Below are 72,089 nucleotides of genomic sequence, written 5' to 3'. Positions count from 1 at the left end.
AATGGATACCAGACAGTTGATAATTTATATCGTCTTTCAACTAGTGGTGATCCTTTTGCTTTTTATATCTTGAATGATATGTAGGTAAAACTCTGGTAGCGACCCTACCATCTCTGTACCTTTCAACGTTGTTTTTTTATTTTGTTATTGTTTTGTTGTAAATGACACTTATGTTTTTTGTGATGAATTGAGCCAACATCATGCCGCTGAGTTTTATTTTAGCGGCAATTTAGAGCAACCAACTTGTGTCTTTGTGAAGTATGTGGTCATCCGCAAGTAAAAAGTCTAAGCAAAAAGTACCAAGTATCGCAAAAAGTAAAATCACAAAAATACTGAACTCAGAGGAAACTCAATTTTGAAAGTCCATAATCACATGTCAAAATCAAAAAACAAAACGCATCAAAAACGAATGGACAAGAACTGTCATAAAATTGACACCGACAAAACTCAAGTAAGGCAAACAACAACCAACGACAAAGGTCAACTATTAACCAATGGAATCATACCGATTTGTCCATTCGAAAATCAGACTCTATAGCAAAGTTTAATATCCAATTAAAAAGGCTAAATACCACAAATAAAGATGTACCTAAGCACTATCTATATGGACCGTGGAAACAAAATACGATTCTAACACAATTCAGATTCTACTCATCTTTTTTGAACTATGACTTGTTTAGAGTCAATATAATTGCTGATCCATCTTGATTTTGTGGATGTAACATTGAGACTGTACACCATTTCCTTTTCGACTGCTCTTTACATACTAGAGAGAAATTCTGATGAACAATTTAAGATGACTTCATGATGACCTTATACTGAATGTTAAGTTACTTACATCTGGTAATCTTAATCTTTCATGAACAAAACGTGAATATATTTAAACACGTATTCGAATTTATCAAAAGGTCTGAGAGATTTCTTGTTATGTAGAAAAATGTGTTAACGGTACATTCACGTCATCATTATCATCATCATCATCGTTTTCAATGTTACCATTTATTTCTGTTTAATTTTTCTCTCAATTGACAGACTCGTAAAATATTGATATTTATTTTGACATTGCATGCTCATATTAATATTGTATTGTAAATTGTTGTCATTCGAAGCGAACTTTATAAGTGTGGATTACTTGTGGTCAATCCAGTTAACTTTGAGTAAATAAAATATGTTTAAACTAAAAAAAGGTCGAATTACTGGCTAATAAATAGGGATAAAAAAAGTACCGCGGTGCTTTTTATAATTCAATCGTGAGCGCTCAGACAAATGATGTGAAAGTGCTATATTCATAAATCAATGATATTTTAATATTCTACTTTAATGAGATTTGTGTAATCAACCGTTTCTTTGGATAGAAAGATGACGAAATATGTCATAGGGACATTCCAACTCATGAAAAAATTTACAAAGCCATGGCTAAAAAAGAAAAAGACAAACAGACAAACATTGGTACACAACCCGCATCATAGAAAACAAAGACTTAGAAAAACGAACCTCACAAACAACTAAGGTGATCTGAGATGCTCTGGAAGGGAAATAGTTTAAAGATACATTACAGCGGGTATTTTTCGGGGGGGTGTACATTTTCGCTTATTTCTGAATAGAACCAAAATCGCCAAATTAGTTTCCGCCAATGTTAATTTGTACATACAAAGGAATTGTTAAACTAATTACACTACTTTGTTTTTTATATGAAACAAAATGATGTTTTGGGTATTATTCATTTATTTCGCATTTGAAACTTGGCTTATGACGAAAGTATGTCTAAATTGTTCGCTATATCTTCAGGAATTTTTGGCTGATTTAACAAAAAATATTGTAGGAAGACCTCCAAGTGTTCTCTTTTTTATTTGATATGTACTTTGTATTGTTTAATGACATCAAATGGAAACAAAGGTTGTTATTTGTGATGAAAGAATAGACAAATCATCAGATTTCATTTGCTGTCCAAGGCACTATCAAGCTTTAACCAATTCAGTAATTGCAAGTCCTTGAACATAACATTTCTAGTTAAAATACTGCTTTTTACTGAGTTTAACTTATGTTTTTCTTCACTTTTGATTTTGCGTTTAGAAATAAATAAATGACACACATATAAGAAGATGTAGTATGATTGCCAATTAAAAAACTATCCACCAGATGAATGATTGAAACATATTTCATAATGACTGGCTGTATCCATAATTGACCATTTAAAAGACAAGTCAGTTGAGAAATAATATTGATTTGAATAGTAACCTGTGATAATTTCAAAAAATGATCATGTCTCTTTCGATTCATCTACATAGAGATCAAGAAATCCTGCAATTAGAAATGATAATTAAACATGTTAATAGCATTTAAGATTTTATGTTTAGGTTTACTCGAGTTGTAAAATTGTGTTGAATTTTTTGAGAGTTTCATTTCAAATTTAATCTGTTGAAGATCATTAGTTACCTCTCTTACAAAGCATCAATCATCAACCAAGCTAATTGAATTATATCAACATACAATTACCCATTTTTGTCGGTAACGTCTTTATTTTGCTATGATATTAACAACATAGTAAAGGTACCAGGCTTATACTTTCGGTTGCAAGACATGCGTCTGCATTTTTGTCTGCAAAATACTCAATATTGCTTTTTGAATTTGAACCAAAACCAAATTGAAATTAAGGTAGTCAGGCTCCGTGTTGAAGGCCGTGTTGAAGGCCTATGATGGTTTACTTTTTTATCTTGCTTATGTGCTTTGACTTAATGCCTTATTATGCTTCTTTGTTTCAGATTTGTTTGTGTTTATAGTTATTAAGATGATAACACAATGTTGACTTCTGTACTCCTATTATATTTGACACTGTCACTTGTTTTTTCTGTTTGTTTTGTTCACACATCGTTGTCAATATCGTAAATTTTGATGCGAATATCATTCATACATTTGGGAACAGAAATCATACCTTCTGTCTTCTTTATAAAATATATAAACTACTTCTTTATGTTTTATTTGTAAGTAGCCAGGAATATACTATCGAAATGTCAGTAACATAGAAGAATTAATAGACAATAATATATTTATGTCTTGGTGTAAAAAGGCATATTATATTCTTAAATCTAAAATCTTTTAAAAATGAAGAACTATTAAATGGAAAACTAGATTTCTCTTTAAAATGGTTATTGATTTCATTTACATCCACTTTACTAAGCTGCGAAAATATGACAGTCAGGGACACTCTTGTTTATTAAAAGCGGACGCATATGTTGTTTTTACATACCTGAATCTGCCCGTCGTTGACTTGTTGTATCTCCTGCAAAGGCAAAACATACATATTTTACATCTTATTTTCAGAATAAAAAGGCAACATTCATTATACTCCCAAGGTAACTAAATAATAGGCTTAGAATATAATAATCGCAATCGATTGATTGTCAATTCAAACATGACGTACTTCAAACGCTTTGAGTACACACCCGTGGTAAAAGCTGAATATATTGTTTGGGCTGTTCCGATCGTACTCCCACGTGACTTTTTTTTTTACGAATGAGCTACCCAACGTCATAGAACGTTGACGTAAGAATATATGCATTTTACGGGAAAATACATGCTTGAGAAATCAAAAATCATTACAACAAGGAAACGTAAGCAAACGGTGCTAACATGCGTTACATAAGCAATTTGAGTATACACATAATACATTTAAGTACAATTATCATTTAGATCCATCCTAACCAATCTAAAAATGTTTTCGAGAATAGTTTAAGCATGTCACAGTTTGCTCCGTTCATTTACGTCAATTTAATCGTGCGTTTATTTTTTGGAACGCCCAAGGTAAAATATAAGTCATTAAGGGCCAACCCGTGGTAAAATCACGATATATTGAAGCCCCATGAATTATTTCTTAATTATGTTGCAAAAAGTTAACCGATCTGTAAATAGACTACATATGTGGGATTGAGTGTTACAAGCAAATTTCATATTTAATTTAGTTATTTGTTGGTTCTGAGATGTCTTTTCAAACTGCATTATCCATGTAAATAAACACATCATAGATACCAGGACTAAATTAAGTATATACGCCAAACACGCGTAACAATGTGGAAAAATGGAACTGAGATATTTTCTTATACTGTTCAAATAAAAAAAATCGCAGTTCTTCAGTAAAAGGTAAGTACACACCTTCCAATTGATCTACATGGGTAATTCTGATAAATTAAATGATTACATGAGCATTGTCAAATATTATTTTAGATATAATTTTTACTTACCATGTAAATGACTAACTCCCTCTCTATTAGTTTTCCCTTTTCTAATGATATCAGTCCTAATGTTGATATCATTTTCATTGCTTTTGTCTTCATTAGATGCCAAAGCAAAATCTTTTTGTGTTTCAATTTGTTCTGTATGAAAATTGGCATTTAAAAAAAAATCATAACAATAGTATTATACATGACAAAAGCAATACTCTATATGCATGCCCTATCATTGAAAACACTAGTATCCAACGATTTAGGGGAGTTATTCCAAGAGATATTACAAAATATAAATAACCTTTGCCGAAACATGGAAAAAAACGACTATCAGACAAACCAAATCAAAGAAACAAACATTAATTCATCACATTATAAAAAATGAAACTGAATATTGAGCAACACCAACCTCACTATGAAACTAGGAATAATCTTTAGTGATCCGAAAAGATTACGTATAAATCGTCTATAAAGTATACGTTAACACTCTGGATGTCTAATCTTACAAATACATATTGTCTAATTAATATTATATATTTCAGAATACATTAAATATGCTGAATCCAAGATGTTAATGCTTGTTTGAGTCTTTTGGTTATCATTTCATTGATGCATACCCGAAATAATTCCTCAAATTCTTCATGACCTGTGTACTTTTTTAGAAATTATATTGACTAAGTATTTCTTCGATACATTTGTTCAAGGCAAATATCTTTTGTCCGGATTTATATCTTATATGTTTATTCATAGACATAAATGCATTCATTTCGAGTGTTATATTTCCTTTACAAAAACAAATCCATTTATAGTAGTTTACCAATGCTGATTTGTTGTAAATTCTATATTAGTTCCTCACAGGAGTTTATGGTTAAGAAACGTTTTTTGTTTCCAATATTTACCTGAGCATTGTACTGCTGATGCCTCATACATGTTTTCCTGAATAGATGTGGTTGATTCACTTGTTGTCACACTTGTGTCAAGACTAAATTTTCGTCCACGGAAAGTTTGGTTTCGTTGTTTGAATATCAGCTTATCTCTTGTAGCCGTCGAATGAACTAATTACAATGTAAGACAAGTATGAGAAAATACATTACAAACAATCCTTTCAATAAGGAACTTTCTATTCTTCTGCTCTGAATTTTACTCAAACATTTGTATAAGAGGGGCGAAAGATGACAGAGGGACAGACAAACAAGCGAGCACATAGAAACCTAAAAACTAAGCGACACGAAAACCATCAAAAACTGAGGTTGATATTTTGTCATCCGGAAGGGTAGGCAGATTCTGAATCCAACTTCATCATTTATCCTTCACTTTTTCAAACTCAAAAGTTTCTCCAACAATAAAACAAATCTCTTATTCTTACATTGATTGGTCTTATCTGACAAATTACTATATGTGGACTTCACAGTAAATTGACCATTTATTAATTTTGTAATTATGTAAAAACTTAGGTTTCAACTTTCTCAGACAAAGTTTGCCACCGATGGATTTTGCTATTATTTTAGGTGCTTTTTAGTTGATATATATATAACTCTTCAATGTTATCTTTCCTTGTACGTAAATGCGTTTCACATATTCGGCTTTGGTTGTTCCTGATGAAGGAGTATACTGCTGTTAAATAGTATTAAAACGAGTAAGCAAAAACCAATCCTGGTTACAAACTATAACCGAGGCAAACACATCAATTATAAGAGGACTAAAGTATGAAACGAAAACAACTCATTTTGACCTCTTGAAATCAAAAGTGAAATAAATTTATGCTAATCATTTATGAATTGAATGCGCCATCTTTCTGTAACTTCATTTGGGTGTAAAAGCGTTGACCAAGGAACATTTTGTTTCTGCGCTTCATTCTGAAAACGTGCGCATGGTCAACGCTTTTAAAACCTTTTGAAGTTACAACAAGAAGCATTCCATACTTATAACTACATGTTTTAGCTAGGCTCATGAAAACAAGATTTTAATCAAGTATTATTATTTAATTCACCTGTGCACTTTATTGTGGAACCTCATGTTATCAGGAATAATAAGTTTTATTGTGTAATGCAATTGCCTAAGGAATAACACGTGATGTGCAGTTAGCCAATCAGAATAAGGTATTATAATGAAATATATAATATAATTATTACCTGTTGCTGGGGTTAATCGATTTAACCAAAACTTCCTTTTTTCTTCAAACGATTTTTCTCGAGGGTCATCATCTGTATGAAAAGACGTTTAGTTTTACAAGCAAAATATAAGCATAACACTTTCAAAATTACATTAGACATTTAGGTGCTAAACGATCGCTTATTCTTGAACACTGTTTGGTAAACTTTCATTCCCGTTTGAATGGTTTTACATTTGTAATTAGTGTGTTGAAGGCTGTATCTTGATATATTATGGTTTAATTTTATAAATTGTTATTTGGATGGAGAGTTGTCTGTTTGACATTTATACTACATCTCCTTATCTCTATCAGTATTAATTTGTTTTAAAAAAATACATAAAAAATCCGAGCTCCGAAATCATGAATTATGAAATATAGAAGGTAAAAACACCACATATACCACACGCTGTGTTACTGATGTTGACGTCTCATTTGGTGATGATACTTTCAAGGACAAAGGTTCAGGATTATGACTAAGATAAATTAAACTTTATTGTGGCTATTATTTTGGAAACAGGCGCTATCATGTATGGCTATGTAACGTTCGTGTCAATTTGTTTCAAACAATCGTCGACATGCATTATAATTTATTCTGAACACCTTGCTGCTGGGATTGAATATCGATGACTCATTTTAGTCATTTTCATCATGCGTTATCATTTAAGAATTAATGGTCACCGATCGTGCAAGTCTTGTCTAAAGCACACATCTTGTTTTAGTACGAGTTGTAAAGGAACATATGCTCTCGAGATGATTCTGACAGGTATACCAACTAGTAGAAAAGGGACAAATTAATGAATTATTGAACAGGGAGATGTAGTATTAAATTACAGAAGCTTCTACTAGGAGATCGCTGAGAATCTAAATCCGTTAAATTGATTAAAACCTCTGCAGTTTGGTTCTATATATCTGAATGTTTCATCATGATATTCTTTCGCAATACATAAATCAAGCTTCATTATAACACGAAATGAGAATATACACTTCATTAAAAAATATTTCTTAAACAAAACTAGAGGCATTATTAGACAGATATCATAAAAGCTTACCATTCGATGAAATACCTTCTTCTCTTTTGTTTATACGTTGGGTATTCAGATCAGACACGCTGATGGTTTCACTGCCAGGATCAATGTCGTTACCATGAATCATGTCAGAATCATCTGCATGTTCAGTTACTGCTGCATTTTCTTAAACAAACGATACAAATCGTAGACCAAATACGATCAACACAACAAGCAGAAAATTTAACCATATATATTGACACTTTTAGAATGATGTGTGTAACAATGAAATAGCATTTTTGAAGATACATGACCACATTGTTTTAGGGTCTTCAATTTAGGCAACAGTAGTTTACCGGTGTTTAAATCTCAAAAATCGATAACAGAGATATCAATAATTAAAAAAAACCAAAAGGTTTTTCAAAGTGAACATTTTCTCAATATGATCCTCTGCTCCGATCGGCTTAAAATTCAGAATCCGACCCCGTAAAATGACAGTACTTGTCGACGAGCAAGTCTATGGGGATGACCATAAGTCTTTATTTTATATAGTTTCGATGAATGTCAGGGTTAGGTTTCACAGTTTTCAAAGTCAATCTTTTTTTTTAAATTTCAACATACTAATTTGCTCCAAATCGGATTGAAATTTCAGTCATGTCATAATCCTCTAAGTCACCTTTTACTAACGAAAATATTTCTATAAGATCTTGTATATAGATCTAGCCAAAACAAGTCTTGTCGAGTTTTTTTCTTTATTTGTCTGATTTCATACAAGGACACTTCATAGAAAGAAATATATAAAGTTAACTATATCCTTTAAGTTTACTTTCCGCTAAATGATGTTCTCTCACTAAATAATTCAACATTTGGTGACTATGTTGAACTCATCTAGGCCATCGAAATAGAGGTAAAGGGTACACCATATACAATTAAGTCTACTTCATTTCTTGACATACATCTAGAAATTGACAATGAGGGTCGGTTGTAAACAAAACTGTCCGACAAAAGGGATGATTTCATAATTGTAAACTTTCAATGTTTAAGTAGCAACATTCCAGCAGCGCCTGCTTACGGAGTAAATATATCCAAATTGAAACGATATTTCCGGTCTCGTATTTCCAATCATGATTTCCTCGAAAGAGGGTTGCTGCTTTCAAGGGAGCAACTTTACCAGGAGTTACGAAAAGTAAAGTTGAAATCATCCCTTTGTCAATTTTTTTTTATAGAATAACCGTTTCACAGATGATATCGGATATGTTCCTTAAGTCGTCACTACAATCCCCTCACCCTTTTCACGAATTTGACCTACCGATTTAAACTATTTACAAGGTTTGTGAAACCATGAGCAACACATGAGGAGCAGGATCTGCTTATTATACCGGAGAACATGAGATCACCCCTATTTTTTGGTCAGGTTTCTGTTGCTTAATCTTCAGTTTTCTATGTTGTGTCTTGTTTACTATTATTTGTCAGTTATTCTTTTTCTTTTTTAGTCATCGCGTTGTCATTTCAGTATGGGTCCATGCGTTTGACTATACCTGTACCACTGGTATATTTCTCCCCTCTCTTATACAGCTATATTGTAAACATGAATTATATAAACCCATTTTATCAAGTCGTTAGTGGTTTTGTTTAATTGTATGATATACTACCTTGTATATTGAATGGGCAAACTATTTCTTTTTTAACACTTTGAATGAATATTTTGTCGACTGTCAGCTCCTCCAAAACTTTCCATGATTTGATTGAGAGACAAATTAGAATGTCTGTACACCAGTCTGGTATCATGAACGTTATCCACAAACTGTTACTTTGTTCTATTCCTCTTATAATTACATATCTTTCTGGGCAACAAAGAATTTTAGATACAGCTCCTCTCAGTTTATATAAATCAGTCCTGCATTTATAACCCATTACATGGAATTTCACATGTTCTTGTTCGTCTTCTGAAACGATTCATAGTGACACATATATACTTTGGTTTGCCATTCTTAAAAAAAAAAGAATTATCAAACTAAAACAAAGTTGTGGTAGATCGGCGTTGACTCTTCAATCATCAAACATACAAATATAACAGATACATTTGATGTACTTAGTTAATAACATCAAACGTTAAAGAGCGCTTAAACGGAAAGGTTAAATTAAGCCCAGTGTAGTTGTTAATATTAACAATGAATCGTATTATTTTAAGTTTTAAAACTTGTCAACATATGTTTTAGGAGTTCTAACACGACAGTGGTCGAAAGCACGTTGAGAAGGATCTCCTTACCCTTACGGAGCACCTGCGACTACAGGTTTTTGGACAGATTCTTTTACTTAAACTTTCGTTTTCTATGTTGTGTTTTTGTATAGTGGTCTGCTGTTTGTCTTTTCATCATAAATGTTTTTCTCATGGCATTATCAGCTTTTTTGTCGGCGTCTATAAAGTTTGAATGTAACTTTCATCTCTGCTTATATCCCTTTAACAAATAGAAGAAGTATGCTTTATATAAAAGGGTTTTAAAAGAGTGTCATTCGTTTCCGTATTCTCTAATTGCTGATCTCTATGGTCTATATTGTTTACCAATGCCTAAGCCATTATTCTGTATATTGTCCCCAACAATTAACATCCAATTACGTCTAGTCTATTTTTCTATACTCTTTTTTTGTCAGCTAATTTGTCTGTTGTATAAAATTATCTTTCTATATTTTATGAACCTAATCAATCCCCGCGTGCGTGTTTATGTTAATTATGTGTTGTTCTCTTTTATTGTAATGTTATGTATAACTTATTGCAGTAATTTACCTGCTTTTTCTGGAGCCTCAAAAAAGTAAAGAGTATTATCTGATTGTTCACAAAAACGAACAAATCCTTTGTACAAATCTTTTCGTCCAATATGCCATATCATAGCTTGCAGTGTGAGCAAATTTTCAGTTGTTATTATTTCTCTCTCACGAAGAATGGTAAAGAGATCCAGAGAGGTCTTTAACTGTGACATATCTCCTTTTCTTATACCGCCTTTACCTGCAAAATAGAATCAGTTTATTTTAGATATATGAGTTTGACTGTCATTATGGTATCTTTCGACCCTCTTTTACATGAATGGTAACTGTAGATTTAAGACTTTGTAGATTATTCAGAAGATTTTAGTATCTATAGATATTTTTTTTTAAATATGTTGTAAAATATTGAGATACGTTTTCCAGAAGTGCCAAAAAGATCTCATTTAAAGATTCTTTTATGTAGTACGGCTTTATAATTGGTTAATAGAAGAGTAATAATCGTATCGTATGGAAGATCTCTTTTATAGAGCCAGCATCCCATGTTTGTTGACATCTCTTCATAATTGATGTACACAACAGTCAACTTTATGTGTTGATTTCTGTACCTCTATTAACATGTTGTTACATTTTAGCCTCCATTTCAAACTGGATTTGGTGAATCAGTCTATATTAGTTTTCTCGTTTGAATTGTTTTACATTGTCTTATCAGGGCTTTTTATAGCTGACTATGCGGTATGGGCTTTGCTCATTGTTGAAGGCCGTACAGTTACCTATAGTGGTTAATGTTTGTGTCATTTTGGTCTTTTTGTGGGTAGTTGTCTCATTGGCAATCATACCACATCTTTGTATGTTTAAACTTATAATTAAGAAAGTAACGGAACATTAAAGATCTTCTTTTATTAATGTATAGTGCAAACCTTTAAAAATGAAAGTAGAAACCAAATCATTTCAGTAGAAAGAGAAGGAAAAGCCCAGCAGTTAACAAAGGAAGTAATACACAAATTGAATACTGCCCAACAATATTTTGCCTTTAATTGTTTTTGCTCTTTTCCAACACGATCTGGTTTACAATCTCCTTTGCGTTTAAAATGTTGTCTGCATTTACTTGTTGTTAATGTTTATGTCATAGATAAACACTAATACTTACAAGAAGTAAACACAATTAAATTTAACCGTTTGAAAAAGGTTATTTGCTATTGTAACCGAGTTCATCATTAAAAAGATACGTTTTTTCAAGTTTGCTTGAGCTTAACATTTCTTCTATAAATAACATGGGGATATGAAGTAAGTAAGTAGCATAATTATGATGATAAGAGCTTTTAATTGGCATATGAAACTCAAACTGGAATTAAATGGTTTCAGTCTTCCAAATGTATGCCTATGATATTTAAAATAACCGGAATATTGCATGTTATCTGGACAAATTTGACATCAACTTGAACTTTTATTTAGCACACTGTCTCTGATAAATAACGTTTTTTTATATACATTTTCATCTGAGTAAAACACATCTTAAAGCAGTTTATCTTTGTTATATATTGATATAGTCTTGACATATGTTTAAATGTTGATGAAAATATCTCAAAATGACTATATTTTGCAGATTTTACAGTTTTATACTAAATTCAAAAACTTTCAACCTCTATTGCAAATATTTGAAAATTCATTTATTTAATATTGAACAAATATTTATTTTCGAAAGTAAAATAACTATCTAGTACTCAAGAAACATGGTGATAGAAATATTTAATTATATTGAATTCTTCAACAATTCTTTTATTGTTTGAATTATGATGACAAGTTTGATTTTATTACGTACTGTGGTCACAGTTTTGTTAAACCCTTGGAAGAATTATTTGCAACTTTTTTTTAATCTTTTGTGAATGTATAAAATGATTTAAACGAGTATTTGAAATATTAAGTAAACGATTTTATCTCTGAATTATTCGTTTTGATATTTTATAATAGATCAACTTTTTTTTTTATCCATTTTGAAAAAGGATGAAAGTGTTTCATGTTTAAATGCTTTAAAGGTGTTTACGATAGCTTCATTTTCATGTATATTTGCTTGTGTATAATTCCGAGTTCAGTATGACGTCCATCATCACTGAACTAGTATACATATTTGTTCAGAGGCAAAGTCAAGATGACGGACGCCTCCGAGTGCGGGAGTTTCTCGCTACATTAAAGACCCATTTGTTGCATTCGGCTGATTTCTGCTCTATGATCTGGTTGTTGTCGCTTTGACAAATTCCCCATATCCATTAACAATTTAATAGTCTTTTAACTTAGTATATAATTACTGAAATGACATGCGAAATGCATTATTTCAATCAGAATATTATGTGAAAGTACAAAATATTTCAGGAGGACAATTCGTATACGGAATGGCTCTAGAAACCTCAAGTACTATTTATTCCTTATTTTCATAGCAATACAAACATAAAATTTCAATGCAGGCCCAACAACATGTTTCTTCAACAGCAAGTTTGGTCTGGCATCGACTCTTTGTCCATAAATGACAGAGGCGGATTTACAGGGGGGCAGGGACCGGGCCCCCCTTTTTGGGAAAAAAATGGTTGCTTACATAGGAAATCGCTGAAGCGTGACTGGAGCGGGTCCCATCTTAGGTCAGTCAGTGTGCACCCACTTATGAAAATTTCTGGATCCGCCACTGAATGCACTTACTTGCTATGTTTTAAAAAGGGTCAAACTCGGAATAACCTCGGACCGGCAGATATACCCTCGTAATACCTAGACTATCGTTTATCTGTGCATAATGTATAAATTTGCAACAATGCGATGTATCGTGTATATGTAACAGTAAATTTGTATAATCAGGAATTATGTAGAATCACTAAAATAATAGTAATGATATATTATCCCTATATTATCCCTGAAATGCCCAGTGATTTTACAATTCAAATTAATGTTTTATTTAAGTCTCATCTCTCAACAAGTACAATCAATCTTAATACATGATTGTAAAATAACACTAAATAAAATGAGAGTCATTCTATACAGAATTATAAGAGACTATCAAAATGCATAGATATAATACACAATATGAAATAAAATACTATTTACAATATATAAAATTTCTACGTCTTTTTAAAATCAAATGACACGTTTTGGCACACACACGAATCATATTTACATCTGAGAATAAAAACACTAACTTTTGATTATCATCTAAAGTATTGAAATTATCATTAAAAGTTTCAGCAAAATATATTTGATTTCTAAAATCGTCATTAAGAGGATATCTTAATAAAACATGCGCTTCGAGTTACATTTTCAATGAACATTCTAATAGTTATTCTACAAATTCCTTAATACGATTTCAGGGATAATAAAAAATTCAAGGATTATTTGTTTGATAAAAATATATAGACATATAATCATGTCTTTTTTCATACTCATTGTCAAATGAAAAAAAATTGCTTTTAATTACAGAAAATGATCTTAAGGTTGTTCTCCTCTTATATTTAATGCGTTTCCCTCGGTTTTAGTTTGTTACCCCGATTTTGTTTTTTGTCCATGGATTTATGAGTTTTGAACAGCGGTATACTACTGTTGCCTTTATTTAAAGACATAATCTACACAGGGTTTCGAGGTAAAGTTAAAGACTTCAAAATTAATACGATCAACACTCCCTTTCTAGCGATATTTTTACATGTATTTTTTGTTTATGAAAAATCTGGCAATGTAAGATGGATATTCATGTTCTACATGTTTATGTAAATCCACAGAGCATGTTATTCGTGGTACATGTAATACAAATGTTGTGAAAGATTATGACCCGCCACATCGTTGTTTTTGGTTTTCCTGTGTAGCTAATTATGTACATTGAACAGACTATTATTTGAACTTGGAATTATTTTTGATTGTGGAATTAGCTTGATTCTTGTTATTGAAATTTTTAATAAAAATCATGTTTATTCTGTACTGAAATGTTCTGTGCTACGCACAACACTTTCTATTACAAAGAAAATAGTATATTTACAATATAATGTACTGAGTCGCACACAACCCTATCTAACCAAATTACATTGTATTGATTTGAAAGTGTTATTAATCGCTCAAAAGATAATAAAACCAAATAAACATGGAATTTATTAAAAAATTTAAACACAAGAACTTATGCAAATTCCATGATTAAAAATAATTCCAAGTTCAAATAATAACCTGATATTTGTTATATTAGATGTGGTTCACGTTTATTGGCCATGGGGACAATAAAGTATTTCACGAAAACCCAGTCAGTAAGTGTGTTATTATACCGAGGTCCAATAGTTGGAAACTATTGACTGTTCCAATAGTTCAACGCTTGCAATTTAAAACTTGTTTAATATAGAAAATGATAACTGAGGTATAATAAATAATTCTAGATGACGATTAAGTAAAATTCTACAGATGCCAAATTATATATGATACTTATACCTTGGCAAAGAAATTTCAGATCTTCAAATTCCTCTTCTGTAAGCTGTTTAGACAGTTTCTGAAGAAACACATTAAGAGGAAATTCTTGTGAAGGAAGTTGCGGAATAATAGTTCCATTAGTTCCCGACATTATAAGCATGTTCAAATTCATTTAATTTCTGCAAATAAGCAGGAACATATATATTAATGTTAGATATACTGTTGATACAAATAAGTAAGAACAATATGCAATTAAACAAACAATCAAAATGTGTACAAATCCATAAATTATTCATTCATAATTATTTTAGTCTCGGAGTGACAAGATTAGAAGCTGTGATTCTATGTGTGTCGTTTTCCTTTTCGGAAGAACGTACGGAAACCGTTTTCCTGTGTCGTTTATTATGTATATTTGTTATCTTATATGTGTTTTTTTCTACGCTTTATTTACTTTGTTCATGATTTATTAGATACTTTATTGATTTTTGATTTTTGTTTTTTGAAAATTTCTCAATCAATAAATTCCAGAAATCATGAATGTACTGTAATTGTTATACATTTATTTAAAGTTACAAAAAAATGAAAAACTACAAAAATGAAAATTTTTATCATTATCAACAAAATATGTTTCTTTTTAATTTACTACAAATATACACTTACCTCATTCATAGATTAATATGCACTTCCCTATCATACCTGTGGTAAATGTCTTCATTGTGACGTAAACCCGATAAAGTACAAAATGTATTCACTTCCCGGTAATGGTGTTATATTACGATTTTTTTTTCTTTAATATCTTTTTTCCTTAACCTAAATGTATTAAGAAAATATGCATAGTGCACCCGAACATCATACTAATAGAGTTGAATTACTGCATTTTGTCCATAAATGATGATGCATATTAGACTAAACAGTATGAACCGTAATGCGTACTAGTTATATATCTTCAATAATCAAACGTAATACTCAGAAATAAAGTGAATAGGTGATTCTGAGTAGCAATATATAGTGCGAAGACGGAATTGTAAAAAGCCGATTATTAACAGAGTTTAATTTCACTCTAGGGTAAACGGCTAAAAGTTGGTATACATCTAAAGAAATGATTTTACTTTAATTTTAGATTGGTGGTCAATAAATCGTATGGTGCAATTTTGTTTTTGACTTTTGACCATTTTGTTAGCAAAAATGCAATAAAATGTGGAATCTACGAGGCATTTAATTTCGGCCTTTTTTTTAAAAAATCATACGTATTTTATATAGGATTTAAATAGCGCACATTATTAGTTTCACATATGTGGATTCGACGGTAAATATGGGGTCAGTAAATTCCATATGGGGTGAGAGTGAAGCTCGAATCCCCATATGGAATTAACTGACCACATATATTCCGTATTAGGTCACTAGCACACCATGTAACGAATTTATCTTACCGACTACATGTGTATCTGTATATGTTTTTGATATGCTCGAACTACCAGCAGGGATCGAATCAGGAGAGTTTTCTATCAGACAACAGCAATGCACACTCAATGGTGTTTGGAGTGATATGGGTACTGAAAAAAAATCATAAAAGATTCAAAGGGCCAGCGGTATCGTTGGTATAACAAATCAGAAATCTGCTCTGATAAGGTGGACTCTTACTCGTCATGTATTAGCGCCCTTTAGTAATGCAATGAATAACAGAGCAGGTATTACATGCAAACGTTACAATTCGCACAAGGACATCAAGTCCGCTGAAAGAGAGCGTCGTACCAAACTCACTGCTCATGCAAAAGTGTTTCAAGTAATTGAAGTAAAAAATGTCCCGGACTGGAAGAAATTTCTTTCTGTTAAAGAAAACAAGCAGGGTCTCATCAAATGTGTTGGTGACTTCCTGGTCAAGTTCATTAAAAGCAATCCTCTATTAGTGCTCCCTGGGCATACTTATTATATGGCAGGTTCTGAAATTGCTTAAGTTATTTCTGACCAGGTAGTCGTTGCATGTCCTCAATTGTTCAGTACTCAGGTAGAAGGAGACACCCGCATGATCCTTCAGGCTTTACATGCAGACAAAAGATTAAAAGAGATAGGAAAGAAAAGCAGGATCCTTACAAAATCATCTGATACAGACGTCATTTTTCTCTGCATTCATTTTTTTTCAAGCAGATGACCAACACGAGTGAGTTTTTGATTCAAATGGGAAATATAGGTAGTATAATAGATAATTGAAGGTTTTTGTCAATTCACCAACTGAGTTCTTCTCTCCCTGAAATCATTTGTAGAGTTCGTCCTGTCGTACATGCTCTCTGTGTGTCTGACACTACATCTTCCTTATTTGAAATTGGTAAAATGTCAGTGTATAAAGTATTGAAAGATGCAGTACTGGATTTCAGTGATTTGTACAATTTAGGAGATTCCGACACAGAGACTGTCCGAAATCATGTTCTAGACTGTTTGTGTCAAGACTTTACGAACAATAGTAGAAATATGCATCCTGTCATCAGGACATTAATGAACTGCTAGTTAAGCTTGCTACAAGCAAGAATTCAAGTTTGGTCAGATGGCCACCATCTGAAGCTGTGCTTCGAAAGCACATCCTTCGAGTCTCATTTCACACCAAAATTTGGTATGCTTTTTGTTTTGCAAAACCACACCTGCCTCCATCATTGGAATACGGATGGAAATCATTCAAAGATTTATTGCATCCTGTTTACTTTGAAGGAAACATATCAGCAGATTTTCCTCATGATCTCGTGTGTTCGTGTAAGAGAAAATCACAATGTAAAAAGTCGTGTTTCGTGTCGACCAAAACCTTGCATGCACCGACTTATGTGCCTGCCAAAGCGGATCAGAATCATGCAAGAACGTTCATATGCATTTCCTGACAGAAGAGGGTTGAGAACTAAATTATATTTGTCAGTAAGGTATGTTGTGCGATTTGCAAATTGAATGTGCATTTCTGATATTGTAGCACGAAGACCTTTATCAAAAATCTAAAGTTTTCACACAGTTAATTGCAGTTTTAGTAATCCAAAATACTTTTTAAAATTGTTTATATGTTCGCGCTGACTTGTGTTCCTTGTAATGCAAGATATAACATATAAAAAGTTTTTTTAAAGCCACATATCAGACTGTGTTTAGACAGTTTATTGTCATTTCGACGTGTACCAACCCTACATTAGTGTACATGACTTAATTATTTAACTTATATTGGTCAATAAAAGATATTAATCTTAAAGCAGTCATATTTTTTCGTTTTGTCGTATTCATTTATTATAGTTTGGATGCATGTAATAATGATTGTTTCTAAAAAGTACTTCTTTTTGAGATAAAATCACTCCCCTTTTTTAAGAAAATGTTTCACTTTATCGATACAGTTTATTTTGGGATGATTTCTTATTTTGTGGATGAAAAATTGAATGAAAAAGCAGAGTCCATGCTGTTTTGCTAAAATAAATATGCGATAAGGTACAATGTATTTTAGTTGTTATCTTATATCCATTGCAATTGTGTTTGGAAACTGGTGGTTCACCTTTAATCTCGATTTCCGAAAAACTATATATTAAGGTTTGACGACCAAATTTATTTTATAAAGAACATATATTTTCGAATCGAATGATATATGATACAGCCGTTTACCATTTTTGACGATTAAATTTTCAAAATGTTCACTCTGGTTACCCTGCTAATATGTATAAACAATTAACTGATTAGTGTCTTGCAATACCAGCTGTATATTTTACAGGCTAGGAAACAAGGTGTATGCGAGCTTTACGCACAACGGTTCATAGCGTTCGAAGAGATTCGGTAAGAACAATCAATATACACTTAAAAGGATATAAAAACATCACATAATATAATATAGTGTGTTCATTTATCATATTTGTTTGCCTATAACTCACGCTACCAATTAGTTAGGTAAAAACTATTGACAGTAAGGGAAATAAGATGATGTTTTATAAGATTTTAATACTTTTTTGTGTCCAGGTGTCAATAACCTAAAATATGGTTATGTGTTGTAATAAAGGCCATGACAAACTAATATGATAATTACTGTTCTTTTCGTGACTTATTTTTCGGAAAACTTTTTGTAAACTTAAAATTGCTAAAAATGTCTGATACCTAAGTTGAGATAAACTAAAAACGAAATGATTTAAAAAAAAAAACCAACAACACGAAAGGTCATTTGAGTTCAAAAAGTATAACACAGAAAGCTTAAGATTTAATTTCAAATTAGTTTAAACAGAATATTTTATTCAAATATAAATTTGAATTGAATTGGGTAACAGTCATAGTCTATGTAAGCCCTCTCCAAAAAACAAGGTAGAATATATTAAATTCAAATAAAGCAACACAGTGACAACACATAAACAATTTTCCAAAAATACCTCTTAGGCTGAATAGCTGACTGGAATGTTGCTTAAAATAGTCAACTCAGGTCAGAAGTATGGATATTCAAAGAATGTTAAAAAATATAAATGTTTGGTCTTATGAATTACCTTCAACATACACTAAGAAAACGCATTACGACAATTAAGATTGAACTCCGATAAAGCAGTCAATCTACCTTTTATCAAAGGTCATCTGCGCGTTTACAAATACACTGTTTCTCCTTGTGGTCGTGTAAGTGTCGTACATTGGTCCGTCGACTTCATAGAGGCAACCGAATAGCAGGTCGTGGTGTATAGAGACATGTACTTACAGACATGCACTCTACCGTCAGGTTTCAATGGGATAATGAATATCTATGATTGACAAACACTCATTGGTCAGATGGGAGTCCGTTTTATTTACTGCCAGTAGACGCTATAAAACGAATTTCGCAGGGACACAAAACGGCACATAACTAAAACAATGTTTGTACAAGGACTTCAAACAGTGCTGATTGTGTTTCAGTACGGAACTGCTTCGTATACCATTACAAGCTGGGTATGCATATTCTGCAGGATAATATAAACGGACAGACATACAGAGATTTGGTGCCTTAAAACATTTCAGTCCCTCATTTTAATAATCCCCCACTTGCGTCAATATGTCAAGACCTTTGTACATGGACGACAACACTAGACCACACAGGGTAGGGATTTTAACCTAGTCCAAATAGCAACAAGCCATTTACACTTTTTTTGGCCTTGTATGTCTCCATAGTACATAAACCCTATCAAACATGTCTGAGATGCCATTGGCGGAAATCTCAATTGCATAGATCCACTTTCACAATATTTTGTCGATTTAAAAGTGGCATTTGTTGTTTAATGCAATAGAGTTCCTCAACTAAAGTTTTGAAGGTTTGTACTAAGAATCATAAGTCGTTATATGAAACTGTACCGGAAGAGAGGTTGTTACACATGCTATTGACTCAAATATTGACATTAAATTTGCCGAGCATACCAAATATTATGTGAAGATAATTTTAATGATATTTGATGATCAATGGTTGTAAAAACAAATCACAGTGAAACTTAAATTACATTTCTGAATTATGTAATTTACACTATTTCTATGAACGAAAAACCTACATGCATAGATCCTTCATAAGTGACATAGATTATATTTGTGGTTTGTTTATGGTATACATAAGCAAAATTGCTATATGATCATGATGCTTGTTAACTTTTTTTCGAGGAATAATTATTTTTTTAAATTTGAAAACAATTCGATGCAATAAAAATAGGTGGTGCTTAACTTTTAGCAGACTGTATATATACCGATCAATTAAGCAATCATTTATTTTGTCCGGCCTGACTATTATCTATAAAACATTGAACACATTTGGATATATTCACAGAATAGGTCATTGTCATATAAGTTTGCGGGGGTCTGCCATGGTGGAGTTAATTCAAATGCATGTGTTCATCTTCTTGATTTTACTCAGTTTCAATTCGTTTCGTGTGTCAGGAAACGTAGGTAAGTCATTTAATAAAATAAATAATAAAACAAACAATATTAAAACAATGTTTGTCCTTTCTTCATGGGTAGTACGGTGTAATTTTTCACCCAGGCAAACTTAATTTCATCGTACTTTATATACCTTTTATAATATAATATTAAATATATGATGGGAATGCTTACCACAGTTATAATATTTTGTAAGTTATAATGTTTTGACCGGTTCGCCCTTCAGTCCGTTCGTCATTCCTGGATTTGTTTTGACATCTGAACTCCTTTAGAACCACAATACGAATATGTGTAGATAAGAGGGATATGTTATGTAGATGTGCATATTGACAGAAAAAAAAGATTTTTTTTTCGTCTAGGAGTTATGCATTTTTGAATTTAGAATTGTGGCCTAAATACAATGTATATATCTACTGTATCAGTTTGACTTGGCAACTCCTCTGAAGTCGAACCGCAGAACTTCATGAAAACTTTGTAGATTACCTGGACATACTTTGTAAATGTGCAAATCGACAGTATATCTGGTTACATTTCTATCAAGTAGAATATTCCTGTGAATTATATGAGATTTATTCGCCCAATGACAATGAGAGGGACATGGCGTATGTCAGCGTGCTTACAAATGTTCTTGAATGTTTTGGGATTTACCATTCACGATTGTTCAGTAACTCAATAATATGGGAAATTTCTTTATTAGCAGAGAGTGTCTTGCGATAGCTTGCTCGTCTCGAGTATGGGAAGTTGTTGGTTCGAACTCCAGCTGAATGGAGACAAAAAACTTGAAAATTGGTTTAAGCTGCTTCTACGCTTAGCATGTGAAATGTTTATGTTCCGTTTTGTGTATATTGGTGTTCCTCCAAAGACCGTGTATATAATTTGCTGTAATTATATGATAGTAGTTAGTCTTTAAAAAAACAAGCAATAAAGCGAATCTTTCAGCCCTTCATAACGACTTGACATGTTACTTGAAAACGGATATCAGTCAGCGACAGCAGCTTCGATAATGGCAGAATTAAAATGATTCATTCAAAATATATTATCGATGTATAATTGAAATCGTTTTAGGAAATATTTGAACTATTTTGTCGTCTTTTCTTAAAAGTGCATTAAATCATTTGAGTTTCATTTTTGTAAAATGAAATGTAATCAGACATATATATGCTGATATGTTAAATTTTCTTTCCTCGACGATTGTCGGTTGAAAGTCAATGGAAAAAAATGCTAAATTAAAAGACTGGTGTGTTGTTCTTTGCACGTTTCATTACTTTTTACTGTTATCAGTGTCGGATATACAAAATAGGGAAATATAAATAATTTTATTTTGTCTAACATCAGAAATAGAGAGATTTGATTTATGTATTGTGATGTATACTGTCTTACATCATATAAAACTTTTATTATTTACGATTGTAGGAAACATTTGGGGATATCAAGATGGCGTACGTACGTAAAATATACATACTAGTTAATAAGTAATAATTAGAATTAACGGGTTTGTATGCCATATAAACATTAAAATACACAATATTAGAATGACGATAAACACAAATCGGGATAAAGATGCACACAGAAGTGAAGATATGACAAGAAAATATATTAGTTTCAAACAAACTTGAAAGAGTAGGTTGTTTTTTTAATTTAATTTCATTTTTAAAACATTTATATTCATATGAAACACTTTTTTCTGTTCTATTGTAAATTAGAAAAATAGAAAAAGCACATTGTATACTAATAGTCTAAGAATTTTAATATTGTAAAAAAAATAGTCTAAACAACTTCACTCGTATGAACATAAAATTAAAATGACTTCAATCTTTATATTTCAGCCCCGCAAAGTTGGCCAAGATTGTACCCAGAATGTTCCGGGAGAAAACAATCACCTATAAACATTGATACAAGACAAGTTGTTCTCGATACCAAACTCGAACCGTTTGATTTCAGTAACATCAACACTATACACGACTCAAGAATGACAATTGTGAATCATGGAAAAACAGGTAAATATCAATAGATTCTGCAACAAAACAATGCTGTTATCATGATTTTTATTCTTTCGAGACATGATACATGTCACAGATTTGTTCCACCTTCAAAAAGTCTTGTAGATCTTGTTAACATTCTGTAAATAAACCATTATGAAACTATAATGCACGTCCATAGTTATATGATCAAGTGGTAGAGTCCCGGCATGCACGTGCAAAGTTATATGATCAAGTGGTAGAGTTTGGACGTGCACGTGCATAGTTTTATGATCAAGTGGTAGAGTTTTGGGCGTGCACGTGTATAGTTTTATGATCAAGAGGTAGAGTTTGTGCGTGCACGTGTATAGTTTTATGATCAAGTGGTAGAGTTTTGGCGTGTACCTGCATAGTTATCTGATCGAGAGGTAGAGTTTGTGCATGCACGTGTATAGTTTTATGATCAAGTGGCAGAGTCTGGGCATGCACGTGCATACTTATTTGGGATCGATACAAAAGTAGAGTATGATGAGTGCATAAATATCTGTACTTGCTTGTTGCAAAACACCTCAAATTAACAATTACAATTATTGCCACATAGCAGGCACATAGGCGTTTAATGTCCATCATGAAATTGGATCCCATTCAGATAAGTACTAAAAGAAATACCAAATTGAATTCAACGCATCATATTGTATAAGAATATAGATCATTGTTATTGACAATATATGTCAGTTTTATTTGTAGATAGGTGTACTATTTTTGTGCTTTGTTTACAATAAAAAAGTTTATTTTCGGTTAACCTTTGGCTAGTGCTATGTTTACTTCACAGGGGAGACATTAATTATTGTATTACATACTTTTATCGTCATATATGATTAATAATATTAGGCTCTGAACTTTTCTTTTTTAGTTTGTGTATGTGCGCGAGGTTCTTTTTCTGATTAGATTCATGATCGACGGGAAATTTCCTTTTTTTCAAAACCAATGATTGTTTTTTTATTGCTTTTCCCATCATAAATTACTTGAAGGAATATATTAAAACTCATTACAAAAACACTAAATATCGATTCTATTAATTATTTTCCCCTCTTAATTCAACCTTGAAGATTTCGAAAAAGAGCAGGCTAATGCCGCTACAAGGCAGCACTCGCACCTGCAAAGTGGAAAGGGATTAATATAAGTTGCAAAACTTTTTTCCTAGTAATCCACTATAAATAAATATATTTAAACTAATTCAAAAGTAATATAAAATAAAAATAAAAATAAAAATAAATTGATAACAGACAATGACCAACTTCTTGATAATTACACTGTTGATGTGTTTTGCTTGTTACTTTCAGAACTCCCCCCCCCCCTTTCATGACATTAAAAAAATGTTTTTCCATCGTATTAATATATTAAGAACTTCACCAAAATTTTATTAGAAAAAAATACAAAAATCAAAACATCAAAATCTTTCAATAATGTATACGTGTGTTTACCTATTTGTTTTAGTTGAGGTAGAAGTTTTGGATGACAATTGTTTTATCACTGGAGGAGGGTTACACGGGAGACACATAGTAAAACAGTTCCACTTCCACTGGGGAAATGCTGATCACAGGGGCAGTGAACATGACGTTAATGGCAAGCAGTTTCCAATGGAGGTATACAAAATAAATACAAAGATAGTCTATAGATATAGGAAGATGTGGTACGAGTGCCAATGAGACAACTCTCCATCCAAATAACAATTTAAAAAAAGTAAACCATTATAGGTCAATGAACGTAGATCATTTTTAATTTTATCTACACTGTGCACCTTTAAAACAAAATTCGTGTAACTTCTGCACAATTGCATATCAAATATTGGGGAGGGATTCGGGTGAGGGTGGGAGATATTTAAGAGTCAAGAACAACATTTTTTTTCAAATTTCTAGCAAAACCGATATTTAATATACACAATTCAGAATCAAAACCTTTCATAGTGAAAACTACATGAAAATATAAAAACGTACGAATCGTAATAAACCGTTTTAATAAGAAAAAGAAATAGAGGGAGGTGTTAGGTATCTTAAAAACACTATAGCATTTTAATATATAATAAGATTAAAGCACTGTTATTTGAAAAAAGCATGGTAATATGGAATAAGACTAAGCATTGTTATTTGGAAAAAGACCAAAGCATTGTCATATGGAATAAGACTAAAGCATTGTAATAAGAAACCAAGCATGGTAATTTGGAATAAGACTAAAGCACTGTTATATGGAATAAGACTAAAGCATTGTTTATATGGAATAACACTTAAGCATTGTAATATGGAATAAGACATACGCATTGTCATATGGAATAAGACTTAACATTGTAATATGGCATAAGACTGTAGCACTGTAATATGTTATGAGACTGAAGCATTGTAATGTGGAATAAGACAAAAAAACTGTTATTGTTTTTATTAATGTGAGATTCTTTATTAGACACGGTGAACAAATTCAATATATGGGCAACTTATGAATTACGAAATATATATTGTTGTTTGATTAAAGAAATTAAAACACCTCTAGGGTTGTTTGCCTTACTCTAAAAACGGCTAAGATATCAAATATCAATACATTCTGTTGAATAGAAACGGTAACATTATAATTTTGTATCAATTTCTATTGATATTTCAACCTTTTTTGCAGAATTATCTTCCTTTGAATGTAAATATGTAATATGGAATAAGACTAAAGCAATGTAATATGGAATAAGACTAAAGCAATGTAATATAGAATAAGACTAAAGCAATGTAATATGGAATAAGACTAAAGCAATGTAATGTGGAATAAAACTTAAGCAAAGTAATATGGAATAAGACGAAAGCAATGTAATATGGAATAAGACTAAAGCATTGTAATATGGAATAAGACTAAAGCATTGCAATATGGAATAAGACTAAAGCAATGTAATAAAGGTGAATACAGGAAGTACCCCGACCATATATAGGCAGTGAATAAATGTTTAAAACTATTGGAATAATCCCCGCTCATCAATCTTATACACGTTTGAAATATATTAACACGCGGTTGCTTTTCATTTTCACCAATCATATTTCTAGAATAATAAATTACACAGTATATTGATATAAATATTAGGAGACGCAATGTTGTATGTAGCTATGATGCATTGAATCGAAATCAAGTAATATCATCTAATAGGTTAGAATGCAGTTTTGATATCAGAGTTACAGTACTGTTCATCATTGTCATTATATGTTTTTTTGCAGATGCATATAGTGTCCTACAGTTCCAGGTTTCGACAGTATAAAGATGCTTTGAACTCGACAGGAGCTTTAGCGGTCATTTCTTTCTTAATTGACGTAAGTATGGTAACTGTTTCAGTTTAAACATTTTAAAGTTTAAACAAAGTTTAATCATTTTAAACTATTAAAATAGTGAAATGTAACAATAATCTCATCATAAATTCCATGCAGGATTGACATTTTGTATTTTCGCCAGATGCGCGTTTCGCCTACAAAAGACTCTATCAGTTAAGCTCGAACAAAAAACTAGAGGATCTTGATAGCCTGTGTCGTTCACCTTGGTCTATGTGCATATTTAACAAAGGACAAAGATAGATTCATAAAACAATTGTGTTTTGGTGATGGTGATGTGTAGATCTTACTATACTGAACATTCTTGCTATTTAGGAGATAACTGTATTGTATTTTAAGCTTGGCCTTCGTAAAACGTCGATTTTACTGTCGCAAATTGAGTTTACCTAGCGACGCGGAGCGGAGATAGGTAAACGGATATTTGCGACTGTAAAATCAAGTTTTACGAAGGCCAAGCTTAAAATACAATACAGTTATCTCCATTCTAATGCCACATATTAACATAAATTTCATTTAATAAATATTTTGGCTTGAAAATGCCATAACTGAAAAAGTCCGCGAAACTGTTGCATCGTCTTTATCATTTAAACAATGTGGTGTCATATGTATGCTCTGGTTGTCAAACATTAATACTAAACGTATTTCTACCTTTCGTACGCTTCAGAATGGTTTCAATATAGACAAAAAGAAGATTTTGAGGCTCGGAATGTGACTATCTTGTTTATTTTTTGAGAAATTACGAGGAAATTACATATCCAAAAAATATCAGAATTTAAAATGGTGGCTTTCTTAGTTACGGACGGGTAGAACGTGGAATCTAACCCCTCAAAATATTTGTCAACGCCCAATGAAAATTGTCGTTACAAACTTATTGCATTAGAATTACAATTGTCTCTATCTATAATAAACTTAGCCCATTAGTTACAGAGGAAAATATTTTGAAAAAAATAACTAAAATGTACCAAATTAATGAAAATTGTGAGAAAATTGACTATAAAGAGCAATAACTCCTTAAAGGGTCAACCATTTCGGTCATGTCGACTTATTTGTAGATCTTATTTTGCTGAGCATTATTGCTGTTTACAATTTATCTCTATCAATAATAATATTCAAGATAAAAATTTGACAAATTGATTGCATCCAAAATTACTAGCGTATTGGCAGCGTGATTTTTTAACACTCCCGGTGTACGTCGGAGCTATACCCTGATGTGTGACGCCGGTGTTATATAGTCATTCTTCCCCCATGCCAGTTTTTCCCCCGGGGGAAAGACTAGCATGAGCCAATCTTTCCCCCGGGGAAATTTTGGATCATTGTCATTCTTCCCCTGCGGAAAGTTGACAATACGTATACATATAGTCACTTTTCCCCCATGCCAATCTTTCCCCCATCATAGATTTCACTATGCTTATATAGAGTCTTGAAATTAAACCGAACAGTGTTAGAATTAGATTTATTTATAAATATACAAATTTGTTGTTCATTTACATTTACACAAACCTGTCCACAGGTTTATCAGTCTGTCTATGAGTCAACAAGTCTATCTTTCTGTTCAACAGTCTTTCTATGTGTCCCCTAGTCTTTTAACATTTTAAAATGACTGTCTATATGTCCGCATGCAAGGAAAAAACTACTGACTGACCAGAAGTGGTTAAAGTAATAGTATTTATTTGAATGATACCAAGGGTCCACGAAAGAGAACGGATGTGATCAGAATGTGCTTCGTGTGAATAAATATATAACATGTATATAGATATAGGAAGATGTGATATGAGTGACAATGAGACAACTCTCCATCCAAATAACAATTTATAAAAGTAAACCATAAAAGGCCTTCAACACGGAGTCTTGGCTCACACCGAACAACAAGCTATAAAGGGCCCCAAAAATCACTAGTGTAAAACCATTCAAACGGGAAAACCAAATGTCTAAGTTATATAAAAAAAGCGAGAAACGAGAAACACGTATAAATTACATAAACAAACGACAACTACTGTTCATAAGATTTCCGACTTCGGACAGGTGCAAACATTTGCAGCGGGGTTAAACGTTTTAATGGTACAAAACCTTCTCCCCTTTTCTGAAACAATAGTTTAACATCACAACATAGAAAAACACATATAAATACATATCAAATGTATATTCACACGATGAAGCTTTGGTAACTATAAGCTGAAAAAAGTAACTATCATTTAAAAAATCTTATCGTGACGTCGCCGACGTTATATTACAAGGCGGAAAATTTAGCTTATCGGTCGTCCCACTGTCTATATCACTCAGTTCAGCTCTTAATATTATTCCGTATCATGTCTTTGTGACGTCAAATACGTTGACCCGGCCTTAATAACTTTGACCCGGACTTATCAGCGACGTCATAATGTTTGAACCGACGTTAATAACTTTGACCCGAACTTATCAAGTCATCTTTTGAGTGCTGGTGAAACAAAGAAAACACTTCCGAAACACACAAATATAGCCCGATAAATCGATTATCAGATTATCTGCATATTGATATTGTAAAATATCAGCTGCTTGACATAATATGAAGGCTTTTTGATCTCGTTCGCTACGCTCACTCGACAAAAAGCTTCATATTATGCCTCGCAGCTGATATTTTACGATATCATCATGCAGATAACCTGATAATCGGTACTTATCATGCTACTTACGGGGGAAAAATTGGCCTGATCCTAGTTTTCCCCTTACAACGCTGAGGGGGAAAAGTGGGATCATGCCAATTTTTCCGGGGGGAAATATTGGATCGATCCAGTATTTCCCCCCGGAAATTTTAGCATGGGGGAAGAATGGCTATAGGACACCGGTACAACACCTATTGGTTTATTCGTTACAGATTGGCAGTTCTACTCTTGACATGAGTTATCTCCCTTGTAACACTCTTTTGGTCATTGATTTTTTCGTTACAGATTGGAGGTGCTACACTCGACATGAGTTATCTCCCGTCTAACGCTCTTGTGATCATTGCTTTTATCGTTACAGTTAAACGGTGCTAACACCTCGACATACGTTATCTCCCTTCCATCGCTCTTGTGCTCATTGATTTTGTCGTTAATGCCCGCGTCACACTGTCCCGATTTTTATATACGATGGACACCGAATGCGAAAATTGTAAGTTCGTACGAAGTTGGTTCCGATCGCATTAAAATACCAAAAAGTGACCGAAGCAAGTACGATAAATAACGAAGTCTATACGATGGTGCCGAAATTATATACGATAGCAAAAGATGGACATACGAAGGTGAACCGAAGACGGGTATTTAAGCTTCATATCTCAGCAGAAGCCTACACGATGGATCACGAAGGCTACACGATGGATTACGAATGCTACACGATGGATTACGATGATGTCGCGATGGCCATACGATGTTTAATTTTTAAAAAACTTAGTTTATTACCCCCCTCGCCTACTACATGTAAGTTGCGTGAAGTAAAAATTGTTATGGACTCTCTGGAACCAAAATGCTCAAAACTTGGTATGGTGTTACTCGTTAAAAATTTCTTAAGCGCTATTGACTTAAAAGTTCAAAGGTCAAGGTCACAGTGGCAGTTATAATACAAGGCAATATCACCCTTTAGGACACTCTAAAACTAATAGGCTTCAAAAGATTTTAACCACATTTGGTATATTGTTCCTCCTTGTAATGATCTGACATTTTTACGTTCAAGGCCAAAGGTCAAGGTCATGCAGATGGACTTGTTTTTTCTCCTTGAAATAGCATAATACACAGGAAATTGGTTGCTATTTTTTTAACTGCTGATTCTTAAGACAATATCAAAGGTATTTCCAGTTACTGAGTGATTTGGTTGATTTCTGAAAAAATAGTTTATGTATCAAATATGCATATTCAGTTTACCATTTTCTGTATGTGTCATGTACAAACATAGTGTCCATATTTGTCCCCAATATGTAACATACGAGGGGATGCCACGCTCGGCATTGCCTTGTTTGAACTGTAAAATGTGTAAACTAGTCTGAATAATCACCCGTATTATGCCCATGTTGAATGATCTATCTTAAAGATAAGGTAATGGGTTCGTTGATCCTTTTTATTCAAAAAGAGCTCTTTACAGGAGAATATGAAAATAATATAGACAAAAGGAAGGATGTGGGGAAAGCAACAAATGCGGCAAAATACGACATATAGAAAACAAAATGGTTATGGAGTAAACATTCGTGTGACAACGACTCAGACGATACATAAAAAATCAGAATAATGCAGAAAAAGTTGTTTCCCTATATAAGTGTACCTGCAGTGTTGGTGGACGAGTCGCGTTTATGATTTTCATTATGTTAATTGATATGAAAAATTTACAAAAAATATTATTTTACTTGTAAAAGTAAATCCTGAGCCTGTAATAGTTGCTTTTCTTGCTCCATTTGAATTAATAGAAACAACGCTGTCGTCTTTCTTGTTCTCATTGAATTATATGATATGAGCTCCATGTTTTGTGAACGTCTTTCTTAATTGTCGTATTTAACTGACCAGTGCATATCGCGCATGGCACTTTAAATGTATTTTAGCGCGGAAATTAACTTACATTTAGCTGGATTTATTGCCGTCGTAGTTCAATCTTGTCGCCTTCGTACTTTCATTCGATGGCAACACGACGGGATTACGAGGTCTTCACGAAGTCCTGTTGCTATCGTAAGACCTTCGGGTAGCTTCGTGATTCATTAGTGTAGACATTACAATGTCAAAACTGCCCGATAGAAACGATGGAAACACGAATTCAATACGATGTTCAAAGATGCATTCCCGGTGACATTACGATCGTGAGGATTGTGATACGAACTCAATACGAACCCTCAACATCGGACGCACCTTCGGGGATTTTTTAACATGTTAAAAAATTTAGAACCTTCCCGAAGTTGTCCCCGAAGGCTAGAAAAAGTGGCCGATGGTTAAAGATGGCACTTCGATTAGCCCGATCTGGATACGATCAGTCCCGATTTTGAAAATTTCCATTATCGTGTTGCCATCGGCGTAAATATCGAGACAGTGTGACGCGGGCATAAAGATTTGCGAGATATGAGTTATCTCCGTTGTAACACTCTATTGATCATTGCTTTTGTCATAACAGATTGGCGGTGCTACACTCGACATGAGTTATTTCCCTTCTTACACATTTCTGCTCATTGATTTTATCGTTACAGATTGGCGGTGCTAACACCATGTTTGATGAGATATGTGATTGTTTTGCTCAAATAATCCGCGAAGGTAAATACTATATACTAGTATATTATCAGGCCTGAGACAAACCATCAACAAACCGGTGATTTCAAATTTCACAAGAAAAAAAAGTATTTTTTAGGATATTCAGCATTGTTTGGCTTTGTGAGTCTCTGACTTCCCTCGACTATTTTGTTAACCATCTCTTATTCGTTTGTGTGTGAGCATAACTCTTTACCTCACAAACGGTCAATAATCTTTAGATCAATAACCTGTTATCAATGAAAAACACAAATCATTAGTCATGTTTTTATATTTGTAAATACATATTCAGTATTTTTGTGATTTACTTTTTATGTGCTAGAACTAATGCTCTCTCTTAAAATACACAAGTCAGCCATTTACCATCGCCCACGTCCGACGTACTATCATCGTTTCTCAAGACCATACTCGCTTATGGTGAAAATTTCTCGACAGAAAGGGTATCGAGCCAGGAACTGATTTATTTGCAGTCCGATGCGCTAACAACAACACCACGTCTCTTTATATGTATGTAATACTAAATATTATCCAATGATTTTTTCCCGACAAATGTAATAGAATTACTATTGTAAGCAAACTATGAGATTTATATTTATTCTTCTTGCTTTGAATGATTTTAAAATTTATTTTTAGATGATAATGTAACAATGCCAATATTTTCTATGACGTCACTGTTTCCGTCACCACATGATGTGTACTACAGGTATTACGGTAGTTTGACGACGCCACCATGCCTCGAAAGTGTTATATGGACTGTATTTAAATCACCTATTTCTATTTCAAAACAACAGGTAGTACATCGCATTAATCACCATAAATCTAACATCATCTTACAACAAAAAGAGAATTACAACGAAATATGTATCCTCCGTCCTTGAGTTACCGTTAATGCCTTTCTAATTATAATGTATTACATGTGCACTTTCATATTATCATTATTTATGTACAAATACTTATCAGAAAAACATCAAACAAAATCACAGACCGGATGTTGCATGTATTCCCTCATTTAAGAAAAGCTGAACTTTATTTTTGATTTCATATACTTTTGAAACGCTTGATTTGAGAAAACTATTTTAAAAACTTTACAATATTATTCAAAACGAATATCAAAAAGTAATAGTGTATTTGCCAATTACCGATTTAATTATTTTATCACACTATTTTTGAACAAATTACTTCCCTTCAGCAATCGTAGACTGGTTCAAAACAGGACAAAATTTGTTTTTGCCAACGCAAGTCATGATGTATTGAAAGTGATATATCGGTTGGTTAACTCATTTTTCATTCAAAACAATTGCTGATGTCAAAAGTATTTAACTTAAAAACAAAATTAATTAATGGAATTAAAAGATTTTAAAACCTTTGAGATTACTAACATTACGCTCAGGAAAATTTCATCTGTCTGATAGCTCTCCAATGTATAATAAAAATTAATGTCCTTCATAAGGGAGACAAATAAAAAAGGGGCCTCAATTTACACGGTCAATTACGGGAATTGGCAAAAAGACTATTAACGCTCACTGTAGTTATTGGCTTTGAATAAATCGTTTGTTTATTGAAATGATTAAAGGAGATGATGGATACATACAAAATGTATTACTTAAGTTGTCAAAGATAAAGTAACACCAAATTGGGGTATATTTTTTATTCTAACATGCAAATAATTATATATCTTATTTCAGATAAATTTATTCCGTTTTCTTGGAAACCGTCATATAAACAAACATCGTGATTTAGCTGACAATTTTAGGCCATTGCAAGCTTTATATGGCAGAAAAGTATATACCAACAACATACGTGGAATGCCTTTAGGAAGAGGCCCTAGGGCGAAGGCGCGCATTGTGAAAATAACTAAATCAAGGTACAAAGGTGTCAAACTACGACGCAAGGTGACAAAGAAAAGCAAACGACAATTCAACCTTTCTTCAAATCGTAAGACAAACATTCGAGATTTTTTTCCTAATACAAACATTATGACAGCTCGCAATAAAAAATCATTGGATAAATATATCAATAAACTATCAAATCAGCTGAAAACAGAACTACGTGGTGTCAATGGAGATAAAATAGTAAACAGAAATCAGTTACGGAATCTGGTAAAATTTTACCGGAAGGATAAACATATAAAAGTACGAACTTATATTAGCATTTACACAGGTAAACTCTCCAACCAAGTTACAATTTGTAAAAGTAAACCATTAAAGGTCAAAAGTACGGCCTTCTAAACTGAGCATTAGCTCGCACCGAACAGCAAGCTATAAAAGGCCCCAAAAATTATCAGTGTTAAACCATTCAAACAGGAAAAACAACGGTCCAATCTATATGAAAAAAGAGTAACGAGAAACGCTTATGAACCACATCAACCAATGACCTTCAGTGAATTTGAGGTTCCTGACTTATTAGGCTTGTTCACAAGGTAACAATCTTTCAACAGGAAGAAATAATTCTGGTAACCTCCGTTTTTCCTTTTATGGGCTAATTCTTCATTCAATAATAGAGGAGTTTTGTATTTTGTAAGATTTTTTTTCCCTCTCAATATTTGGTGTTTGTGAATTAATGAAGTACATGTTTGATTCCGTTCAAGGGTTTTCTCAACAGAAAATTTCAAATTTCACTTGAAAATAGTTAAAAGTAAACCAAAATAATGTCATGGATATTAAAAGAAATGCAACCGAGCGTATAACATGTACAATGTGGATCCAAATTAGAAACCTTTCATGCAATTTCACCTTATCCGCCTTAAAGGCTTCAGAGATAAGGCCAAATAGATTTGTTTTGCAAATATTGTAAATAAATTTCTGTAAATATTCTGCCAAAAATCATTAATTATTATTCAAAATTTGAAACTGTATCATGAGTTGTAATGTTTAATAAATATAAACTTCTATAATTATATACCTTTCATAGTAAAGAAATTTTAACTGTATATTTCAGTCCCCTATTTATACTCTGTACGACAAGCAGGTGATCCGGATTCCGCACACCAACAAGCTATTTCTAACAAACAAATACGGTATCAACAGTAACAGGTACCACAAATCCAAGAAAGTTCAGCAAAGACGAAAATACAGTTCTATGATACAACAACGTACACATGGTTATTAAACTCCATATAACTAAAGTAAAATTGCTGCTTCAAAAATGACTTATATAATTAATCTATGCAGTTTATTGCGGAACACGTACATGTTTATGCCAAAGAAATGTAAAAATCTTAATCCCTCTGAATGATACTTGGAATCAACTTAGATGATAAAAGGTCCTAATATGCAGTACAATTATTCACAAAAGTACAGGGAGATGTTCGAATACACAAGAAAATATCATAATATGCATATGTCTATGGAATAAACATATTAATTTCATTGTTTTATGTGATTTTTCCTTTAAGAATCACTTCAAGTCATTTGAATTATTCCATTTTGAACCCTTTGTGATGGCGACTAAATGTTGTCAATCCTCTCCAAGTTAAATGTTGATCATCCCAACTATTCATAACTAACATAATCTGATGCATGCGACGTTAAAGCACCAATGTATTTATCGATCATCAGCTTCAACAGGCAACGCTAACAGAATACAATAATAAAGCCTCAATTAACAACCATTGTAAATTTCAAACCCTGAACCTACAGACTCTAAAGATTTTATGTCCTCGCCCCTATCTTGAATAATGGCAAACTGCTTGATGGAAGTCATGGTCATTTTCCGTTTTGGTTCTGGAGTCGATGGTTATTGTGGGTGCTCTCATTTTGATTTTCATTTACTGCTTTTCTGCATTAATCATGTCTAAAGAAATCTTTTAAATCGCTTCACATTTTATCATTCATTTTATAGCTTACTACAGCTTACTATTCATCCTGTGTTCCATTTATTAAACCACTGTTACAAACCCTCATTAAAACCAATACAAACTCACAGCTATAATTTCGAATATTGCAAGTTACAGACTATTCAAGCTAGTCCGCATTGGAAACGATGAAAAAGAGAAAAGATCTTGCCAACAAAGGACTCGATGGCGTCAATTTAGGGAATATTCTTCGTCATAAATAAGTTCAATTGAAAATATCTCCTTATTTCAAAGATCAGTCTGTACCAATCATTTCTTATCCTATACCAAACCTATCCTATTGCAATTAAAATTTTCAATTACAAACAGGTTTTGCAGGATCTCAAAATTGACGACTTCAAGTCTAAACCTCCTGATTGCACTCTGTGCTAGTTCCTAATTCACATATAATCCGGCTGTCTACATTATCACCGGTGACCTCAACATTGTCAATAACACTTCCCTACGAAATTTGTTATCAAAAGTTCCAAAATATCGTGAGCTTAAATCCATCAATTGGAAATTCAACTTTAAAATGTTGATGGGTTTAGTCGAGGATTATGCCAGGCAATGGGCTAAGCGCGAGAAATAAGACGTAGACACTCTTTCCGAATGAATTAAGGAAGTCAGGTCGTTGATACAAATCAGAATTAAGAAACTGAATGGGTCTATCAATACGCATGCTACGTCAATCTTTAAAGACCCAAATGTTGCAACACTTATCTTACCTTCAAGACAAATATGTCGTTGTCCCCGCAGAAAAAACCCCAGATAAAACCCTTATCATCGTTTTTGTGTGTAACAGCTTGATAAACGAATTAGGTATTGACAATTCACTTGGAAAGTCAACATATACCATCATGACACTTACCAAAGAGGAAATCCGGGATGATCTGTTCTATGTATGTTCCTTTTGAAATTCAACCAAAAATGAAGAACTGTATCTTCCATCACTGTATTGGATATACACTACATACACTGTAATATCCTTACAGACAACGGTATAGTGTTAGGTCTTTCAAGTGCTTCACGTAACCTCTTTCTAAATTGTTAACATCTATTTTATCAGCAATCAAAGACGGGCTTCAAAGTTATTGTGAAATTGCCTATTCCAAAGATGGCACGAATCAGATGTGGATACTTCAAAATTCCAAAGATCTTTCAGAGTATATACAATCTAACTCTCTTTCATCTTGTCATAGTATTAAAACATTTGAGTGTTCTACACTTAACACAAGTTTAACACTTTTAAGCTAAAAGACAAATTGAAAGATTTGGTATTACTTTGTATCAGAAAAAAAACAGTGTCAACTTAGATACAAGGGAGGGATAAAGCCTTCTTTGTAAAGGATCACACTGATTGTAACAAAAATTCTCTGAAACTGACATTATCAAGATGCTTAAATTTTTGATTAACAACATATTTCTGACGTTCGGAGTACGCGTTTGTCACCAGCCTGTCGGCATTCCAATGGGAACAAATTATCTTTGTTACTCCTGGGTTTTGATTCTTATTGTCATTGCGCCCCTCTTCTGGTCGACTTGTTTCTTTATTATTATAAGGCTAACTTCATACAGGAACTTCTTAGGAAGAACGATAAGAAGTAAGCAATATCCTTCCTTTAACTCTACTTTCCGCTATTTAGATGACGTTCTTTCACAAAATTAGTAGAGATAAAGGATACCAAGGATACAGTTAAGTCGGCCTCATATCTTGACTTACATCTAAAAATTGACAATGAGTGTCGGTTGAAACCAAACTTTACGATAAAAGAGATGATTTCAGCTTTCCAATTGCGACCTTTCCATTTCTAAGTAGCAACTTTGCAGCTGCACCTGCATACGGGGTATATATCTCCCAATTGATACGATATTCCCGTGTTTGCATTCCCTATCATGGTGTTTTAGTCAGAGGGTTGCTGCTCACAAGGAAGCTATTAAACCAAGATTTCCAAATGGTGAAGTTGAAATCATCCCTTCGTAAATTTTACGGACGCCATCACCAGTTGGTTGACTGTTATGGAATAACCGTTTCACAAATGATATCGGATATGTTGTTTAAGTCGTAACTACAATCCTCTTCCCTTTCATGAATGTGACCTACCGAATTAGACTATTTACCGGAGTTGTTAACACATAAGCAACACGAAGGGTGTCATATGTGGAACACTATCTTCTTACCCTTCCGGAGCACCTGAGATTACCCCAGTTTTTGGTGGGGTTCGTGTTGCCCATTCTTTAGTTTTCTATGTTGTGTCATGTGAACTATTGTTTGTATGTTTGTCTTTTTTATTTTTAGCCATGGCGTTGTCAGTTCATTTTCGATTGATGCGTTTGACTGTCCCTTTGGTATCTTTCGTCCCTCTTTTACTACTAGTAGTTTTTGATATGCTTTTGATAATTTATGAAGGCTGTATGATGACCTGATTCGTTAACGTCAGTGTCCATTGTTCCTCGTACTACATCTCCTTAATTTTTGTATTTACAGTTTTCTCGCCTGACGCTAAGAATCAATCAGAAGAAAAAAAATATCTCGTGTGTTTTTATTGGGTTATATAAAGCCGTTCGCTGATGGAAACACATTTTGTATGACGCGCTTTTACTTAAAACGTGCGCAAAATCAACGCTTTAATAAGTTAATAAAATTACAAATAAAGTATAACTACCTGCTGATGTTGCAACCATGAAATACAGAGTCTATCAATTGGTTCGTCGGTTTTCCTATCTATAGTTGTAACGTTGTCAAGGAAGCATGTGTCGTCTTGCATATTACATTTTAATTAATTGGAAAAAAATGATCTATTTCTTAATGCCTCTATTAAGCAATTAATATTGAAAATGAGAAAATTAATAATGTTTACGATGGAATCTCAAAATTTAATTAGAACATGTTTGTGTGTTAAGTTTTTTAAGCATTATATGAATTCAAATGAAAAAACAGCAATGTAAACAATATGGTCAATTTCTTAGCTTCATATCATAACATTGCCTTGATCATGACTCGTTTCTTTTGATGATCAGTTTGTAAACTTATAACTGTCACGCTGTCTTATATTAACAAACGTATATAAAAAAATGTACATCTCTATTCATTCATATAAATCAAACGTTAAAATTTGTTGAAATTACACTAGTTTAGGAATATAGGAATAAGTAATGATCTTCATCAATCTAGAATGATGGAATGGTAACAACAAAAACAGTAAATTGTTTGCAAAGAAAGACTAATGAATTACAAAATGTATGACAGAAAACCTTGTTTAAAAAAATAGTCTGTTTAAAAAATAGTCTTCACACTTTAATTGTAAAATCTATCATGACATATTCATATTATAAATATACGTACATGCATATCTTTTACGGTAGATGGCTTTCTGGAGTATGTAATAAGATTCCATTAAAACAATACAATGTATGTATTAAATGCCTTGACTTTTTACGTGATTTCTGTGTTTTATGGTTCTTTTCGTGTGAATGGAGATGCAGGTAAGATAACTCTATCTTTCATGACAATTTTAATTGTTGATTCATCTGACTTTTTCAATTCTTATACATTTGTTTAAGAATTTATTCATCTACGTTTCTTTTTCCTACGTAATTTACATCACCTTTATTTGTGTTTTTTTTTCGAAATAAATGGAAATTTAAAAAAATATATATTTACGACTGATTTTTGTATATATGATGTTTTTTTGTCATAAATATAGAAATAAGCATCTTAAGAATATATTGTATGATTGCCAATGAGACAACTATCCATCAAATTTCAAATGAATTGGATGTAAGAAATTTGAAGTAACCGTAAGGCCTTCAACAATCTGAAAAATCCATGCCGTAAGGTCGGCTATAAAAGGCCCAGATATAATATATGCAACAATTTAATAAAGAAAGCTAACACAATCAGTTATGCCAAGAATGTACTTTGGTCGATACATATGTACCCCATTTGATTTGATATATTTATTGGTGAAAACAATTGGGTCAATACCACAGTTGGTTGATATGATAATTATTTGCAAATACTTGGTCGATAGGTGGTAAATAAAAGATCTCTAAATTGCTCATATTCAAAGTTTGCTTTTTCCATATTTTCTTTAATTCCAGGAAACATGTGGGGATATCAAGATGGTATACGTAAGTAGTTTGTTTATTTGAAGACAACTATTTGGATTTGATGATACAATATGACATTCACATAATACAATATCACAACCCTGACTCGATTCAAGAATGAGTCTCTTATCCATATGCATCGAATGGTAGTAGATACATGTATGATTACAAATGTATTTTAATTCATGATACATTTTAGATACACGCTTTATTTCATGTTCGGATCCTCGATGACCGAATGGAAGAAGAATTCGAACTACTGTATCACTAGCCTGACATTATCTCTCTGTTAATCCACTCTTCACTGATATTCGATAAAAACGATACAGATTATACAAATACAATCCTTCACATACTTGAACATAATGTGTATATGCTGTTATATTTAAAATTCAATTCATTATAAAGATTTACTAAAGTTCTATCAGTATAGAATAATAAACTGTTACATAAAAAATGCTATCCTAGGGCCTGATATTAGGTCGGCAGATGAAATGTTATGGAAATGATGGATGTTTTATTATTTTTGTCATCATATATTTTATACACTGTTTTCTAATTTCGTCACAAATGCATTACGTTAGGTAGTTATTCTAACGAAATGGTAATTTTAAGTTGGTATCAACACTATGTACCATCGTCATCGGAGTTTTGGTTCCACTATAGCAGAAAAATATACCAATAGCTGTGCGTAACTCTTTATACCTTATTTCTGTAGCTCGTGCTATATTGCCAAGCATATAATAAAAATATAAAAACAGTATATGATAACTTACCAGGATTTTTTAAGGTGACACAGCAGGTATATAAAAATAAACTGATCAATGCAACCAAAAACAAGGTATACAATCAATACATATGGTTAAAGTTGAAGAGTCACCGATCGACAAACAAACCAATCAAAACACAGTTTATCTCTTTCTTCTGTAGATCCCGCTGAATGGCCAAGAGAATATAGAACATGTGGTGGTCGGCGGCAATCACCGATCGACATACAAACCAGTCAAATAGTTGTGGATGAACGATTGGGCAGATTTGACCTCAGTGATCTAAATATGATCAACAACATTCGGTTGACATTGAAAAATAATGGACACACAGGTATAGTAATGAGGAATTGTATTAACATTTACAGTAAATACAAATGTGTGCGGCACCAATTTTAACAAATGATAATGATAATAACATGTTCAAATGACAGTTTCTGTTTACTAGAATTTGAAGCTCACATTACAACGAATTGCTTTCACTTGTGTGCATCTGTTCGTTTGCCTTAACATCCACAAAAATGTACAAGATTCCGCTGAAAATGTAAACATTTAATTTTTACATAATGGCACATTCTTAAAGTTAGGATTTATTTCATTTAGTTGAAGTTGACGTAGAAGGACGTAACAACTTAGCAGTAGTTGGTGGAGGACTTCCTGGGTCTTATCTTGTAAAACAGTTTCACTTCCATTGGGGCTCACAGGACAGCAGAGGATCAGAACATGATATAAATGGACGATTCTTTCCTATGGAGGTAATGACAACACTAGATATTGTTTCCCCTCGATGCTTTGGACAAAATATAATATCAACACATATATATATAAGTTGTAATGTTGTACAAATTATAAATTATACAGGTTTTTTTTTATACAAGTTATCAGTATTTTATAAACCCCTTTACACATATTGTTGATTCAAAATAAACTCATAATAGATACCAGGACTAAATTTTGTTTGTACGCCAGAGGCGCGTTTCGTCAACAAAAGACTCATCAGTGACGCTCGAATCCAAAAAAAAAGATAAAAAGGTCAAATAAAGTACAAAGTTGGAGAACATAGAGGAACAAAATTACTAAAAGTTTTGCCAAATACAGCTAAGGTAATCTATGCCTGAGGTAGAAAAGCCTTAGTATTTCAAAAAATTTTAATTTTGTAAACAGTTAGTTTATAAATATAACCACATCAATGATAATTCATGTCAGCACAAAAGTGCTGACCACTGGGCAAGCACACAGTTTCTTGATTCTCAATATTTATGTCATATTTCCACAACTACATGATGCAGCTAAATACTGAGCCCTAAGTAAAAAAATTGAAGGATCACAAAAAGACAACGATATGATTTTGGTATTAGTAGAAAAATAAAATTAGAATTAAACCATTTAGGTGTCTTCATTTCCAGCTTGATGACAAGGAGAATGACAATACATGATAGGTTGAAGTGTATGATAATTTAGATTTAAGACATTAAACGGATACATTTTAGAAGATAAACTTTTATCTCTTGTATTGGTGTAAAATGGTATGTGTCCAAATTTATAATTTGTACAAAACCCCTGTACACATTTATTTGTACAAACTTACATCTCTTGTACATAATATATATATATATATATAGCAAAAAAAAGTAAGAAGAATGCATTTAACTTTCATTTATTTCATAACTTGACATTTCCTAAATGCTTTGGAACAAAATGGTCTTGAAGATAGTCTGCGTATAAATTAAACAACATTTACCTAAGTTTGCCGATGTTCAGCTTTTATATATCGAATAACAATTCAAATCAAGGTAACAAAGACACACTTAGGGGATAGTGTAAACTCAAAAAAGAGGATAGACAGGGTATGATTTCATCCTATGCGTGTATGATCCGCAATTGGAATCAAATTTATTCAAGAAAAAAAAAGAAAAAAATAATGTATGCATTTTATCATCACTATACATGTTTTCTTGTAACTTTTATTACTATCGTGAATTTAGATGCATGTTGTGACCTACTCACAGAGATACAGAATGTTTGAAGAAGCTAAAAATGCAACAGGAGGCCTTGCTGTTCTGTCGTTTCTATTCGACGTACGTTTTTGTATGACATAAATTCGTGCCATATTGTTGTTTCACGTTAGATCTTATATTTATTTTCTGAAACTCATCATTTTAAAATAATGTATAGTTAAAAGCAATGAATTATCCATTCATCAAGATATTTCCTGTTCGTTAAGTTATTAGTTGAAATGTTCTCAGAAACAAGATCGTTTGTCAAAAGTATAAAACATTCAAAATATCAGTAGTATTTCATTTGTATAATTGAATAACGCTTCTGGGACATAGAATTAAAGAGTAATAATGGAAACGCTATTTCATAAAGTTTTTTCTAGTTGTTTTTTAAGGAAATTTGTATTTATTTATTACACTCCAAATAAGCTTTATAATACAATTATTTTAGTTAATACAAGAGTGACATTCAATTCAAACACAAAGCGACAATTTTCAAAAGATTCATACACTGGTTTTAAATTAAATAGACTGTCAAAACAGATAATCTATTGTAATAAATTATGACAAATTTGAGTGGGTGAAAGAGCAGATTGTTACATTAAAAATGAAAGTTTGCCATTGGAGCTTTGTTTTGGTTGACAGGGTTTTCTCGGGGTAACAGTCTGATCTTTTACCATTCCACTACATGCATGAGTTATTGATATAATGTTACTTCTAGTAGAAATACATGATATTTCTTATATGTTATTTCGAGTAGAAAGTTTTACTATCTCAGACTGTATTGTTTTACTCTGTTTAAGGTTGGTGCTGATAATCCTGCATTTGACGAAATGATTTCTCATATGAACGAAGTACAACACAAAGGTAATATTAACCCTTGAGCTTTTACGTAGATATAGATAAAAAAACAATACCAATCCATGTGCCATTAGGTCATAATAATGCATTTGCAAACCTAGTTTGTCTTTGAGTCCTTTTCTTATTTGCCATGGCGTTTTCTCTTTTTTTTTTCTAAGACAAATAAGTTTGAATGTCCCTTTTGTATATTTTGCGTCTCTGTGAGATAAGAAAGAGTAAGCAGTGTTTACTTCTCATGGACCACGCGATGACAATAGATTTTCTACAAACACCTGGCATGCAGTTAATGAAGAAAACCCTCAGTAGTTTGAAAAAAATCAGTATAACTATAAGTTGTATCATTCTCAAGAGGAAAACTTTTGTCTTTGTTTGGCTTCGTGTTGCTTAAATTATAGTTTCCTGAGTTTAGCTTTGTAGACGAGTGTGTCTACGTTTATCATATGTCTGTAAGTATTGTCTGTATTCCTGATTTATCTGTTAGTTAAAATGGTGTTTAAAATAGCCTTCCGTGAGATAGTCCAGATGGACTCTTTATGTCTTTAGTATCCTTTTAATGTTTGATGTCAATATGATGAATCATGTCGTATCTAATGTTTTTATAGTTTGGTTTTAGGTTTTTCTATTAAACCACTCTCCCAAGGCTAGGGAGATTGTTATTCGTCAAGATACGTGTTTTAATTCGCGACAATTTGATATGTCTGGCCTAAGTCAGATGCCTGTACACTTTTTGCTATTGGTTTATTGTTAAAGCATATATGATGTCACTAACTTTGTCGTTTATGACATTATATTTTTAACTTTCGGTGCCTTTTTTTGTATGAATAAATATATACCGTACCTTGTGGGTTTTGCTGAAGGTTGTACGCACTATTTTTGTTCTATATATAGTCCTAGTTGTTCTTAGTTTATCTTCAAGTACTTCTAATAAAACAACATCAATTAATTTTTGGAAATCCTGTTTGTATATATTAGACTATCATACTCGTCTCAATAGACAGTTCGAGTTGACTTTAGTTCGTGTTGTAGTTAGTTCGTGGTGTGTTGTAATCGATCATGACGGGTGTTTACTTCTTCATGGATTCATGTGCATGAACACTATTTTGAAAAAAATGATGTTTACTGAATTTATTTTGTGAAAGCTGTCGAAAGATTTTTCTATTAACCGATATCCTGTTTTGGTTACATTACAGATATTTCACCTTTCAAAGCACATGCGTTTGCTAATTTTTGTTGATTTCGATTTTGGTTACAAAGCCGTCGTAATATGTTGATGTCTGTGGGTTTTTTTTCTTCTTTCATTCGTTCATATTGTTTTGTCCTGTAAATCTATAGTATTTCTAGATCTATCTTAGTAAAAAGAATGTACCCGAGTTCATGTAACATCAGCAGTGAATATGGAACGCCATGACTGTCTTCTGATGTTGATTGTTTAATATGTTCGGTGCGTTATGCATTATGTTCAGTAGTATGTATATTATGTTCAGTAGATATCCCATTATGTTTAGTAGTTTTTACATTATGTTCGGTGCTTTGGTTATTATGTTCAGTAGTTTCATTATTATATGCGGTGGTGTTTAAATTATGTTCGGTACTTCTGAAGTTATATTCAGTACATTTTTCATTATGTTCAGTACTTTCGACATTATGTTCAGTAGATTCAATATTATTTGCAGTACATTATGTAATACCTTCAGTAGTCCCGGTTTTTTATATTCAGTTGATTATTCATTATGTTCAGTAAAAGCATTTGTATTATATTCGGTTCGTTCAACTTTATGTTCAGTGGTTTTATCATTATGATGATGTAGTAAAAGTCGGGAAGTCAATAACGGAAATTGTCGGAAAAAAACGAACGCAGATATTCTTGATGGACGGGTTGAGACCCCCGCGCTAACAGGTCTTACAGCGCCGTATATTCTGAATATGTGATAATGTGTCTGTCTCAAGTCAGGAGCTTGTAATTCATTGGTTGTCGTTTGTTGGTGTGTTACATATTTTTTTTCATTTTTGTTTTATTACTAATAAGGCCTTAGTTAATTCGTTTTAATTGTTTTATAGATGAATTGCAGTATGGGCTGTGCTCATTGTTGAAGGGCGTAATGTGACCTATAGTTGTTAATTTATGTGTCATTTTGGTCACTTAGTGTGGAGAGTTGTCTCATTTGCATTCATATCAAATCTTTGTTTTTACATTGACCATTTGGTATATGGTCGTGTTTTAAGCGTCACGTACATACAGGTCATACATTAACTATTTGAAAGAAATCAAATCGTTAACTACTAATGGGTGCCGTAGATGGTTCACCGGAATTTTCTTAACATGTTAGAGATAGTAAACTAAAGGTGTTAATTCATAGAACAGACAAGGGATGTGCCTTCGGTCTTTGTGTTTCGAGTTATAGTTACTTTTTCCATACCGAGTATTTATTCTAATTCAAGCTCCACGTGATGCAGGAAAATAGTATCTTGGAGCAAGGCTATTTCCTTCTTTTCAGGGGGGACCCTAGCAAACAACATGTTTATAATGGCATTGTAGAGATTTTCTGATTAAATAAATAAAGTTGCCAATCCGGTACATGCATAGATTGGTTTAAAAGCATTCTTTTTAGATTTTGATTAGATTGGAAAAGCTTAATACGAGTGTTGGAAATTGAGAGCACAAAAAAGGGGGAGGGGGTTTGTTCCACATGAAAATTATTGATCTTATGAATTCTACATTTGAAAGGTTAATATACTATTCGGTTATTAAAAGAGAGAAAAAAACAAATGTGAAACCAATTTTAATGGTCTTTCTTCCATGCCTAGAATTTTCTTCCATTGAAATTTGCAAACATCCCAGAACAAATCACACGAATGATTAATATTGACCATTTTGTATTATATATATTCAAATATGATGTAACGTGTTCTGAAATCTATGCATTCTGAGAAACAACCTGATCCGAACTTTCCGCATCTTAATTATGTTGTAATACGACCCACAAACAGGCGGCAAACAGAGGTCTACCCGGGGGTTAACTTCACTATCAAAATACGAGGGGGAGGGGCACTTTAAATTTTAACCCCTACAATGTACCTGAAATTATTCAGGTCATGTAAAAATTATAGATCACATCTTATTCAAAGCAACGAAAATTCTGACCTGGAAATATCAAAAAAGGATCAGGGGCGGATTCAGCAATTTTAAAAAGGGGGTTCTAACCCAGGTCAAGGAAGGAGACGGGGTTCCAACTTCATGTCCCCATTCAAATGCATTGATAGTCCAACAATCACATATTAAGTCAATCAGTTTTTGATTAATGAAGCGATCTTGCTTATTTCAGAACATATCTTAAGCATACTATGGCTAGTAGTATCTGTATTTATCTTCCCTTCTATACATTTATAGGAATATGATTGGTTAATAGCGACCTCGTGGAGACCGTGTATATTCAATATTAGGTTAGTAAGGAGGCGGGGCTTATTTCAATACACGGTTAGTAGTTGATTTACAACTTGTTTGATTAGTAAAGTATTGAAAGATCTGTTTAATATTGTTATATCAAGGTTGTAAAAAATAGATATTTGTCGTTAACATAAGTGTTTTAAATGCAGACCAATTGCAGAAGGTTCTAAAATTGAACACTTGAACACTTTTTATACAGAAATTAGAAGATGTGTTATTATAGCAAATAAGACAACTTTAGTCTAAATTCAACAAATAAAGATAGTCGGTAAGATAAATTCGCTCTCACCCCATATGGAATTTACTGACCCTGTATATATATCATTTTAGGTCACTAGCACACTATGTAACTAATAACACCAGTTCTTTATTTGATTTTAATATATAAATAATGTCAACAATTTTGGCTAAATCAATGTTGATCGGATCAGATATTGTGATTTTCAGATCTATTGTAAATGTCTGTAATTATCATATCCACAAAGTGCTTCTTTGGGAATGAAAAAGTTGTTATTACTCTTAGTCAAAATATTGCTGCTGAAATGAACACAAGCTATTCTTAATTCCATTATTTTTCTCCTGTCGTTCATACCTAAATATGCGAAATCGTGTAGCGACAACTTACAAATTAAGTCAGGAGTTATTTTTCCTGGTGAAAAATGCCAACTTGGGAACGTAAACCACGCCGATTTAAAACTGCTTTCATTTCTTCCATTTTCATTCAATCACGATAAGGTCTTCATGAATAAAACGTCCGTCAAAAATATTCGCGTTCGTTTTTTTTCGACAATTTCCGTTATTGACTTCCCGACTTTTGCATCATAATGATACAACCACTGAACATAAAGTTGAATGAACCGAATATAATACAAATGCTTTTTACTGAACATCATGAATAATCTACAAAATATAAAGAAACCGGGACTACTGAAGGTATTACATAATGTACTGCAAATAATATTGAATCTACTGAACAAACTGTCGAAAGTACTGAACATAATGAAAAATGTACTGAATATAACGTCAGAAGTACCGAACATAATTTAAATACCACTGCATATAATAATGAAACTACTGAACATACCAAAGCACCGAATATAATGTAAAAACTACTAATTATAATGTAATAACTACTGAACATAATAGGATATCTACTGAACATAATATACATACTACTGAACATAATGCATAAAGCACCGAACATATTAAACAATCAACATCAGAAGACAGTCATGGTGTTTCATAAGTGTACATTTAAAACTTCGCCTGCATATGGGATATACATTACCTATTTATTTGGTATTCAAGAGATTGCAGCAAGTTGATGAAGAAGGGGTATGTCAAAGTACGTCGTCTCGTCCTTTAAAAACAAAAAACTGACCGGAGGTACGAAGACCTTGTTGATAAATATTTCGTATCAACTTCACAAATGATACACGATGGAGTTGAAGTATATATTCTTGGTACTGACGTTGTTCATCATCTTACTAATGTTTTATAGTGTGCTTTGAATGTCTTTATTCATATGGGTTTTAATGTTGAGTATGCATTGTCTATGAGACCTTTTACGATTCTTTGTAACATATGACATGACTGTCATTGTGTTACGTATTAATCTTTTTATAATTTCTGTCTTTCATTTTTTCATATATTCTTTGTCTATATGCCTTTTTGTGTTTCCTTTTTACCTTTGACTTACTTCTGCATTTAAACATCCCGTCATTGTGTGATTTTGCCATGGTCAATGTTTGTTACCTTATTTGTTTGTTTTACACAATAATCACTGTAGTACCCCTATATTGTTGACATTTATTATCTGTTTTATCTGTTAGTTTTGTTAATACATCGAAATTGATCGAATTCAAGTAATGGCATTCATTATTGTATGCGACTGCCATATACGTGAGAGGTTTAGCTAGCTATCAAACATGTTTAATCCGTCATTGTCTACATAAGAAAATTCCTGTATCAAATTAGGAATATGACAGTTATATTCCATTCGTTTCATGTGTTTGGGCGTTTGATTTTGACATTTATTAGGGTCTTTCCCTTTTTAATTTTTTCTAGGAGTACTATATTTATGTGATTACACTTTGTTTTGTATTCGACAAATGATAATTGATTACTTTTCATATATTTTTACTTTGATAAAGAGTTGTCTTACTGACAATCATACATGTACTACATCTTCTTAGTTATATATACATCATTGTTTTCAGACGACCATGTAGAAATTCAAGCGTTTCCTTTAGGATCCTTGTTTCCACGTTCCACTGATGTATTTTATAGATATTACGGTGGATTGACAACGCCGCCATGTTATGAAAGTGTAATTTGGACAATATTTCAAGAGCATATACGAATTTCGGAAAGACAGGTGAATGATGAATAATATTTATATAGGTTACCGCTAAATGCAAATACTCGTATGATGCTTCCATACTCGGATGGTCGGACCATGAGTATTTACCTTACTTCGTTATAAAAAAAACCCGGACCATGTGAGTATTTAAACAATATAGGTGTTTTCTCGATCGGCTATTACAAAATAGGCAAAGTTTTTGTTTCCTTAACTTTGTGGCGACTGATTGTACATCGGATATACTCATTCTTTTTTTTTTTCTTGCATTGTTTCCGCATGTTGCTTCACTGTTACACTTAAGATACCAGAACTAAATTTTGTATATACGCCAAGCGCGCGTTTTGTCTACAAAAGACTCATCAGTAACGCTCGAATCCAAAAAAAAGTTAAAAATGTCAAAAAAAGAACGAACTTGAAGAGTATTGAAGACCAAAATTCCTAAAAGTTTTGCCAAATACAGCTAAGGTAATCTATGCCTGAGGTAGAAAAGCCTTCGAAAATGAGTAAATCAAAAGCTCAAACACATCAAACGAATGAATTACAGCGGTCATATTCCTGACTTGTTACAGACATGCATTTACTTATAATATATAGAAAATGATGGATTAAACCTCGTTTTACAGCTGGTTAACCTCTCTCGTGTATAAAATAATAAAAACAACAAAAAAACAAACAGATATGTCAACAACTTTCGTGGCCTTTTATAGCTGACTATATTTGCTTTATGGGCTTTGCTGTGACCTACAACTGTTAATGTCTGTGTCATTTAGACTGTTTTGGTGAGTTGTCTCATTGTTAATCATAAATGTACCACATTTCTTGATTTTTTTGTATGATACATCTTTGATTTATTTCGTATTTTTTTAAGATTGTTTAATTCTTATTCCTTTGTAGATAAACCAATTCAGACATCTAGGCGATCGTCATTTTGTTCGTTTCCGAGGACTGTCAGACAATTATCGACCAACGCAGCCTTTAAATGGAAGATATGTTTATACCAATACTCCAATGGGTTATCAATATCGAAGGGAAGGTACAGTCGGAAGACAACCTCAGCGACCAATGTCCACTCCAAACAGACAGGTTGTCTTTAGTAAATTTATCATGCCGCAGGTAGATGTTTATAGATTTTTAAACACAATAATATGACGGAAAATGTTAGTGCGACAGTGAAACAAAATTGAAAACCTCCAATAAAAAAGAAAAGATATGGGGTATCTATCTCTTACACATAATCAGTATATGTGCACAGCAAAACACACACACACACATGGGGTATCCATCTCCGACACATAATCAGTATATGTGCACAGCACAAACATAAAAAGTTAAGGAACAGTGCTTGTATAGCAAACAAATGTATATTTATTTCTGATTTATTAAAGTGCTAACATAAGAGAATCCCTTAATGTTTTCACATAGTTTTCATTGCTAAGCACTTAATAATTAGAAGTCACGGTAAGTAATATACGGTTGTTGCAGGAATATTGAAGAATATTGTTCCTAGTTTTTTTTAATTTATTTTAACATTGATGGATACTAGTAGATGGATAAAATAATTCAAAAATATTATGTGATACGTTTAGGGGGTCTTCAGCATTGGATGTACGTATAGCAATAAAAAAAAATATTTAGCATTCTTATCATTTTTGAAATTTGTCTTTTTCAGTTTCTTTCATCAAATACCAGATTAATTGGAAGGAGAAACAATCTCGGAAGAACTTCACAAATACGACGTTATAATTTAAATGGAGGATTATTTCCAAGATACATGAGCTTATATTAACTGTTTCTACATGCTTGATGTTTACAGTAAATAATGGAGTCATAATTCAAACAAATTTGTTTACTTTCAAATAGCAAAGTATGAGCCAGGAAACAGTTACAGGCCAAACATCTTGTTATAAAAACAACAGCATTTGCTCTGTGTGTGAAGAATATAGTACATTGAAAAACGCACTAGATATAATTGCGTTGAATGATCGGTATACATATACGAGTTACGGAAACAACAAAAAATAAAAGACACTAATATCTAGATGTGGATCAAGGCTTTACAAAAAAATGGTGCAACAAATTAGGTGACTTTTGGAATGGGACAATCATGTAAAAAGTCAATGCACTAACCATATATATATATATATATATACATGTAGCTCCATTTAAGGGTTTCATTCACCCCCTCCCTGATTCTGATATCATAACTGACTTGAATGATAAACAATTTATACAGTCCTTCGCCTAAATGTTTCTCGTTTCTCATCTATTATATACATAAGACCGTTGGTTTTCCAGTTTAAATGGTTTTTCATTAGTAATATTTGGGGCCCTTTATAGCTTGCTGTTCGGTATAGTTCAAGGCTCCGTGATGAAGGCCGTACTTTGACCTTTAATGGTTAACTTTTATAAATCGTGACTTAGATGGAAAGTTGTACATCTTACTGACATTCATTCTTCTTACATCTATAGACAGTACCACTTTAAAGAGATATTTTGCCATGATATTTCATTTTGTTCCGGCTCTGTCGGGTATACATTAGAAGTTTTGAAAATATCTGATGATTTAATCAAAATTTCTAATAGTTTGACAATAATAGTTTATTTCAACAGATACACAACACAGATTCATATCCATCATCTGTCTTTAATTGTCATGTTTTGACTAAGTGGTACAATTTACATGTGTAAAACTTAGTACGAACACTGGACACTTTTAATTTGCAAAACACTCATTTGCAAATCCGCCGCCGCCTCAAACAAGAGCTACAATATCATGTATATAACCAAAATGTGCAGAATTACATGGGATTCAATAATTTCATTGGTTTTCTACAGTTACTTTCATATTTATTTTGCAATTTGAATTATAAAAACATGGGATTTTCAATATCCCATGGGACAGGGCAAAATCCCATGGGATTTACCATTATCCCATGGGATTTTTTTTGTCCCATGGGATTATTGTAGTCCCATGGGATATTTGTTGTCCCATGGGACAAAAAAAAATCCCATGGGATTTTTATTATCCCATGGGATTTTTAATATCCCATGGGACAAATTAAAATCCTATGGGATTCTAATTGTAAATATATAGATATAAATAAACAGTAATGTGTATGTTACAATGTATTCTATTTGGTAGTAAATTATTATAAGATGAATCTTTTTAATTGAATATCTTTTTTTCTTGGGAAATGTTAATTTAGCATATTGTTCTTTAACTGTTCAAAACTAAACTTTTAAACATCAAAGCAGATAATGTAAGTATCAATATATGTTTATTCATGAATTATAGAATACTTTCTTGAAACACAATTATTTGCCATTTGAAATCAATAAAAACTCTATTGTTAGGCTTAACATACTAGTAGCTATTTAAGTAAATCTATTTTATTTTCACAATATCTCTCAATACAAAACATTAATAGTTTCTTATCATCCAGCATTGTTTGATGGTATAGTCCACTTTTTGGACATTCGGCACAGAACTTTGACATAATTGTGGTTTCAATATTTTTTCGAATTTAAAAGAACCTCAAATCATTGACTGAGTGATGAAAATAATAACTGATCCAACTTTTGTCTTTGAATTTATTCTGGTCTTGTTTCTATGTTTTCTCCGTTTATTCTAGGTGGTGAATTTCAATCCTTCTGAAAAAGAACCAATAAAATCTAAAGTAATGGATTATACAAAATTGTAAACCTACATGTAGCAATAATATGATTTTCAATAAAAATAGCTATGTGGTATGGATTTTACTGATTGTTAAAGGTTGTCCAGTGTCATCAGTTGCTAACGGCCTACATCCTTTGGTCTCTGATGAAGGGTTGTCAAATTAGCAATATACCACATCTTCCTATTCTAATACCATATAACAATCAATTAAATTATTCTTCTTTATAAGATTTGGGTATTTTCCCAAGTTATATACATAATATATATATATATACTGTAAATTCTGAATAAATGCGAGTTTTTTTTATTGCGAAAAATGCAACAGAGTTGTAGACACAATAATTTAAACTCGCATTATGAAATATATTATATGGATTAAACAGGACTTTTCTCAAAATCGTAAAATTTAAAATCGCGAAAATGACAGAATCGCAATAATAAATGCACGCAATAATTTATGAATTTACAGTATAAAGATCAATGTTAAAACTTTAGACAACTATAATAACATTCCATTATTCACAAGAATTTGCAATATATTATACAAAAATAAATGCAGACAACAGAAACAATATTTCTTTAAGCTTTTGAAGTTCAGACAGATTTCAATTTGTGTTTTCTTTCAATGAAAAAATACCTTGAACTCTTTGAACATATTGGAAACTATAACATTGATACAAAAAAAATATGTATGTTTTATCCTTATTTTTTGTGTTGTTGGCTTGCTGTCTCATTTTAATATACATTTAAACATACATCAATAATCTTCTTCTTTATTAAAAGTAAAAATGGGATATTTTTGATTTTGATATCCCGAAACATTATAGTTCTATCAAATAACTTATTACCAAGTTCAAAAACACCAATGTGTTTGATATTAATTTTAAGACATGTATAAATGTTCCAGACCATATCAGTATTCGGATCTTACTTTTACGGTCCAGAACTTACAGTCTCACCATATGTGTACAGTCAGACCATTTAAGTATACTTGTACTGTCTGGTACCAGCTCGACCAAACCTGTGTTTTTATTTTAACTGCAATTAATCTTTTTGTATTATTCTATTAAAAATTTCAGTTATGTTGATCTGTACTGTACATTTGTTTGTAATAAACTTGACCAACTTCTTAAAATTGGGCAGACTGTATGCGTACAGTCCAAATACTTGTATGTTCTGGAACATAAACATGATTAACAAGCATTTGGCAGGATGTCATGCTAAAATCCCATTTATATTAGTACTAAATTTTGAGTATATACATGTAAATCAACAAGTTACTTACTGAAATTCATGGTGAACACTCACCAAAAACTTACAATTTAGAGGAAAGACTGGAAAGATGAATGCACTATCAAAACAGAGCATAAAACTTACCGAAAAACAAGATGTTTTACATTTATCCAGGAGCAGGATAATTGAAAAGTTGTTTTTTCTTTCTCTGCTGTCCATCATATAACGATTTCATTCATGCAAAATATGAAAATCTGCAAAGGTAAGACCTAGAACCTCAACTTATCCACATTTTGAATTTTGAACTGCATACTTGTCCTTTTCATCTTGCTGACAACCTAAACATAAAAAATGATAAAAACATAATTCTAGATTGACTAAATGTGTTTTTATTTTTGTTGGTACATGTACAAATAATTTTCCCAACTTTAAAACGAACACATCATCACCAAAGAGGAGGTCATACTAACCTCCGAAATATTTAAACAAACCGAAATTATTACTTGATTAAGATCTTGTAAATTAATGGCATAGATACTCTTATTTTTGAAAACTTGATGTCTATTGCATACTTATATTCCTTTGTATGAGAGTATGCATATTAAGATAGACTCCATGGACTTTAATGTAAGCATGATTAATTTTTCAGTCACTGACCATGCTGACAGTTTTTCAGCTCTATGTCTACATTTTGAGAGAATCTTGCAAAACTGTATATTCTGATATTCAGAACTTATTGTGAGGTTTTTATTAATACAACTGAAAGCTGTATTTCGTTTTCATTTCTGATACATATTTATGCGCTGAAGACCAGTGTCTATTTTTTCTCACCGCATTGAAGACCCATAGGTGACCTTCGGCCGTTGTCTGCTCTTTGATTGGGTTGTTGTCTCTTTGTCAAATTCCCAGTTTCCACTTCCCATTTTATATCATGTATGCTGATTTTTCTTAAATTACAATATTCAATCATGCAATTTTGTCCATTATTGAAAATACGATAAGCAAAAATAAATGCACAAAAAAATTTAACATTTTTATATATGTAATGTAAAAGACTTTTTTTTAAATTCAAAACAGTTGCCTACACTGTTAATTTCCTTGTTTGATTTCATATTTTTAAAGCCTTTATAGCTAGCTAGATGGTATGCCAGGGCAGATCCAGCCATTTGAAAAGGGGGGGGGGGTCCCAACCCAAGACAAAGGGGATGGTCCTATATTCATTTGATTTGTTTAATAGTCTCATACAAGAATATATATGGTTTGAGGGTGGGGATCAGGGATCCTGAAATTGTTTCACCTAACCACTGGATGACAGGGGATCTCAACCATTTAAAAGTTTCTCAAACATGTGGGGGTGGGGGTGAACCCCATGGACTCTCCCTATATTTCCTTTGATTTGTTTTATTGTTCTATACAAGAATATATAAATATGGTTTAGGGGCGGGGATGTTGACTGTTTACAAGTTTTCAAACTAGAGGGGGTGGGACTTCACTTTTATTTTATTTCATTATTAATTTTATTGTCCCCGACAAGAATATATATGATTTAGGGGTGGGGATCTGGATCGTTCACAAGATAATAGCACATTCTCAAATTGAACAGGGTGGGGTAACCCCCTAAGACCTCCTTTTAATTTCATTTGATTTGTTTTATCATCCCATTCAAGAATATATATGGTTTAGGGATGGGGATCTGGACTGTTTACAAGATAATAGCATATTCTCAAATTGAAAGGGGTGGGGATTACCTCCCATGGACTCACCCTCCTTTCTTTCTTCCCCCCGAAATACCTTTTAATAAGCCCCAATACACAGATAGTTCACAGTATTTTCCCTTGATTTACACTAAAGAAAATACACTATACTGGTGTATTTTTTTTTTTAAATATAATACAACTGAAGACCACCATGACCACAGTGGTGGATCCAGAATTTTTCATAAGTGGGGCCCACTGACTGCCTAAGAGGGGCCTGCTCCTGCCATGACTCAGTGATTCCATATATAATCAACTAATTCTTTTCCCAAACAGGGGGCCCTGAACTCCTGATCCCCCCTTTATTTTCCTCATTTCAATCACCCTGATATAAATTTAGTTTTATCACTTACAATAGGAATGGTTTGAATTCCCCAATAATTCTTATATACCATTAATATCAACATATTTCATTGTTGATAAATGAAAGGCAAAAGTTTTCTATGGGTAGAAATGGATAGTAGGAAGCTTTCAGATTCACACCATGCCGGTGGCTGTGTTCAAAGTGCTGGGTTTTTATGACCCTGAGCGGCCTCGTTGTTTGCGGACTAACTATTTAGGCCAGTGGTGGATTATAGTGTGCGTGCATTAATCTTCTATACCTTCTTAATCAATATATTCAAATACTGACGGCAAGTTTTGTAATGATGTATCAATGTCTTTTTGAAATCACCGTGCTATTTACATGTGGGATCGAGAATGCAGGGGAAGGAAACTTGTCAATTATGTTTATTTCTAAGCCAAAATAAAATGAGCCGCCGTAAAATTAACCTTGGGTAATAACAGTGCATGTAAGGCTCGTCTCGGAGGGGTGTCTTTTTTTCTGTCTTCTTTTTTTAGTTATATTTTTAATAACTTACACTTTTTCAACATTATTCTCTTGCTTTCACTATACTTTATTCCTTTTTTTCTTTGTCCTTTGTTCTCTATTGTGACTGTTAATTCACATCCATACCCTCTTAATATGTGTATGTGGACTTACTGCAGTTTATTTTTTAGTTCTGGCAGATATATTAGATACAATATATATGTCTCTGGTTCTGGTATATATGTCTCTGGTTCTTTTTCATGCAGTGTCATGAAATATAATGGTTATATGCATATCAGCCAAGATGTGCGAAACATTTTAATAAACAATTCAACACTATATACACGTTATGTGAATTTTATTAAAAATCGATGAAGAACGTAAATTTGGCAGCTAGTGCCCCTTAAACAGGTAAAGTTCAATTAACAAATTGTGATCTACTGGCATTCAACACCAATTAAATTACTTACTTGCTGTATATTGATAAATGTGATTGTATATTGTCAACACCTCAACATCGAGAATACGTCATGTGAGGTGTTGGTCGCTACGTTTGATACGGGGTCAACGGTTGCGGCTTCGAGACAGAGAAAAACTTTCTGTGGAAAGACCTATTGTTTTTCTTCTGATTATTTTTTTTTTCTTCCGCCTAATTTTGTTCTTGCGATAAACATTTGTTTCGCAATATGTCGCTTAGATATTTGGTATATGATATCGAACAGTTTATGCGCATTTGAAATTTACCCTGCGTAAACGAATACTTTTCTTTGTAGGAGTTATCTCCCTTAACACTGTTTTCCTTGTTATCGCATCTCCTTCGCAACCGTAAAAGATTATGACAAATTTATTTTACAAAATTGCTCGTTATATCCTTGGCATGATTTGTCCTATTTTGCCCGAAGCGATATGACCGTTCCATATGAGAGTTATTTCCCCTTATGCATCTGATATAAGTGATATGAATTTCTATCTTATAAATCATAAGTGATAGAGACCTAGGATCTTTTGATTTGAGGTCCTTGGTCCCAAAAAATGAAAATTAGGTCAAGGTCAAAGGTCAAGGTCATATTCTAATATTTTAATTTGGCTTATTTTCACTTATATCCAAAGACTGTATAAGATATCAACAAATTATTTCTACTAAATTGTTAGTTGCGACATGTCGTAAGATGTAAATTTTAATTGCAAGCGTATGTTGAATGTAAAAGGGAGTTTTCTCCCCTCTTGTATTTAAAAATACGCGTTTGGTAATATAACTCATTAACTAAATATAATTAAGACCTATGGTCTTTTGATTTGAGGTCCTTGGTTTATGACCTTGAAATTGATCTCAAGGTCATAGCTTAATTTGACGTTCTAGATTTTGACCTTTGCTTTTATTATATATGTATACATGATAAAGATATACAACTTTTAGAAAAAGGTATCAAACAATTTAACCTTGAAAAAAACAACCGGAAGTGACCTTTTGTAAACCGGAAGTAGCTATTTTTTTGTACTTTATTAATATAAAAGTATATAGAACCAGATATTTTTGGAATTAGTGTCAAGTAAATATTCAAATATAATCGGAAGTAACATTTTTCAAACTGGAAGTAACAAATTATCTTTCTTATTTAAAAAAAAATGTATGGAAACAATATATTTTTAGAATCAGCTTACTAGGAGCTATCATTTGATGATTGAAATGACATTTTAAACTTAGTTTCACAACTTTTCATATCAAAATACATTGTTTTGATGGAAAGACCTTCAATTGTTCTCTGAACAATTGGTTTTTAATTTTGTAATGAATTGTTTAAATATATGAGAGAATGTTTTAGGCGAATTTTCTTTAATTACAGATAAATGTATTTTAGGTTCAGGAAATGATTTATTTTCGGGTACGTCTAAACAACCGCTCAGGACCTCCTGAGTGCACTCAGGACATACAAAGTGCACTCAGGACCTATTACCGTAATCATATCTGCACACATGATGGATGTTTATATTCGTTATACGCTTCTTATTTTAGAGTTAAATTTTGGTAGAAGTTGAAATCGCAGGGGCGGATCCAGCCATTTTAAAAAAGGGGGGGTTCCTAACCCAGGACAAAAAAGGGGGGGTTCAACTACATGTCCCCATTCAAATGCATTGATCGGTCAAAAAAGGGGGTTCTAACTCCCCGGAACCCCCCTCCCCCCTCTGGATCCGCGCCTGAATCGAACTTAGATGAATATGTTAATTCTTATAAAATAATGAGGGCACGTGTCACTGATTACACAACTACTGAGCCATGAATTATCCAATCAACAAAATTGATTGGATTATCTTTATTGTTTTTTAGGAATTGTATTGTTTAGCTCAGTTTTACCTTCAACATGAATTTGCATATAGAAAAAATAAAATATATATCTCATTCGATGTGCTTTTTCAGTTTATTTTTCATGATGACGGGTAAATTAATTTGTTGTGTTATACGTTTTGCAGTCCTGGTGCAGTTCACGAATAAAGAAAATTATTTCATAGTTGCGTTTTTTTCTGTAACAAGTTCGATTTTTGTTTTTCAGTGTGATTCTTCTCTCTCTCTCTCAAAATAAAGTTTTTAAACAAACACAATGTTGACTGAATATAAAATTTTATTACATTTGTATATCTTTATTCTCAACAAACCATTATACAAGAGAAGACAATTATGTACAATAATCAGTTTAACCTTAACGGAAATCTGTGCACGAAGACTTAGTCGTGGTTTGAACGGATTTCGTGTCAATAAATTGTCTTCGAAATAGTCTTTAATGTTTGTGTCATTTTGGTCTTTTGTGGATAGTTGTTTCATTAGCAATCATACCACATCTTCTTTTTTATAATTTCTCGCTACTACAATCTAACTTACATATTTTTTAGAAATAATTATACCCAAAATATCATAATTTTCAAAAAACGGAGACGAAAACAACGGCGACAAGTTCATTTTCAGAATTTATTTCCGCATTGAAATTCGTTTCAGGCTTGTGAAACTGGACAAAACGACTTTAATTAGAGAAAAAAACCTTAATAAAAACGGATTTCTTAAAATATTCGTATAACTCAAAAATAAAATTCCTAGACAAAATCGATAAAAATTAGAAATAACATCTAACTACATGTATATGAGTTTGATTGTTTGAAAAGTACGGCTTTTACCGTTAAGAACGGATTCCATATACAAAACTTTAATTAATATAAATTCTTTTAAAGTATGAACATTAATTTCCATTTTCAAACTCGTGCAAAGAATTAATTACTGGTCCAGGACATGATAATAAAAGACGAAAATCTTAAAACATCGTGATATTTATTCTAAACGTCACAATATTACTTCCCGCATGGTCACACTGTACTAACAACACAATATAAAAAACAACAATAAAGATAATCCAATTAATTTTGTTGATTGGATAATTCATGGCTCAGTAGTTGTGTAATCAGTGACACGTGCCCTTATTATTTTCTAAGAATTACAAATGTAACATATCTATCTAAGTTCGATTTCAAATTCTTCCAAATTTAACTCTAAAATAAGAAGCGTATAAAGAATATATGCATCCATCCTGTGTGCGATGACTATAAAGGGTCCTGAGTGCACTTTGTATGTCATGAGTGCAATCAGGAGGTCCTTTAAGCGGTGTTTAGACGTACCGTTATTCTTCTGGAAGCTTCAATTTTTTTTATCGATAACTTTTACACAAGGAGACATTTTTGTTTTTTTTGACAGCATGAACCCCAGTTAATAAGAAAACACAAATTAAGAAAGAAATTCGTTTGCAATTAAATTTTATAGAAGGAAAAAGGGGGGTAATAAACAAATTTTATTTACGCTCACATACTTCTAAACATATTTGCATATGTAAGCTCTCTATAGATAATGTTAAATTATTAAGGAGTTTTGAAAAAAAGAATATATACAGTTTAATTTTGACTAAAATAGTAATTCTGTTTATAGATTTGGTACCTCAGTTTCGACTCAACATTTCAATTTGAATTGTTAGATGGCAAACTCTTTAGGAGAATATTGTATCTGTTCTTTGTGTAATTATGGTGATATTGGCGATAATATTCATTATAACAAGGCCTTGTACAAATCCTTGATTATAGAATGTTTGGCAATATAAAAAGACGAAAGTAGACAAACCCTAATTATGCAGGGTTTCACAAGTTGATCTCCAAGCGGCCCACATATTTTTCAACGTTTTCAAAATGAAATAACTTGAATTGAAAATTTCCCAACTGTGAAAATTTGTTATTTCTAAACGTCTTTAATTATTATTTCGGAGAAAAAAATTATTTAGTATATTCATATATTTTCATAATTTTTTCCAAGGAAACCTTTTTTTTTGCAAAGTTTACTTCTATATGTTTTTAACCATCACCAGCGACTTTTTCTCTGCCATCACCAATTAGTTCTAATTATTAAAGATCAATTGACCAAATTCAAATGATGATTGGTATATCGTATTGAATATGACCATCGGTCATCCGTGACGTATCCCAAATAACGACGCATGCCGATAGATAGATCATAGTTTATTAATTAGCGTCTCGCAATTTAAATTTCATCAAGGGGACTTAATTATAACAGTTACTATACAAATCTTGAAAAAACGATGTACATGTACTTTTTAATATTTTTAAAACAAATTACGAAAACGTTTAGTGTAAAAATCACCGAATATAAATGTTTCTTTCTTGCAGGTTTTGGCATTTGTAAATAACATTAACGTTTTGGAATTCTAATGCAAAAGACAGTCGATTCAAATTGAAATAACTTCTTTAAAGATGGTTTGATTTTTTCAGAGACACATGTATTATATATGTCTCAATACATGTATTATATGTCTCTGATTTTATCAAAACAAAAATTACAAAATTATAAAATATGATAGTTATCAAATGTATACCCTGAACTCTTACTATTATATATTCATGTCCTAAGTTAATTAATGTCCCGTGTGCAACCAGGAGATCCTGAACGGTTTTTAAACGTACCATTATTTTATACGCATATATTCAAAGCTGTTCTTAATTATATGCATACAAGGTATCAGTGGCGGATCCAGGGGGGGGGGGGGTTCTGGGGTTGGAACCACCCCTTTTTTGAACGATCAATGCATTTAAATATAGACATATGGTTGGAACCACCCCTTTTGTCCTGGGTTGGGACCCCCCTCCTTTTCAAATGGCTGGCTCCGCCGCAGAGGTATATTTATATATATATATATGAGTGTACCAGCCCCCTCCTAAATCTTGGGAAACAAATGGTAGATTATATAGGGAATCACGGAAGCATGACTGGACGTGACCCCTCTAAGGCAGTCAATGAGTCCCCACTTATGAAAATTTCTGGATCAACCATTGCTTAGTTCTAGTTATCTTAGGTCCTAGTGTGAAATAAAGCCAATAGGTCTTTTTAAACACATCTTTATTCATACATGTATATATACGTTTTCTCACGGATTTGTTCATACAATATTGAAATTATGTTTACTCAATGCGCAATTCCTGAAGTTTATATTTGCTACTTTTCTTCTTAATTTCATATAATTTTTTTTTTGATTTTTTTTCTTCGAAAAATTAGTGGTGTTGAAATAGGGAATGGACACAGATACCTTATCACATTTAACCAAAGAAATGTTGTATAATGTCATCAATTTGTATTACACGTAGACAGGATGTTCTCTAGAAAACTATACGTTATACACACCCGAGATTACACGCACTGTCGTAATGGAAAATTACTGTATGTTATAGTTACCTGTAATCAGCTTTGCAACACCATGTTATGACAGTTCAAAAAGATTTTCTTCAAATCAAAATGGAATATTCATTTTTTCTGTAAAATTTTAAACTTTAAAAAGTAGACTTTGACAAAATTATGAAATAGCAAGAATTGAACAAATTAAAATCGTATTTTAACAAAGATTTAGATATAATTTTACAACGATCCTTAAAAAATAACCAAACAAACGTTGAATCAAACGATATGAACCTACGCAGTTTTATATTAGAATACTGACACACACCAGTTTGCCATCTCAGTATGCAAGGCAAGGGTGCTTGGTGAGGTGCTGGAACTTGATGTACATGTATCGTTAGGATTGACTGCCTTTTTACAGAGACTTTCTATTCTTACTAGTTGTTATCAGTTAGTATAGACGGTTCCTGGCTTAGAATGATTCTCTGCTCAGCAAATGGTGCGTAATTAGCATTTGAATCAAATTTCTTGTAGAAGTAAAAAACACAAATTAATGTATTTGACAACTTTATTCAGGACCAGACTCAAGCTAGCGACCAATCCTAGCGACCAATCAAGCTAGCGACCAATTCTAGCGACCACTAAAGAACACAATGAGAATCAACTTGCCAAAGAATCATTATGTGGTATATGAGAAAACCACAAAACGAAATAGTGAAACAAAGTTCTATTAAAAATAAAATCTTGCTACCAAATGGTTTATATTGTTTATTAACCTTTAAATAAATAAAGATATCCATCATATTAAGTCAGAAGGGACACAACAATATGTCGTATGTAGCCTAATGTACTGACTAGTTTGGTTGCTAAATGTCAGCATCAATATAAATCAGTAAAGGGAGAACATCCCAGAAAATCGTAAAAAGGCAAAATATCGTAATACAATAGAAAAACAAAGGAGATAGGGTATCTTTAATCAGCAAATGCACAGCGAAAAATACACAAAAAGCAAAGGAACAATCTTTTTTAGCGAACGATTTTTATTCCCCTACATACACACATACTTTATGTTATATGTATATATGTATTTATAGAATGGAAAGTGCGCCCCTCTACGTATTTTTAAAACTCTATCGAGAAGCTAGTTGGGAAACAATGTAAACTATATTTTGAGGTCTTCTTTACGTTTTCTCGGTTTTTCAAACTCTTAACCGAGATCGTAAACAAAAATCAAGGATTGCAAATTTAATATTAAAAACAGATCGTACATGTATATACCCCAATCACATAATAGTTATATACGAGTAATTTACGGATACGAAATGAGAATAAAAAGAAAACGAATTGAATTAGAAAAACACCAACAGTGTTTGACTATGATAATTTGCTCGCAAAATTATTTTCCATATTCAGAGAACCGTAAATAAATTTAACAAGAACTATCTTTAAAAACACCGAATTTCTAACCATTCGGCATCCTAAAATGATCCGAGTACACAGTTATCGTCCTTTGATTTTTCGTTGTCCACGAATATAGTCCTTAGTGTGGACAGTGTGTTACTTGCCATTTTTGTTTATACCCCTTCCAAATGTATTTCTTCATGTTTTATGCCTCAAATAGAAAGTTGGGGGATTAAAGCAAACTGTAAAAAAATTGTGGGTCATGAATTTTAAAGTAAAGTAGTGATTTGGTCCGGTTACTAAGAAAAGGTTATAAAATAGCACATCAGACGCTTTCAAAAATATTTCAGAACCCCCTGAACATAAAATTGTCCATATTTGGATTTAGAGCCAATGAATATTTCTTTAATATTTGGATATTATCGAGAAAGTGGAGGGGGGATGGGAGTAAAGCGACTGCTGCCACCACCCGTAATGGACCAAAATGATAAACTGAGTATGTTGTTGCCAGCTTCTGGTGCACTTTCCCACCTGGGCATTTTCATGAATAATAGGGTCTGGGACAAGCTTTCAATCCCACTAGGTGTGGGAAAAAACTTTGCCGTAGGGAACTGTACAGAAAGACTGAAAAATGAGCCCATACCCATAACTGTATAGGTACCTCAGCCTTTGGATGGTCAGTGAAGTCTTCAGGTGCACTTTCCCACCCAGGGATTGATACGAGTTGAAGATATGTATAATAGCTTTCATTCTAACCACCTGCGGTCAAGAACTTTGCCGTAGGGGGATGGGAGTAAAGCGACTGCTGCCACCACCCGTAATGGACCAAAATGATAAACTGAGTATGTTGTTGCCAGCTTCTGGTGCACTTTCCCACCTGGGCATTTTCATGAATAATAGGGTCTGGGACAAGCTTTCAATCCCACTAGGTGTGGGAAAAAACTTTGCCGTAGGGAACTGTACAGAAAGACTGAAAAATGAGCCCATACCCATAACTGTATAGGTACCTCAGCCTTTGGATGGTCAGTGAAGTCTTCAGGTGCACTTTCCCACCCAGGGATTGATACGAGTTGAAGATATGTATAATAGCTTTCATTCTAACCACCTGCGGTCAAGAACTTTGCCGTAGGGGGATGGGAGTAAAGCGACTGCTGCCACCACCCGTAATGGACCAAAATGATAAACTGAGTATGTTGTTGCCAGCTTCTGGTGCACTTTCCCACCTGGGCATTTTCATGAATAATAGGGTCTGGGACAAGCTTTCAATCCCACTAGGTGTGGGAAAAAACTTTGCCGTAGGGAACTGTACAGAAAGACTGAAAAATGAGCCCATACCCATAACTGTATAGGTACCTCAGCCTTTGGATGGTCAGTGAAGTCTTCAGGTGCACTTTCCCACCCAGGGATTGATACGAGTTGAAGATATGTATAATAGCTTTCATTCTAACCACCTGCGGTCAAGAACTTTGCCGTAGGGGGATGGGAGTAAAGCGACTGCTGCCACCACCCGTAATGGACCAAAATGATAAACTGAGTATGTTGTTGCCAGCTTCTGGTGCACTTTCCCACCTGGGCATTTTCATGAATAATAGGGTCTGGGACAAGCTTTCAATCCCACTAGGTGTGGGAAAAAACTTTGCCGTAGGGAACTGTACAGAAAGACTGAAAAATGAGCCCATACCCATAACTGTATAGGTACCTCAGCCTTTGGATGGTCAGTGAAGTCTTCAGGTGCACTTTCCCACCCAGGGATTGATACGAGTTGAAGATATGTATAATAGCTTTCATTCTAACCACCTGCGGTCAAGAACTTTGCCGTAGGGGGATGGGAGTAAAGCGACTGCTGCCACCACCCGTAATGGACCAAAATGATAAACTGAGTATGTTGTTGCCAGCTTCTGGTGCACTTTCCCACCTGGGCATTTTCATGAATAATAGGGTCTGGGACAAGCTTTCAATCCCACTAGGTGTGGGAAAAAACTTTGCCGTAGGGAACTGTACAGAAAGACTGAAAAATGAGCCCATACCCATAACTGTATAGGTACCTCAGCCTTTGGATGGTCAGTGAAGTCTTCAGGTGCACTTTCCCACCCAGGGATTGATACGAGTTGAAGATATGTATAATAGCTTTCATTCTAACCACCTGCGGTCAAGAACTTTGCCGTAGGGGGATGGGAGTAAAGCGACTGCTGCCACCACCCGTAATGGACCAAAATGATAAACTGAGTATGTTGTTGCCAGCTTCTGGTGCACTTTCCCACCTGGGCATTTTCATGAATAATAGGGTCTGGGACAAGCTTTCAATCCCACTAGGTGTGGGAAAAAACTTTGCCGTAGGGAACTGTACAGAAAGACTGAAAAATGAGCCCATACCCATAACTGTATAGGTACCTCAGCCTTTGGATGGTCAGTGAAGTCTTCAGGTGCACTTTCCCACCCAGGGATTGATACGAGTTGAAGATATGTATAATAGCTTTCATTCTAACCACCTGCGGTCAAGAACTTTGCCGTAGGGGGATGGGAGTAAAGCGACTGCTGCCACCACCCGTAATGGACCAAAATGATAAACTGAGTATGTTGTTGCCAGCTTCTGGTGCACTTTCCCACCTGGGCATTTTCATGAATAATAGGGTCTGGGACAAGCTTTCAATCCCACTAGGTGTGGGAAAAAACTTTGCCGTAGGGAACTGTACAGAAAGACTGAAAAATGAGCCCATACCCATAACTGTATAGGTACCTCAGCCTTTGGATGGTCAGTGAAGTCTTCAGGTGCACTTTCCCACCCAGGGATTGATACGAGTTGAAGATATGTATAATAGCTTTCATTCTAACCACCTGCGGTCAAGAACTTTGCCGTAGGGGGATGGGAGTAAAGCGACTGCTGCCACCACCCGTAATGGACCAAAATGATAAACTGAGTATGTTGTTGCCAGCTTCTGGTGCACTTTCCCACCTGGGCATTTTCATGAATAATAGGGTCTGGGACAAGCTTTCAATCCCACTAGGTGTGGGAAAAAACTTTGCCGTAGGGAACTGTACAGAAAGACTGAAAAATGAGCCCATACCCATAACTGTATAGGTACCTCAGCCTTTGGATGGTCAGTGAAGTCTTCAGGTGCACTTTCCCACCCAGGGATTGATACGAGTTGAAGATATGTATAATAGCTTTCATTCTAACCACCTGCGGTCAAGAACTTTGCCGTAGGGGGATGGGAGTAAAGCGACTGCTGCCACCACCCGTAATGGACCAAAATGATAAACTGAGTATGTTGTTGCCAGCTTCTGGTGCACTTTCCCACCTGGGCATTTTCATGAATAATAGGGTCTGGGACAAGCTTTCAATCCCACTAGGTGTGGGAAAAAACTTTGCCGTAGGGAACTGTACAGAAAGACTGAAAAATGAGCCCATACCCATAACTGTATAGGTACCTCAGCCTTTGGATGGTCAGTGAAGTCTTCAGGTGCACTTTCCCACCCAGGGATTGATACGAGTTGAAGATATGTATAATAGCTTTCATTCTAACCACCTGCGGTCAAGAACTTTGCCGTAGGGGGATGGGAGTAAAGCGACTGCTGCCACCACCCGTAATGGACCAAAATGATAAACTGAGTATGTTGTTGCCAGCTTCTGGTGCACTTTCCCACCTGGGCATTTTCATGAATAATAGGGTCTGGGACAAGCTTTCAATCCCACTAGGTGTGGGAAAAAACTTTGCCGTAGGGAACTGTACAGAAAGACTGAAAAATGAGCCCATACCCATAACTGTATAGGTACCTCAGCCTTTGGATGGTCAGTGAAGTCTTCAGGTGCACTTTCCCACCCAGGGATTGATACGAGTTGAAGATATGTATAATAGCTTTCATTCTAACCACCTGCGGTCAAGAACTTTGCCGTAGGGGGATGGGAGTAAAGCGACTGCTGCCACCACCCGTAATGGACCAAAATGATAAACTGAGTATGTTGTTGCCAGCTTCTGGTGCACTTTCCCACCTGGGCATTTTCATGAATAATAGGGTCTGGGACAAGCTTTCAATCCCACTAGGTGTGGGAAAAAACTTTGCCGTAGGGAACTGTACAGAAAGACTGAAAAATGAGCCCATACCCATAACTGTATAGGTACCTCAGCCTTTGGATGGTCAGTGAAGTCTTCAGGTGCACTTTCCCACCCAGGGATTGATACGAGTTGAAGATATGTATAATAGCTTTCATTCTAACCACCTGCGGTCAAGAACTTTGCCGTAGGGGGATGGGAGTAAAGCGACTGCTGCCACCACCCGTAATGGACCAAAATGATAAACTGAGTATGTTGTTGCCAGCTTCTGGTGCACTTTCCCACCTGGGCATTTTCATGAATAATAGGGTCTGGGACAAGCTTTCAATCCCACTAGGTGTGGGAAAAAACTTTGCCGTAGGGAACTGTACAGAAAGACTGAAAAATGAGCCCATACCCATAACTGTATAGGTACCTCAGCCTTTGGATGGTCAGTGAAGTCTTCAGGTGCACTTTCCCACCCAGGGATTGATACGAGTTGAAGATATGTATAATAGCTTTCATTCTAACCACCTGCGGTCAAGAACTTTGCCGTAGGGGGATGGGAGTAAAGCGACTGCTGCCACCACCCGTAATGGACCAAAATGATAAACTGAGTATGTTGTTGCCAGCTTCTGGTGCACTTTCCCACCTGGGCATTTTCATGAATAATAGGGTCTGGGACAAGCTTTCAATCCCACTAGGTGTGGGAAAAAACTTTGCCGTAGGGAACTGTACAGAAAGACTGAAAAATGAGCCCATACCCATAACTGTATAGGTACCTCAGCCTTTGGATGGTCAGTGAAGTCTTCAGGTGCACTTTCCCACCCAGGGATTGATACGAGTTGAAGATATGTATAATAGCTTTCATTCTAACCACCTGCGGTCAAGAACTTTGCCGTAGGGGGATGGGAGTAAAGCGACTGCTGCCACCACCCGTAATGGACCAAAATGATAAACTGAGTATGTTGTTGCCAGCTTCTGGTGCACTTTCCCACCTGGGCATTTTCATGAATAATAGGGTCTGGGACAAGCTTTCAATCCCACTAGGTGTGGGAAAAAACTTTGCCGTAGGGAACTGTACAGAAAGACTGAAAAATGAGCCCATACCCATAACTGTATAGGTACCTCAGCCTTTGGATGGTCAGTGAAGTCTTCAGGTGCACTTTCCCACCCAGGGATTGATACGAGTTGAAGATATGTATAATAGCTTTCATTCTAACCACCTGCGGTCAAGAACTTTGCCGTAGGGGGATGGGAGTAAAGCGACTGCTGCCACCACCCGTAATGGACCAAAATGATAAACTGAGTATGTTGTTGCCAGCTTCTGGTGCACTTTCCCACCTGGGCATTTTCATGAATAATAGGGTCTGGGACAAGCTTTCAATCCCACTAGGTGTGGGAAAAAACTTTGCCGTAGGGAACTGTACAGAAAGACTGAAAAATGAGCCCATACCCATAACTGTATAGGTACCTCAGCCTTTGGATGGTCAGTGAAGTCTTCAGGTGCACTTTCCCACCCAGGGATTGATACGAGTTGAAGATATGTATAATAGCTTTCATTCTAACCACCTGCGGTCAAGAACTTTGCCGTAGGGGGATGGGAGTAAAGCGACTGCTGCCACCACCCGTAATGGACCAAAATGATAAACTGAGTATGTTGTTGCCAGCTTCTGGTGCACTTTCCCACCTGGGCATTTTCATGAATAATAGGGTCTGGGACAAGCTTTCAATCCCACTAGGTGTGGGAAAAAACTTTGCCGTAGGGAACTGTACAGAAAGACTGAAAAATGAGCCCATACCCATAACTGTATAGGTACCTCAGCCTTTGGATGGTCAGTGAAGTCTTCAGGTGCACTTTCCCACCCAGGGATTGATACGAGTTGAAGATATGTATAATAGCTTTCATTCTAACCACCTGCGGTCAAGAACTTTGCCGTAGGGGGATGGGAGTAAAGCGACTGCTGCCACCACCCGTAATGGACCAAAATGATAAACTGAGTATGTTGTTGCCAGCTTCTGGTGCACTTTCCCACCTGGGCATTTTCATGAATAATAGGGTCTGGGACAAGCTTTCAATCCCACTAGGTGTGGGAAAAAACTTTGCCGTAGGGAACTGTACAGAAAGACTGAAAAATGAGCCCATACCCATAACTGTATAGGTACCTCAGCCTTTGGATGGTCAGTGAAGTCTTCAGGTGCACTTTCCCACCCAGGGATTGATACGAGTTGAAGATATGTATAATAGCTTTCATTCTAACCACCTGCGGTCAAGAACTTTGCCGTAGGGGGATGGGAGTAAAGCGACTGCTGCCACCACCCGTAATGGACCAAAATGATAAACTGAGTATGTTGTTGCCAGCTTCTGGTGCACTTTCCCACCTGGGCATTTTCATGAATAATAGGGTCTGGGACAAGCTTTCAATCCCACTAGGTGTGGGAAAAAACTTTGCCGTAGGGAACTGTACAGAAAGACTGAAAAATGAGCCCATACCCATAACTGTATAGGTACCTCAGCCTTTGGATGGTCAGTGAAGTCTTCAGGTGCACTTTCCCACCCAGGGATTGATACGAGTTGAAGATATGTATAATAGCTTTCATTCTAACCACCTGCGGTCAAGAACTTTGCCGTAGGGGGATGGGAGTAAAGCGACTGCTGCCACCACCCGTAATGGACCAAAATGATAAACTGAGTATGTTGTTGCCAGCTTCTGGTGCACTTTCCCACCTGGGCATTTTCATGAATAATAGGGTCTGGGACAAGCTTTCAATCCCACTAGGTGTGGGAAAAAACTTTGCCGTAGGGAACTGTACAGAAAGACTGAAAAATGAGCCCATACCCATAACTGTATAGGTACCTCAGCCTTTGGATGGTCAGTGAAGTCTTCAGGTGCACTTTCCCACCCAGGGATTGATACGAGTTGAAGATATGTATAATAGCTTTCATTCTAACCACCTGCGGTCAAGAACTTTGCCGTAGGGGGATGGGAGTAAAGCGACTGCTGCCACCACCCGTAATGGACCAAAATGATAAACTGAGTATGTTGTTGCCAGCTTCTGGTGCACTTTCCCACCTGGGCATTTTCATGAATAATAGGGTCTGGGACAAGCTTTCAATCCCACTAGGTGTGGGAAAAAACTTTGCCGTAGGGAACTGTACAGAAAGACTGAAAAATGAGCCCATACCCATAACTGTATAGGTACCTCAGCCTTTGGATGGTCAGTGAAGTCTTCAGGTGCACTTTCCCACCCAGGGATTGATACGAGTTGAAGATATGTATAATAGCTTTCATTCTAACCACCTGCGGTCAAGAACTTTGCCGTAGGGGGATGGGAGTAAAGCGACTGCTGCCACCACCCGTAATGGACCAAAATGATAAACTGAGTATGTTGTTGCCAGCTTCTGGTGCACTTTCCCACCTGGGCATTTTCATGAATAATAGGGTCTGGGACAAGCTTTCAATCCCACTAGGTGTGGGAAAAAACTTTGCCGTAGGGAACTGTACAGAAAGACTGAAAAATGAGCCCATACCCATAACTGTATAGGTACCTCAGCCTTTGGATGGTCAGTGAAGTCTTCAGGTGCACTTTCCCACCCAGGGATTGATACGAGTTGAAGATATGTATAATAGCTTTCATTCTAACCACCTGCGGTCAAGAACTTTGCCGTAGGGGGATGGGAGTAAAGCGACTGCTGCCACCACCCGTAATGGACCAAAATGATAAACTGAGTATGTTGTTGCCAGCTTCTGGTGCACTTTCCCACCTGGGCATTTTCATGAATAATAGGGTCTGGGACAAGCTTTCAATCCCACTAGGTGTGGGAAAAAACTTTGCCGTAGGGAACTGTACAGAAAGACTGAAAAATGAGCCCATACCCATAACTGTATAGGTACCTCAGCCTTTGGATGGTCAGTGAAGTCTTCAGGTGCACTTTCCCACCCAGGGATTGATACGAGTTGAAGATATGTATAATAGCTTTCATTCTAACCACCTGCGGTCAAGAACTTTGCCGTAGGGGGATGGGAGTAAAGCGACTGCTGCCACCACCCGTAATGGACCAAAATGATAAACTGAGTATGTTGTTGCCAGCTTCTGGTGCACTTTCCCACCTGGGCATTTTCATGAATAATAGGGTCTGGGACAAGCTTTCAATCCCACTAGGTGTGGGAAAAAACTTTGCCGTAGGGAACTGTACAGAAAGACTGAAAAATGAGCCCATACCCATAACTGTATAGGTACCTCAGCCTTTGGATGGTCAGTGAAGTCTTCAGGTGCACTTTCCCACCCAGGGATTGATACGAGTTGAAGATATGTATAATAGCTTTCATTCTAACCACCTGCGGTCAAGAACTTTGCCGTAGGGGGATGGGAGTAAAGCGACTGCTGCCACCACCCGTAATGGACCAAAATGATAAACTGAGTATGTTGTTGCCAGCTTCTGGTGCACTTTCCCACCTGGGCATTTTCATGAATAATAGGGTCTGGGACAAGCTTTCAATCCCACTAGGTGTGGGAAAAAACTTTGCCGTAGGGAACTGTACAGAAAGACTGAAAAATGAGCCCATACCCATAACTGTATAGGTACCTCAGCCTTTGGATGGTCAGTGAAGTCTTCAGGTGCACTTTCCCACCCAGGGATTGATACGAGTTGAAGATATGTATAATAGCTTTCATTCTAACCACCTGCGGTCAAGAACTTTGCCGTAGGGGGATGGGAGTAAAGCGACTGCTGCCACCACCCGTAATGGACCAAAATGATAAACTGAGTATGTTGTTGCCAGCTTCTGGTGCACTTTCCCACCTGGGCATTTTCATGAATAATAGGGTCTGGGACAAGCTTTCAATCCCACTAGGTGTGGGAAAAAACTTTGCCGTAGGGAACTGTACAGAAAGACTGAAAAATGAGCCCATACCCATAACTGTATAGGTACCTCAGCCTTTGGATGGTCAGTGAAGTCTTCAGGTGCACTTTCCCACCCAGGGATTGATACGAGTTGAAGATATGTATAATAGCTTTCATTCTAACCACCTGCGGTCAAGAACTTTGCCGTAGGGGGATGGGAGTAAAGCGACTGCTGCCACCACCCGTAATGGACCAAAATGATAAACTGAG

The 72,089-nt window shown here is 34.1% G+C and overlaps 4 protein-coding genes and 1 long non-coding RNA gene across 6 annotated transcripts; 3 read left to right on the top strand and 2 right to left on the bottom strand.

The window, feature by feature from the left end:
* Window positions 1-1,739: 1,739 nt before the first annotated feature.
* Window positions 1,740-15,457, bottom strand: LOC134699235 (uncharacterized). 2 transcript variants are annotated; one of them, XM_063560843.1, is made up of 10 exons: window positions 15,222-15,457; window positions 14,583-14,740; window positions 10,162-10,380; window positions 9,029-9,322; window positions 7,422-7,562; window positions 6,353-6,424; window positions 5,120-5,275; window positions 4,239-4,370; window positions 3,248-3,280; window positions 1,740-2,301 (listed from the first exon to the last, which is right to left on the bottom strand). In XM_063560843.1, exons 2-10 carry the CDS (start codon window positions 14,731-14,733, stop codon window positions 2,261-2,263), a joined length of 1,239 nt encoding a protein of 412 aa, XP_063416913.1. In that variant the 5' UTR covers window positions 14,734-14,740; window positions 15,222-15,457; the 3' UTR covers window positions 1,740-2,260. The 2 variants fall into 2 exon arrangements, with proteins under 2 accessions (XP_063416913.1, XP_063416914.1); XM_063560844.1 differs by lacking the exon at window positions 15,222-15,457 and having other exon boundaries at window positions 14,583-14,822.
* A 4,882-nt stretch (window positions 15,458-20,339) lies between these two features.
* On the top strand, window positions 20,340-34,088 carry LOC134699318 (carbonic anhydrase 2-like). Its single transcript, XM_063560931.1, has 9 exons — window positions 20,340-20,447; window positions 21,852-21,881; window positions 22,265-22,435; window positions 23,894-24,042; window positions 25,642-25,734; window positions 30,923-30,986; window positions 31,614-31,771; window positions 32,666-33,079; window positions 33,918-34,088. The coding sequence occupies exons 1-9, from the start codon at window positions 20,366-20,368 to the stop codon at window positions 34,086-34,088; spliced, it is 1,332 nt and encodes a 443-aa protein (XP_063417001.1). The 5' UTR covers window positions 20,340-20,365.
* A 4,134-nt stretch (window positions 34,089-38,222) lies between these two features.
* LOC134699316 (carbonic anhydrase 7-like) lies at window positions 38,223-41,128 on the top strand. The gene is made up of 5 exons (XM_063560930.1): window positions 38,223-38,298; window positions 38,917-38,946; window positions 39,856-40,026; window positions 40,296-40,447; window positions 41,099-41,128. The coding sequence occupies exons 1-5, from the start codon at window positions 38,223-38,225 to the stop codon at window positions 41,126-41,128; spliced, it is 459 nt and encodes a 152-aa protein (XP_063417000.1).
* A 549-nt stretch (window positions 41,129-41,677) lies between these two features.
* LOC134699315 (carbonic anhydrase 14-like) lies at window positions 41,678-50,143 on the top strand. Its single transcript, XM_063560929.1, has 5 exons — window positions 41,678-41,770; window positions 42,493-42,556; window positions 48,215-48,372; window positions 49,252-49,470; window positions 50,027-50,143. The coding sequence occupies exons 1-5, from the start codon at window positions 41,678-41,680 to the stop codon at window positions 50,141-50,143; spliced, it is 651 nt and encodes a 216-aa protein (XP_063416999.1).
* A 1,767-nt stretch (window positions 50,144-51,910) lies between these two features.
* On the bottom strand, window positions 51,911-55,895 carry LOC134699292 (uncharacterized). Its single transcript, XR_010103549.1, has 3 exons — window positions 55,623-55,895; window positions 53,411-53,604; window positions 51,911-52,008 (listed from the first exon to the last, which is right to left on the bottom strand). It is a non-coding gene; the product is annotated as an uncharacterized LOC134699292 (long non-coding RNA).
* Between the last annotated feature and the right edge of the window lie 16,194 nt (window positions 55,896-72,089).

Source organism: Mytilus trossulus, unplaced genomic scaffold, assembly GCF_036588685.1.
Source record: "Mytilus trossulus isolate FHL-02 unplaced genomic scaffold, PNRI_Mtr1.1.1.hap1 h1tg000050l__unscaffolded, whole genome shotgun sequence".
NCBI lineage: Eukaryota > Metazoa > Mollusca > Bivalvia > Mytilida > Mytilidae > Mytilus > Mytilus trossulus.
This window is presented reverse-complemented; position numbering and strand designations above follow the sequence as displayed.

Excerpts from the sequence above, each read along its gene's own strand:
- LOC134699235 (XM_063560843.1), bottom strand. The coding sequence starts at position 14,733 with ATGAATTTGAACATGCTTATAATGTCGGGAACTAATGGAACTATTATT. Across the intron at positions 7,563-9,028 it reads TTGCCCATTCAATATACAAG|AAAATGCAGCAGTAACTGAA; the intron begins GTAGTATATCAT and ends CGTTTGTTTAAG. Across the intron at positions 3,281-4,238 it reads GGGAGTTAGTCATTTACATG|GAGATACAACAAGTCAACGA; the intron begins GTAAGTAAAAAT and ends TTGCCTTTGCAG.
- LOC134699315 (XM_063560929.1), top strand. The coding sequence starts at position 41,678 with ATGCATGTTGTGACCTACTCACAGAGATACAGAATGTTTGAAGAAGCT. Across the intron at positions 41,771-42,492 it reads TTCTGTCGTTTCTATTCGAC|GTTGGTGCTGATAATCCTGC; the intron begins GTACGTTTTTGT and ends ACTCTGTTTAAG. Across the intron at positions 48,373-49,251 it reads TACGAATTTCGGAAAGACAG|ATAAACCAATTCAGACATCT; the intron begins GTGAATGATGAA and ends ATTCCTTTGTAG.
- LOC134699318 (XM_063560931.1), top strand. The coding sequence starts at position 20,366 with ATGGTGGAGTTAATTCAAATGCATGTGTTCATCTTCTTGATTTTACTC. Across the intron at positions 25,735-30,922 it reads TCATTTCTTTCTTAATTGAC|ATTGGCGGTGCTAACACCAT; the intron begins GTAAGTATGGTA and ends TTATCGTTACAG. Across the intron at positions 30,987-31,613 it reads TGCTCAAATAATCCGCGAAG|ATGATAATGTAACAATGCCA; the intron begins GTAAATACTATA and ends ATTTATTTTTAG.
- LOC134699316 (XM_063560930.1), top strand. The coding sequence starts at position 38,223 with ATGTATGTATTAAATGCCTTGACTTTTTACGTGATTTCTGTGTTTTAT. Across the intron at positions 38,947-39,855 it reads GGGATATCAAGATGGTATAC|ATCCCGCTGAATGGCCAAGA; the intron begins GTAAGTAGTTTG and ends TTTCTTCTGTAG. Across the intron at positions 40,027-40,295 it reads GAAAAATAATGGACACACAG|TTGAAGTTGACGTAGAAGGA; the intron begins GTATAGTAATGA and ends TATTTCATTTAG.